Source organism: Lactuca sativa, chromosome 7, assembly GCF_002870075.4.
Source record: "Lactuca sativa cultivar Salinas chromosome 7, Lsat_Salinas_v11, whole genome shotgun sequence".
Classification (NCBI taxonomy): domain Eukaryota; kingdom Viridiplantae; phylum Streptophyta; class Magnoliopsida; order Asterales; family Asteraceae; genus Lactuca; species Lactuca sativa.
This window is the reverse complement of record NC_056629.2, coordinates 90101502-90173590: the sequence shown is the minus strand read 5'-3', so window position 1 is coordinate 90173590 and position 72089 is coordinate 90101502. Positions and strand designations below refer to the sequence as shown.

At 37.8% G+C, this 72089-nt stretch overlaps 2 protein-coding genes across 2 annotated transcripts; both read left to right on the top strand.

Annotated features, from left to right (window-relative positions):
- The first annotated feature begins 62038 nt into the window (after positions 1-62038).
- Positions 62039-62794, top strand: LOC111888541 (ATP-dependent RNA helicase DBP2-like). Its single transcript, XM_023884693.1, has 2 exons — positions 62039-62368; positions 62627-62794. Exons 1-2 carry the CDS (start codon positions 62039-62041, stop codon positions 62792-62794), a joined length of 498 nt encoding a protein of 165 aa, XP_023740461.1.
- A 5822-nt stretch (positions 62795-68616) lies between these two features.
- LOC122195136 (vegetative cell wall protein gp1-like) lies at positions 68617-69965 on the top strand. Its single transcript, XM_042896658.1, has one exon. The coding sequence runs from the start codon at positions 68676-68678 to the stop codon at positions 69840-69842; it is 1167 nt and encodes a 388-aa protein (XP_042752592.1). The 5' UTR covers positions 68617-68675; the 3' UTR covers positions 69843-69965.
- The last annotated feature ends 2124 nt before the right edge of the window (positions 69966-72089 follow it).

The window sequence follows — 72089 nt, the reverse complement described above, 5'->3', positions numbered from 1 at the left end:
AAAGGGAAGTGAAATGGCACTAATTGGTGTTTATGGTTTTGTAACCAACTCCACTTGAGTTTACGGTTGTAAACCCATGAGTTTACGGTCGTAAACTCATGGTACTTTGACCATTTTGTGCTTTGAAGTCCTAGAAGTCCTATTAAAGCATCCTAACTTCAAGTCTTAGCCTTAGGAAGTGATTAGCGCAACATATCACCCCTTTATGGGGTTTACGGTTTTTGGACCATTTGTCTTTGGGTTTACGGTAGTAAACCCAAATGGTTTATGGTGAAATGATGTTTTCATGTCTTAAACACTTCTAGCTAAAGGTCTAGGCTAGTTTGTAAGCTTAAGGAAAGAGTTTGGGGCATCAAAACATGCCTAAGAGGTGTTTACGGTTTTGGGAGCTCCCCAAACCGTAAACACATATACATGGGACATTTTTTGTGGTTTTCATGTGCTAAACACATCAAAGGAAGTTTCTAGGAAGGTTCTAGGTTTGTTTCCAAGGTTTGGCAAGACAATAGGGACACTTTAGCACCCTTTTTAGGGTTTACAGTACAAGAAGATTCTTGGGCCGTAAACACTTGTTCCTTTGTGACTTTGGGTGTTTTCTTGATGATCCTAAGGTCTAGACATGTCAAGGATAGTTTATATGTTTGTTTCCAAGGTCTAAAGGGACATAAGGCACACTTTGGCCTCATTTTTAGTGTTCACGGTCCAAGAAGATCTTGGGCCGTGAACACCCTTTCCTTAGGGTATTTGGATGATTTCTTGATGTTTAACACTTGATCTAAACATATTAGGGCTAGAAACACTTACAAGTTGAATATCTTGAAGGAAAATGGGATGATACTTGAGAGAGAAATGGCTATAGTCTTGGAAATGTGAAAAAGTGAATAAAATAACTAAGTCTCACTTATATAGTCTTTAGGGTTTACGGTCCCAATACCTTCTTGGACCGTAAACTCGAAACTCTTGAAGTTTTGGGCATTTATTGCTACACAATAAACCCTAGGGTATCCTCTCTCCTGATATCTCTTGATGTACTATCTTTAAAACACTCAAACTTATTCCAAAAAGCTTGAAAGTTAGCAGAATCAGTTCCTGACTTCCATTGAAGTGGATGGTTGTACATAATGGAAATATTTGGGTTGTCACATAAGGTGCGAGGGGTAGGGTTGGAGGTGCGTTTAATTAAAAAAATAAAAAAAATTAAGGGAAAGATAGCCTTTTTAGGTAAGACAGGGACCAAACGCGTAACAAAAACAAACACCAGGGACCTTCCGAATTAAAAAAATAAGTTAGGGACCAAACGCGCAAATTACCCTATACCATAGGGACCATTCGTGTAATTTACTCAAATATGAATCTACGTAGTTTAAGCTGTGAATTGTGATGTTTTAATGTTTCACTAATTGTTTAGTTATGTTAATGTTACATTTAAACTAGGATATTTGTGTTATAAACTGTGAGTTAACTACATTAAGTTGCGATTTTTCTGTTTAAATTGTGATTTGACTATATTAAGCCGAGAATTTTCTGTTTAAACTGTGAATTGACTATATTAAACTATGAATTTTTTGTATTAAACTATCAATTTTTTGTATTAAGCTGTGAATTTTGTGTATTAAGTTATGAATTGAATGCATTAAGAGTTTTAAGTTGATAATATGGTTGTGAATGCATAATTTATGTGTATTAATTTGTGAATTTATTGCATAACTAAGCTATGAATTTTTGTTTATTAAGCTGTGGTTTTTGTGTTTTAAACTTTGAGTTGACCGTATTAAGCTGTGACTTTCTGTTTAAACTATGAATTGACTATATTAAGCTGTGAATTTTGTGTAATAAATTATGAATTCGTAGTATTAAGCTGTGATATTTTTATAATAATTTTTTTGTTTGTTCTGAAATATAAGATGAAAGAAACATTATATAGAAATATGATTTTATCTAATTTTGAATAAAGTATGTAAATATTAATTTGTGAATATTTGTGTGAATAAACTTTGAAAGAAGCAATAGTCTATAGATCTAAAGGTATACATGTAAGTTTTAAGTTGAGAATATGACTTTGAATGTTTAATTTGTACATTAAATTATAAACTTATTATATTAAGCTGTGAATTTTGTGCGCTGAAATATTAATTGATTGTATTAACTGTGAATTTTCAATGAATTCCATATTAAAATATAAATGATTTATGTATAAACTTTTGTATTAATTTTCTTGTGAATATATGCACTTTTTGTGCTATATAAATATGTAAGAATGTATTTCTTTTTAAAATTATTTTGCATTAAATTGTGAATAAGTGAATTATTTGGTTTGTTAAATTGTGAATATAGTATTTAAGCTTTCAATCAATGATTTTATATACATATTTGATTTAGAAGGAATGATGATTACGAGGTGGTGCAGGTGGTTGTTGGTGGCGTATGTAGTTGGTCGTGGATTTGGTGGGAGAGTTTGAGTTTGACTTCTTTAAATATGTTAATTAGTGTATAATGTATTGTATTATGTTATTCTGTGAATTTTATGTATCAAACTAAAAATAGACTGTATTAAGTTGTATATTTTTATAAATTTTGTATTATAATATGAATACAGGTATGCATGAAAATATTAAAATGTGTATTAGTGAATTATTATGTTTATTCAATTGTGAATCTTTCTTATATACAATATATTTTTTTTAAAGCAATCTACAATTTAGAAAAAAGAAAATTGATTTTTTTTCAAGACACAATTCTATTTTTTTACTAAACTTTTGTATATTTTGGCTGGAAAAATAAAAATTGTTATGAATCAAATGGGAGCTACAATGTCTGTTGTATTAAGTTGTGAACATGACCATAAAAATGCCACTGAATTTAATGTTAGTCCGGCGACAGTCCGACGACGGTCCGACGGTGTAACATCCCGAAAACATAGAGTAAGAATTTCATTTTTATTATAATCAAAACACTCATGTAACTTTCATTCAAACATTTAAAAGCATTTCAAAATTAAACATTTATCACAGTTCATTCCCAAAATCATGTATTGCAGAAAACATAGGTGTATGCGCTGCGATCAAGCTGGACGCTTCCCTTTCGAACCGGAAGTACCTAAAACCAAAAACCACAAAATGTAAGCACAAAGCTTAGTGAGTTCCCCAAATACCACATGCCATACATATCAAATGAGCCATGCATATCATACATATCCAATCAATCAATAAAAGTTCTATGTGCCAACCATAGTCTTGCCATTATGCCACGAGCCGCCTTGTGGACTTCCTTGCCAGGCCGGGGGCTAAAACCCTGGGTCTTACAGACAAGTGCCAGGAGCCACCTCCGGGTCTTCCATGCAAGCATCACAAAGACAACTAGCATATAATCTACACTACTTAACTAATTAACTGCCAGATTTCAAACTCTGGTCTTGCATACAGTTTGCCAGGAGGTGCCTCCTGGTCTTTCATACAAACTGCCAAGGGCTACCCCCCGAGTCTTCCTACAATACATAAACCAAATGGGCCAACATTGGTGCCTTCGACCCATAGATTAGTGAGGAGACTCGCCTTGAAAGGCAGATAAATCCTACAACTGCTACAGCTGCTACAAACTGGCTTCCACGAACTGAGCCAAACAACCAAACCATTCTTTAATAATTAACCATGACAAAACCACTAAGCACTAATCCCATAAATGGTCCAACTAACCAAGCCCACAACCGGCCCAAGCCTATTGGGCCCAAACAAGGCCTAACTCCATTGGGCCCACTAAGGCTCAATTCACCATCTAAGGCCCATTAGAGCAAGCACAACAAGGCAAGCCCAACCAGAAGTCCATTACTTTAAAACCCTTAATCCATCATGAGCCCAAACCAAAGGATAAGTTCAAGACCAACCTAGCCAACAATCAAAGAACCCAAAACTTGCACAGGAGATGCTCACGTCGTGAGCACCTTATGTTCACGTTGTGAGGTTGTGACTTTTGCCCAGAGACTTCCTTGAACGCGCTCTCACATCGTGAGGTTTTATTCCTCACGTCGTGAGGCCAGATATGATAAAAAAAAAATGACCATTAAGCTCCTAATCCATTAAGCCTTAAGATGTGACAGTCTAAAGGGTCTTCCTTGACCCCAAGTACCATAAAAATCGAAGCTTTTCAGTCATGCATACCCAATGCATGACTCAAATACCATATTAGGTCAAAATGAAGGAAAAAGGGCCAAGACTCAAGCTTGGGGTCGAAAACCATGACCAAACTCCAGATCTAAGACTTATAAGACTTAAGATACCACCATGATCCATAAAGTTCCCAAATTTATGGATGCTATGTGTGCTAACCAACATAACAAGCCATAAAATGCATGGAAACTTAGATCTAGCAAGCAAGGAAAGGAAAGACATGAGCTTGAGGACTTACAGAGGTCCAAAAGCTCCACAACTAGCTGATGATGAAGCCAAGATGCTAACAAATGCACCACAAATGATATTCTTCTTCCTCAAAGGCTCCAAAGACCCAAAAGCTCTTGAATAACACCAAGAATGGCCAAGAACTTCAATGAGGTCTGAGATTAGGGTTTCTAGAGGTCTTGGAGGTGAAATAGGCTGGGGAGGAGCAACCCAAATCATCTCATACCTTTATATACCCAAAAATTAAGGTTTTAGGGCATCAGGTGCCTCTCATGTCGGGAGAATTAAAATGCTCACATCGGGAGCATTAAAATGCTCACGTCGTGAGCCTTAAACGTGTTTGGTCAACAAGTCAACGATCACTCACCCGAACCACTCCAACTTCAAACAGCCATAACTTATTCGTTTCAACTCCGTTTTCGATGTTCTTTATATCCATGGAAGGGTGGAGAGAAGCCCTATGCTTCTAACAACTAACCATGGCCTTAAAACTTCCTGAACAAAAATCCAAAAGTCATAAAGAACCGAGTTATCAAATTACGATTATACCCTTGACCTCCGAAGGCACCTTCAGAAACTTGGATCACTTAAACCATAACACCCAAATCTGAGAAGGGCCAAATTCTTTCTTCCCCAAGGCCCTAAGCCTCATGACAACTGATGATTGGGTTGTAGCCTCGAATAATGAAGCGAATCCAAAACAGAGTGTTACAGACAATGGTCCGATGACACATGGCAAGTAATTTGTAAACCAGGGAAGGTAAAAGTTTTCTTAATAAAATATAAATATTGGATTTGTCTAAAATGTACTTAATGAAACCATTTAAAAAATGGTTGTTAGGGTTCTTAATCGACACATGAAAACTATTTGACGAAAAGAACTATCTGGTGCCGCCGCATCGCGCGGGTACTCTACTAGTATATATATATATATATATATATATATATATATATATATATATATATATATATATATATATATATATATATATATATATATACCATCTTATAATGCATACATATTTAATGTCTTAAATACAACTTTTTAAGCTTTGTGTACAATAAAATGAAGCATTACTTAAAAAATAGTCTTAAAGACAACTTTTATTACTTGATGTACAACTCTTTACTACATGGGACTAATAATAGTTAGAGAGGGGACGTGTATTCATTTGTTTTAGGGACCTATGGCGTCTATATATTTCAATGTCGCAGGGATCGATTAGGTGTCATATCTTTCACCCACAATTGTGTTCACGCGGATTGCAAATTAAAAGCAAGATTAAATGGTCAAGATTCATTTAGAGGCAATCCTTGTGAACCAATTTAAACCAATTTAAACACACCATTTTAAAATACGAGACATATTTAAAGGTGATATTTCTCAAATTCAATCTAATTTCCAACTCCATTTCTCTCTCTAGAAATACCTTTCTCTCTTATTTCTCTCTCTACAAACCCTTCATCCATCATCGGGTCTCCATGTCCTGCCACCCTTACCGTCCTCCACCCCCGACACACATATCCGGCCTCCCTCACCAACCACTAGGACCGACTTTAACCACCAAATACCATAGTTATCACCTCACCAACTGATCAGTCGCACCAGAGCCACCCTCACTACCATACCACTGCCTCCCCCGGTGGTACAACACCACTACTCCACTGCTGTTCTGTCAACAACATCAAAAAAACAAAACACATCACTACCAGCACCGCTTATAGTTTGCGTTAGATATCAATTTGTGTTTTATTGTATATATGTTTTGTAACTGATATCCGATTTGTACTAATTTTTTGGATACATTTTTAGTGTTACCGTTTCATGAAATGTATTGCATGTCGGAAGACTGCTTGAAGATTGAAAGCATATGATACGATTACCCAGCATCGATTTTCTGATTTTGATTCCATATCAGTTTTTGCTCTTATTTTCTGTGTTTTTGAGTTAGATTTTTGTGTTTATGTGTGGCGATGTGTGTATGTTTAGCTGTATGCGATAAAAAAGAAATTTGTTTTAGATATGAAAAAGATAATGAATACATGTTAATTTTGATTGTATTTTATATGTGTTAATGTTTGAGTTTGCTTGATATAAAATTGCTGTCAAGTTATATTTTTTTGGTAATTGATATTTTGTTTCGTTTGTTAACTACCGATTATCTTTTTGGTTCATTCAAGATTCATTTACTTATTTGAAAATGTTTATATTAACGTTTATTTAAAGATCATTAAATTAGAACAAACAATAAAGGATCTAGAAGTTACAAAATCTTTAGATTTAATATAACTATACGGTACCACCAACAACTTATTACTTTTTTTAAACTCTTTTTCGATTGTATTTATTATCTCAAAGTATGTATTTTTATAGTGATAAGATAAGTATTAAAAAGTTTAATAATAATATCATATCTCCAATCTTAAAGCAAAAGCCCATTAAAATAATATGAGACTATTAAATGCTACTTTGAAAACGAACTGTACAATCATGTCTTTATAAGGTGCACGCAAAATAAAGATAAGGAAGATATATGTTTTATTGTGTATGAATTTGGTTTACCAGGTATAGGTGGATACCTTTTTTCAAAAATTACATTGTCGTGTTAGAAATTTTCTATATAAAATTATAGATCTAAGTAAAATGAAATATAATTTTTTTTTACCGACAGAATAGAAATTCATTAACAAATGAAAAAAAAATGAGACTAATGAAGGAAGTCAAGCCGAATTACAAAAAAATATTCAAGACAGAAGACATATACTATTGATAAAATATGTTTTTATAGATATTTAATTTTCTATGTTCTTACGTTAACTTTTTTATATTAAATTTGTTCTACGCATAAAATTATAAATAAATATTGTCATTTAGGGATGAGCATATGGATCGGGGAACCAGCCGGAACCGGTACCGGAATTGGAACCGGTCGGGCCGGGACTGGAACGTTATTTTTGTGGATTTTTGGAACTGGGAACCGGTAGGAACCGGAACCCATATAACCGGAACTGGTAGAACCGGCAAAAACCGGAACCGTATGATGCTATTTTTCAAGTAGCGGTTCCAACATTTGAAGACACGACAAGAACCGGAGGAACCGGGAATCGGTAGAACCGCCGGGCCGGTTCGGTTTTTGATTTTGGCCAAAGCCGGTTTCCGGGTCCGGTCCGGTTCGAGCCGGTTCCTGCCGGTTCGGTCCTTTTGCTCATCCCTGTATGTCATTGACCCACTTATATTTTTAATTTTCTAAACTACTGTTTTTTTACAATATATACTATTACTTAACATGTGATCTATTAGAATTATATTTTAATAACTTTTAGATATTAATGATTTTATTTAATGCTTTAACTCCAAAAATAAAAAATATTTTTGAACATATGAAACATAAAAATATTGATGAAATTGTTAATAAATTGTTGATAAATTATAAATATAAATTATAAATTAGTGATGAAGTCTATAAATTAGTCATCATCATAATAACTTATTTGTATTTATAATTCAAAATACTAATATTATTTTTTTAAACCGAAAATAATAAAATATTTTTGTTTTTATCATAAAATAACGATACTTTAATGAAAACAATAGCATATTTTTTTTTAATCCAAAATAGTCACATACATTTTCTCTTTCCCAATAACAAAATACATGTATTTTTAACCAAGAAAAAACATAATTGTTAACCATAAAATAAAACGCCGAAGAAAACTAATCACTGTTAGAAACTGTTCGTTAAAGAAACTATTCGACAACGCGACATAGATCTCATAGATCATCAGATAGAAAAAATATTCGTGGTAACTTTATTTATGTCGTTAGTTTGGAAAACTTTAGATCATGTTAACAACCATTAGTGCATAGATCACAAGGATATGAAACTATTCACCGGAAGAAACTATCCGACACAAAACAATCTGCCAAAAGGAACTATCTAACACCAGAAAGAAAACTAATCGACACATGAAAACTATTTGACGAAAAGAACTATCTGGTGCCGCCGCATCGCGCGGGTACTCTACTAGTATATATATATATATATATATATATATATATATATATATATATATATATATATATATATATATATATATATATATATATATATATATATATATATATATATATATATATACGGTCAAAGTCTTAAATTTAAGTAGTCAAAGGGATGAAAGCGGGACGGAACAAAAGTGGGTCCTATTTTTTCAAAATTTTTTTGAGTAAACTACAAATTTGGTCCCTATGGTTATAAAAAAAGTACGGATGGAGTCCAAAAAAGTTTCCAAGTATCACTACAGGTCCGAAATGACAAACTTTCCACGGATTTGGTCCTTCAACTATTTGAAATGACTCTTTTACCTTTTTAGTTTCTTTTTTATATTTTTTATATTTATTTTAATCCTTTTTTAGTTTTAAAATTTAATAAAAAAAAGAAAAGCATTAGTCAGCCCAAGCTACTTACCCCTCTACTGTACCCCCTCCCACCTCTCTCTCTCTCTCTCTCTCTCACACACACACACACACACAAACTTGCCATTGAATTTTTCAATGAATCTTAAAGGATCTAGGAGTTTCATTTCATTTAAAACCTAAAATTCTTTTTCGTTTTTCGTGGTGGAAATGGGTAAATCGTCATTTACCTAACTTTAAATATTTTGCAATCTGGATTACGACATCCCTTGTCCGAATTGTAAAATATTGTGTTGGGTCCTAGCCTTAATATTTCTTTTGGGTGTTATATTAAGGACTTAAATCAACTAACTTGAATTTCTCCCGTTGTAGATGTCTCGTTCAGACAACTGTGGTCTTTCTGAATCCTTTGGAACAAGTTTTCCTCTTGAAGATGATGTCCCGCGGTTGGATTGTGGAAGTCATACTTCACTTCCTCCACCTCCTCCATAATTCTCGCTAACCCACAGGTTCTAGGTTACTCAAAGCCCTAATGGCAGGAAGAAAAGTCTGTATGTGCTCATGTCTTGGAGATGAAGTTACAGACTGACAAGATGGGAGAGTTGGGTGTCGAAGTCTCACGGAAGTTGGCTGATGACTAGGTTCTTAAGTCACTTCCTAAGTCATATAGCGGGTTCTTTAAGGACTACTATACAGGAGACCACGACATGACCCTTATTGATCTTACATATTTGCTTGTTGCTGCAGAATCAACAATGATTTGATGCACTAATAAAAGAAAATTGGATTGGAAGATTTACTCCCCAAACGTCCATGGATATTGACAATGGAAACATTGAAAGTCTAGAAAAGCTTTTTCTTCCCAATGGAAAGGGATTGGCCATAGTCAACCCGATTGACCAAATGGTAAAGATAAGGGCTAAGTCTAAGATTGTCCCACGTGCCATTAACAAAGAGTCTATTGCCAAGGGAAGGGACATTGGTTGCAAAGTTGCATGATAGACATCAACAATGGTAAAGTCAAAGCTTGACTCTACTTCAGGTAAGTCTACGTTCTAACTCTATTAAGTTTCTATTTGGAAATTCTTAATACATGAGGTGACTAGGTCACATCTTGATGTTTTGTAGAATCGAAGAAAAGAGAGGAAGCTTAAGAGTAACAGCATGCCAAATCTGATCGTGAAGAGATGGATTTCGATCACATGATTCGATGATCAGATTCTTGAGTTGCTGCTTAAGAGTTATAATAGATCGCTTAGAAATATTTAGAAACATAGTTTTCACTTGTAATTGCATTGTAAGGAAAAGTTTTTCCTGTATTTTTATAAATAAATAAAATTTTGTTTTTATTTTTTTTTATTTCTCCTTGCAATGGCATTGTGAAAATTGATGTTTGTGTATTTCTATGTTAGCAATATGAATTTGATTTTTTTGTTTGTGGTAATGTCAAAATTTGCCAAGTACGGAAAGATTCTCATCACTCAAGTTTCAGTTGGATAGAAACTTAGAATCATACAACTTGTATTGTATGATGAATGGGAATTTTCATCTTTGGTAAATTAATACTAATTCCTTGTTCACATGTATATCTGAGTCAAGTGAATGACTAGGAGTCAAGTGAATGACTAGGGGATCGAGTAGACTGGGTGTGCACTGGTCAAGTCCACCACAAAGAATGATAAGACAATTCGTCATGATTTACTAAAGTTTAGTAAACATGGTTATGCTTATAAGTTTAAGTATAATTCTCAAACATTGGAAAAGGTTCAATGTATGGCAGAACGAATAAGAAGAATCAAATTAGGCAGAAAGATAAAAGTTTCTCCAATATGAAAAGATGGGAGAGTACTTTAGTATCATGTTTTATGATCATCTTAATGGTTATGGAAAACCATATCACAATTGATGATCTAAAGACATCTTAGTGCATTCGTATGGCTATGAAGAGGAATCGTGAATAGTTGAAATGGTTAATTCAAGAATACGAGTCATACTTCGTTCCCAAAACAAGTCTTGGAGTCATACTCTAAGATTGTAACCTTGAGTGACATAATCTTAAGAAAAATTTAAAACACTTATCAAATGTAGAGTAAAAGTTTTCTACTCTTGTACATTTGAAGTTGGTAAGTTGTGATGATTATGGACAAAACAAAGACCAACTAAGACCAATTGTGTAAAGTGTTTGTCTTGATAAGTGTTGGGATTATTATGTTGCGTCATGGGCTCGGTCTTTAGCCCCGTTTTGATTGTCGGTATTGGGCCTATCCAACCATGCATGTTTTTGTTCTAGGGTTTAGTATATAAGCTACATGCATGCAGTCTTAGGAGTTAACGCTTTAATTATTTTCCTTAATGAGTTTTGTAAACCCTAGCTCGCCTCTACAGTGGAAGTTCTTTGTCGAGCTTTGCTGAGGCGTAACTTTGTTGAATCATAAGCACACATTTGATTCTATTCTGTGTTCATACTCTTACTGTGTTTGTCTTGTTTGATTTTCATATTCTTACATGTGAAAGATCTAATCGATCTAGAGTTTTATTCTCATCAATTGGTATCAGAGCAGGAGACTGTGTAATTCATACACATCTCTTCTGACGAAGAAGTTATTAGGGTTTTTAATTCCGCATTGATTGATATTAATTGAGCCATCATTCCATATTGACGTATCTCATTAATCGTTGATCTAACTCTAACGATATATTACAAGTCTGATCTTTTACAGGTAATCGATCAAAAGTCATTACAATGTCCATGGATGATTCACAAACCATTCCAATCAACATCTCCAACAACATTGGTTCTACGAAAAGGATTCCAATCTTGTATACTCAAGACTATGAAGTTTGGACGCATCACTTTGAGGATTATGTGATTGGATCGGAGGATAATGGATACTTGATCTGGGAAGCAATCACTGTTGGCCCATTCGCTCACTCAAGCACCTCTAAGATTGTCAAAAATCAGAAGGAGTACAATCAGCTTGTTAACGATGTCAAAGATATTCCTCAAGAAGAGAAGGAAAAGTTACAATGCAACATCAAGGCCCTGAGGATGATAAGGTTTGCTTTGCAGTCAGATACGTTTCGTTTGGTAAGTTCTTGTGTCACTGCTAAAGAGATTTGGGACAGATTAAAAGAATTGTATTCCACTAACGAAGACTTGGAACATTCAATTCAAACTCTCTTGCTCTCTAAATTTGGAGATTTTAAGCAGAAGCCTGAAGAGAAACTAGTTCAAACCTTTGATCGCTTTAATCATCTTTTAAGCAAGATGATAAAGCATGGGATTGAATGGAAAGTTATTGAACAAAAGGTTACTTTCATGAACGGTCTTAGATCTGAATGGATGGATGTTGTATCTACAATTAAAGCTCATGAACAGTTCAAGTCATATTCTCTGGCCAAACTAGTGGGTATTTTGAAATCCCATGAAAGTGCATTGTCTAAGGAAACGAGTGTGGTTTCCAGTTTGGGTTCTTTAGCCCTTGTCTCCAAAGGAAAAAACTCAGTTGAAGAAGAAGAGGAATTGGATCTTGCCAATTATGATCTAACCGGTGAAGAATATGCCATGATGGTATCCAATCCCTGAAAATTCATTAAGAAGAAATTCCCAGCCAACAAGAACCGAAACTGGCAGGGAAGTTACAGCGCCGAAAAGATTAAGGAGGAATCGAAGACAGGGTCAAAGTCTGAAGAGTCAAAGAAAGAAGCAAAAGTTGGTGGAGACTCAGGATTTGATTGCCATTACTGTGGAGGCAAGAACCATTTTGCTAAAGATTGTATGCTGAAAAAGAAAGAAGAAAAGATAAATGATGAAAATGAGGAAGCGAGCCTCCTGAGAAGACTGGAGGAAATCAAGAAAAGAAAGTCTGCTGCTAACAATACTACTATGAATGCTTTAATTGTGCAGGATACAGACAACCGTGATGAATTTGGTGGTGTGGAAGTTTGGTCCACAAATTCAGAGGATGAAGAAGTCAGAAAGCCCACTCCTGGGAAGGCGATGTTGGCAAAAGAAGAACGTGTAACAGGAAGGTGCTTTGTGGTGACCGAAGGTGTGTCTCAAATGAGAGGATATACAACCGATGGGGGATAGAAGACGATAAGGAGCGAGAGGACAGGTGTTTTGCTGCTAAACCTGTCAGCGCACAGATCAACGAATGTGATGAGTTGATCAAGAAGGTACAAAATATTCTTGCTTCCGTAAATATACTTATTGCTAACTATGAAAAGGAGTTAAATAACTTAAAATCTAAATTTTCAAGCATAAGTAGCAGTCTCACCCAAAGCCGTGTCACAAATTCTAACCTAACTAATCAAATCAGCAGGATATCGTCGAAGAGTGAGGAAAGGAGGATGTGGATAAAGCAGAAGGAGAAAGAGTTGATTAGGTCTAAGGATGATTCAATTTATTTGCAAAGAGACAATCTTAAACTTCTTAAACAACGAAATGTGTTTTGTTTGATTGCTAAAAGGCTTTATTTTAACATCACTCAGTTGCATCTTGATTGTGAAATAGGCAAGAAGATACATCGCATGATTTTACCCTTCCTTGAGTTAAAGGAGGATGAAATCAATGCTGAAGCCTACAACTGTGAAAGCGTTGTATCTTCTGACGAGGTCTCTCCTGCATATAAAATAGGTCTGGACAAAATTGAATCCTACATTAAGTCCAAAGACCACAAGGACATGCTTAAAAATTTGTTAGACGAGAATGACATATTGAAATTAAGAACCGAAACTGTACAAAAATTTGACTCTTTGAATACCAAATTAAGTTCAGAAAATAAAATTGATGTTGAAAGTGCATCTGAACTTAATGAGGATGATGATCTGAGTGAAATCTATGTAGAGGATGTGGTGGACTGTTCAGAATTCGTCAAAAGCGAACCTAAATCACGCAAAAACCTGATTTCTGAAAACTCTGTTGAGTTCGCTCGCTCGTCATCTGACAAGACCAAGGTTATCAAAGTGAAAGTTGTTGTGTACCAAAAGGTACAAACCACTCCAAATCAAGTCTACATGGTCCCTTGTGTTACTCCACAACAAACTGTAGAATTGACAGCTATGGTGGAAGAAGATAATGATGGCAGATGTGACAAGTTCTTCTCGTCAGCACCAATAGACAACGCTGATGAAACGAAGGGCCTATCTCAGAAGACCTCATGGAAAGTGAAAGGTAGATATATACCCGAACCACTAAATGAGCCAACAAGATATGATGTGCCAAGCACAAGTGGAACCAAAACTTCATTGGGCGAACCTGTGCAAACCACTAGTGAAACATCCTCAACAAAAAGTGAATGTTGTGCTCATGCTTCAAAGAGAAAGGCCAATATCCATAGAAATCCAAAACAGGTGGCTGATCGAAAACACCAAAGAAATATGAGATATAAGAAGAACCTCTCAGAAAGAAAACAGTTTTGAAGATCACAAAATCCTCACTTTATAAGGATCGAGAGGAAGCACAAATCTCAAGAAGAATCAAGGAACCGAAAGGAGAGTTTCGGTCCCTCGACCGAAAGGAACCGAAAGGCGAGTTTCGGTCCTCGAAGCAATATCAACCGAAAGAGCGGTCGCGGCTCTCCACTCAACAGCAACCGAAAGAGCGGTCTCGGCTCTCCACTCAACAGCAACCGAAAGAGCATTTTCGGTCCCCATCCCTACAAGTCCAATCAGACACACAGAAGAACCTATGCCGCTTCTAGACCCAACACTTCACATTCCAATTCTCGTCCTTCTATTGATTTCAAGGGAAAATGAAAACTAGTTGCAAAAGATAACAGACTTCCAAAAGTCATCCAAAAGAATGTTGAAGTCAACACCACAAATCCTAATCCTACTAAACCAACCAAAATTAAAGTTTTCACCATAAAAAGAAAAGATGAAACAACTTAAATTAAACGCACTTACTTGGTTGATATTTCTCTTACTGTTCCCTGTCCTGTAAAAGGCTCACAAGGACCCAATAAACTTTGGGTTCCTAAATCTGCTTAATATTTTGCAGGTTATACGTGACGAGAAGTTTGACGAAGAATGGTACATTGATAGTGGCTACTCGCGTCACATGATAGGGAGGAAGGAAGCACTGAGGGAGTTTCGGTCTCTCAAGGATGGTGGTATTGTGAAGTACGACAACAACTCATTTGGTAATATCAAAGGCTATGGAATGATCACTAATGGCAATTTCTCTATAAGAAAAGTGGCCTATGTTGAAGGGCTCCAACACAACCTTATCAGCGTCTCACAGCTGGTAGTTGGCACTGGATTGAAGATATCTTTCGATGATGAAGGATCAGAGATTGTTGAGAAGAAATCTAACAACGTTCTACTGAAGTCAAAACAAAAAGGGGAAATGTATCCTTTGAACCTCAACCCAATTCGAGGTAAACCAGCAGTTTGCTTTCTTACGAAGGTTCACTCAGACGAAAGTTGGTTATGGCATCGAAGACTTTCTCATCTGAATTTCAAGGATATCAACAAGATGGTTTTAGGTGATCATGTTCGAGGTCTTCCAATCCTAAAATTTGACAAAGAACATCTTTGTGTTGCCTGTGAAATGGGAAAGCAAAGCAGGCAAAGCTATCCTTCTATTATCAATACAAAAGTGGTAGAACCATTGGAGCTGTTACACATTGACCTGTGTGGACCCTCATCCATTGAAAGCATTGGTGGAAACAAGTACATCCTGGTTATAGTAGATGATTTCTCTCGATTTACATGGGTGTTCTTCTTGAAGAAAAAGTCTAAAGCCACTCCAAAGCTTAAGCTCTTTATAAAACAGATTGAGACTCAACTAAGGAAAGTCGTTCGTAACATGAGAAGCAACAATGGCTTGGAAGTCAAGAACAAAGATTTTGAAGACTTTCTTGCTGAAAAGGGAACGACTCACAATTTCTCAGCCCCATACACTCCGCAGCAAAACGGGATCGTTGAAAGACGAAATCGATCTCTGTGTGAAGCAGCTCGAACAATGCTATGCTTCACATCCCTGCCTTTGTATTTCTAGGCTAATGCTATTGCTGCTGCTTGTTATACTCAGAACAGATTGTATTTAAACAAGCGATTCTCCATTACTCCTTACGAGATTTTAAATAATCGTAAACCGAATGTGAAATTCTTTCATGTGTTCGGTTCAAGATGCTTCATCTTCAACTCCAGAGAGAATCGAAACAAGTTTGATGCTAAGGCTGATGAAGGAATTTTCTTAGGTTACTCCCTGAATTCCAAGGCGTATAGAGTTCTCAATAAGCGCTCAAAGAAGATCGAAGAAACCTACTATGTCACCTTTGACGATAGCTTTGTTAAGAAGATGAAATCAACAGAAGGTGCAACGCAAGAAATATTTCCAAAGAATGGTCAAGTTACTACCTCTATTTCAAATCTTTTCGAGAAATATTTGCTTCTGTTTGATGAGCCTCAAAAGGCGATTGATTCTGAATCAACGGCAAAAGACAACAAAGTTGATGATCTAAAACAAATCATTGTTGATGCTACTCAAAAGATGGCTGATGATCAACCCAAAGAAACCGAAAGGCCAGAGGCAAGCGAACCTTCGAATAACCGTCCTAATGTCCAGGGGGAGGGTCCATCTCTTCATCATGATCAAGGTTTATCGTTCCAGGGGGAGAGCTTATCTGAGAATCCAATCAAAGAGGGGATTCCAATCCAAGTGCTGAACATACATCATCCTTCGAGGGGGAGAACACCATTGTCAATGATGACGACATACTGTCAGAATTGGAAGAAGAGATTACTGCTGAATTGGATCCCAATTGTGATCCAAATTACCCACCGCTTATAAAATGGACCAAATATCACCCTCAAAGTCAAATTATTGGGGAATCTTCAGAAACGGTGTTAACTCGATCTCAAATCAAAGCGAAACAAGCTGCACTCTTTTCACAAGTAGAGTTTTGCATGTTCAACTCCTTTGTTTCCAAAGTTGAACCGAAGACTGTTAATTATGCCCTCGATCATTCAGACTGGGTTCAAGCGATGCAAGATGAGTTAAATGGGTTCGAAAGAAACAAATTTTGGCGGCTTATTCCAACTCCAAAGGATGCCTCAGTTGTTGGTCTCAAATGAGTATTCAGAAACAAGATGGATAAGGAGGGAAATGTCATTCGAAACAAATCTCGGCTGGTTGTCAAAGGCTACTGTCAGGAAGAAGGCATCGATTATGAAGAGACCTTCGTTCCTGTTGCAAGATTAGAGTCTGTTCGTATCTTTCTTACCTATGCTGCACACAAGAACTTTGAAGTCTATCAGATGGACGTCAAATGTGCCTTTCTCAACGAAGAACTTGAAGAAACTGTGTATGCTGAGCAACCGCCAGGCTTCGTGAACGAGAAGTATCCAGATCATTGTTATGTCCTTGACAAAGCGGTGTATGGCCTAAAACAGGCTCCCAGAGCATGGTATGAAACTCTAACTCGATTCTTAAAAATGTCTAACTTCAAACAAGGTTCGGTTGACCCAAACTTCTTTCGCAAGAGAGAAGGTAACCACCTTATGATAGTCCAAATTTATGTTGATGACATCATCTTTGGCTCCACGAATCCTAGCTTAACAGCTGAATTCAGGAAGTTGATCGAAACTAAATTTGAGATGAGCTCAATGGGTCCAATTAACTTTTTCCTTGGATTAAACATTAGACAGGGACCCGAAGGCATTTTTATTAATCAGGAGGCATACACCAAGACACTATTGGCCAAGTTTGAGATGACGGGTGACTCCAAAGTGAAAGTGCCTATGGCCTTTGGGACAAAGCTTACACCCTCATTGGAGAAACCAACTACTGATATGACACTCTATCGTCAAATGATTGGGTCTCTGATGTATCTCACAGCTAGTAGACCTGACATCATGTTTTTAGTCTGTTACTGTGCAAGATTTCAAGCTAACCCACGCGAACCTCATCTACAAGCCGTGAAAAACATCTTTCGCTATCTGAAGCGAACCTCCTCTCTCAGTCTGTGGTATCTAGCCAACTCAAGATTCTTTGTTCAAGCATTCTCAGATGCTGACTTAGGTGGCTGTGGATTAGATCGTAAAAGCACCACTGGAGGATGCCAATTTCTAGATGGCAAATTAGTTAGCTGGAATTCGAAGAAACAAACTTGTGTCTTCGTCTCCACTGCAGAAGTTGAATACATTGCTGCAACATCATGCACATCTCAAGTCATTTGGATACAAAGTTAGCTCAGGGATTACGGGCTAAACATGAAGAAAATCCCACTATATTGTGACTCTGAAAGTGCAATTAGGATTTGTCACAACCCAATGCAACACTCAAAGACTAAACATATAGAACTGTGGTACCACTTTATCAAGGATCACATCGAAGATGGTAACGTAGAAATTCACTTCGTCAGGAGAACCGATCAACTGGCAGATATATTCACTAAGGCTTTACCTGAAGCGAGCTTCAATAAGATTCTACAAGGCCTAGGAATGATGGAAGCCGAATCTGTACCAAAATCGCCTTCGCTTCAATAAAGGTAAGAATCGAAATAGAGCAAACCGAAATGAACCGAATGTTCGGTCTATTTCGGGTGAAGTTCGACCATGAACCGAACGTTCGGTCTATTTCGGGTTCAGTCCATCTGAACTCGTTCGCTTCTTTTTCTTATCAAGACATTTTAACTGTATTCCTTTGTACACCTTTTTAAATACTTCTTTTATATTCATAAAATCCAAAAAAAAAAACATTTTGCTCTTTCGTTCAATTGGTCAATTCTCACAAAATACAAAAAAAAAATTAATTTTTTTTATCTAATGTTTTTTTTGTATAAGTGTGACTCTTGATGGGGAAGCTAAGGCAAGTAAATTTTTTTTATTTTTTCTTTTTTTTATTTTATTTTTTAGTTAGGCGTCCCTAGAAGTATGCTGTTGTATGTTGACTAAAGCCTCGAAAGATTTTGAGTGAAGCCTTAATAACATGATATATACAAATGATGTTTTCCCAATCCAGGCTGCAATATTCACTCTATCATGAGCTACCTTACTCTACTCACATTGAGTTTAGAGTTTTCTGCTTGATCATTCGTTTTCTTTAGAGCAGAGGTACATTCGCTTCTTTTACCATCTCCATCATTTTTCTCCATTATACTTCGTTTCACCAATATAACCCTTGAGACTCTCAGTATTTACCACTGAGGTTTATGGTTATACAGAATCTGCATTAATGATCTTAGTTTCATGCCACTATGAACTAAGTGAAACCCCCAATCCAACACCAATAATGAATTGACGGTGAATTCTCATATTCAAGATCTTACTTGTTACCTAATGAAATCTCTTTTTACTTTTGAGTGATCTTTATGAATTTGTCTTACACCAAGGCTTTTCTTACCCTAAAGATCTAGTTTAATTTTTTTGAGATTTCCATGCTTTCTTTTGTCACTATAATATATATCCCACCTACTTGTTCAACAGATCACATTGATCTCACAAGTACTTCATTCAGTTTCAGTCTTATATCAAGTATCGAAATTCTGAATTGAAGCGAAAGCCACCCTTTATAACCTTCAAAAAGATGCCTTTCAATACTTCTTAACAAGTTATTGATCGTTATTTAATGGGAAACCAAGCAAGCACTTTAATGTCTCTCTTGACTTTGAAGGAAGTGATTCGTGCCCAGAATCAATTGTTTTATGTCTCTTCAAGACATCACAAATTATCACGAAAAGTTTGCTTGATTTCTTTATCTTTTACACTCCATGCATGAAAATTTTTAATTTTCCAAACTCTGGTTCTTTTAAGGCTGTTTAATAAAGCACAACAGGAAATGGCGATTCAAATGAATTTTGGGGTGACCCTTGGGATAAAGTGAAAGCTGACTTAGTGGTTATCCAGTCGGTTTGGCGATTTGAAAAAACGAAATTCATGGAATGGTGTGCAAAAAGGAAACGTCCTTTCTCTTTCCTGCGTCATCATCGATATGCCAACTGTTCATCCATAAAGTCAGGCGCTATTTTTGAAATAATCCAAGATCTCAGTCGGATTTTTGTCTCTCCTCCTTGTACGTATAAAAGGAATTGGAACGATACTCTTTAACCTTTTATCACTTACCAAAACTCTCTCAAAGAACAAATTGATGGGTTTTGGCCATAATAACATCCTATGTGCTCATACAAACCCTAATGCTTGGATCTAGGTTTCTTTATTGTACATGCAATTCATCCAAGACTATAAACCCTAGATATAGTATATTATAATCAATATAACATATTAATTAGGGTTTAGATCATACCTTGATTGTTATGTAGCAATAACAATCTCAAATCCTCCTTGTAATGACTTTAGAAAGCTTAGAGTCACAAATGTGACTCCTCTAATGGTTCACAAACACCAAGAGCAAGAGGATGAAGAAGAGAAGAGAAGGAGGCTGCCCAAAATGTGTGGAAACCCTAATCAACAAGTTCACCACGTTTTTGAGCCATAAGGGTCCTTTAAATAGAGAGGCTATTAGGGTTATCTAACAAGGAAACCCTAATTTGGATGCTTAAGCCCTAAGCAACCCATGGACTCCTTCCTTAAAGGCCTAGGACGATTTCTAATGGGTTTTCCCCATAGAATTCATCCACTCCTTTAATATGGAGTCCATTAGCTCAATATTCAACTATCATACAATTGACAGTTCTAGTCCCTTAAGTTTAATTAATGTCTTTTAGCCACAAACTTAATTCTTATTAATTCTTGACTAATATTAATTAAACAATATGATTTCTCCTTTAATATATTATTCTCATAATATATTAATAAATCATATTTAATCCTTTCTCTCCATTATTCATCCTATCAAGTTGCTTTGGTGAAGGCAACCCAAAAGGACCATGCACCATCGGGTCAAGTACATACCAAAATAGTTATGGACTTAGACACTAATCCAACACAAAGGCGATTCCTCTTACTGTTCATCATCTTCTCCAAGCTTCAACAATGGCAGACTCTTCGTCTGTTCATGATACTTCTGTTCGTCAACCACTTCTTACCATCAAACCTCAACAGAAGCTAATCATCGATCTCACTCTGTTTGTCTATGAACCCTACATGTTATATGTCGTTGAGTGTCTCAAATACTCACCTCTCGTCGAAGCTCTGACCAAGGTTGAAGTCGTACCAATGTCCTGTCTTTCTCTTGTCTACTCCACTGCTTACTACGACATGATTAATGAAAGAATTCACTTTGAAATCCACAATGAGAAGACCTCCATCTCCAAGCACCACTTCTGTGACCTAATTGGTCTTTCTCGAGAGCAATCTCTGGTAAACCCTGAATCCATCACCACTGGTAAACTCTTTTCTATGTTTTATCAGATGGGGTATACTGAAACACTCACCATGATAACCAAGTTCAAGAAGTCTTGCCTTCCGCCTCCATGGAATGGCTTTTTCACTTTGCTGTTCAAAGGACTCTATGAGCGAAGCGCTGGCTCAGATGGTGCAAGCAAGTCTTTTATGACTGTGCTATACGGACTGTACCATGGAATCGATTTGGATTTTGGAACGATTATCTGGCAGCAACTGGTGCAAAGCTTGGTCTCTTGATCCATGCATTCAGAGATTTCTTGTGGGCGATTTAGGTCGATAATCACTAATTGGGCAATAGATCGTCTTCATGTTCCCATCATGGGGGATTCTCTTCTCTCCTCCATCACTACTTTTCACACAACCAAAATCATAGTCACAGATCCCACCAAGTACTCTTTTATTGTGTCTATTCCTGAAACCATGCTCGCTCGTGTCTCTGCAGCAAGTAATGTTTTACAACAATACAGGAAGATTCCCTCTTCAGGCCCAAGGGAGCTTACGCCGGCCATGGTTCACTCCGTTGAAGAGGATGACAAGCCAGCAAAAAGGGGCAAGAAAATTGAAACTCAGAAGGAGGCACCGGTTTCAAAATCAACCAAGGGCAAACCCCTAAGAAGCGAAAGTCTGACAAGGCTGCTACATCACAAGCTCAACCGATGAAACAAAAGAAGCCTGCTAGGAAGCTCATACTCCAATCTTCCAGTGATTCAGACTCAGAGTATGCTCCTCCCAAACATAGGTCTACTCGTCCTTCAGAATCTGAGAGCGAAAGCTCTGATGATGAGGATTCAGGTCGAGGTGATACTCCGCCTCGCTTCCCTACACCATAAATTCCCGTTCGCTCCCACCCTCCTTCACCTCCACCTGTAACCATCCCAACATCCATCCCTCCAATATTTCCTATTCCAACCACTCAACCATCCACTACAATTCCCATCCCACTCCCATATTCACAAACACAACTACCACCAGTTCTACCACAGGATCTCATTCTACCGCTCCCACTCCACCCGTTACAACCAAACCACCTGTAACAACCGAACCACCTGTCACAACCAAACCTCCAGCCACTACCAAACCTTTATCTCCTACACCATCCACAGAAACCACCCCTGTTCTAGGTGGTGAGGACTTGGAATTTGATTCCATGTATGTTAGTCCTTATCGGGTACAGAGTGACGGTGATGATGATGAGCCTGTTACAAAGCGTCATCTCAAAGCAGTAAACGAGAAACTTGATCTACTGCTCTCATCCTCTTCCTCTGGAGCTTACTCTGAAGCTGCTCTAAAGGCCTTGTTCTCATCTGTTGTTCAAGAACACAGTTCCTCACTCTTTGCTGCAGCTAAAGCTATTGAAGCCTCCACTTCACAATGTCAACAAGCCTCTCTTGCTGTTGAAGCTTTTACCAAGGAGTGCAAGGAAGCGACCGAAAAAGTCGATAAACTAGTTTCTGAGGCTCAACTTTTTCTAGATTCTTTGCAGGCGGATGCTAAGAAGAATGCTCAAACCGTCAACGCTTCGGTGGATAACCTTCAACGGTCCCTTCAGTCTGAAAGGTCCAACCTTGAAGCAGCACGCTAAGCGACCGAAGCTGCCAACGAGTCTCTACATGCTAATGTTAATGATCACCTGACTCAACTTGAGGTAGAATTAGCTGTAGAGAATCGCATCATGGATGAGCTTGACAGACGCACCTCACAGCTGAAAATGCAAAATTACAACCTGCATACTGCTACTGCTGAGCTCAATGACCTGAACTCGGAAAGGGAGGTCATTCGGAGTTCTGCTGCTGACATACACTCCATCCTCCTTCATATTCTTGAAGCGTACGATCCAATCATCACCATTACGATCAGACGGCACTTGGATGACAAGCTCAGGCCCGCATTGGACATCCTTAGTCGTATTGAGGGTGTTCCGGTGACTGGTGTCCAGCCGAAACAAGGGGGAGAGAAAGCAATAACTCAACCTCCTCCAGGACCGAAACCATCTACTGAACTGAAGGGTAATGAAGCGTCGGTCAGTAACAAGGAGAAAAATAAGAAGAAGATTGGGGAGGATAACACATACAATGAAGATGACGTCTATGCTGAGAATCCTGAAAAGCCTTTCCAGAAGGCAAAGCCCTCTGAGAACGAGCTGGAAGAAAAATACAAGAAACAACAAGCTGAGATCGAGCAAAAGCGAAAGGAGACGGAGCTCCTAGAAAAGAAGAAGTCCATGTTTCCTGTCTGGACTATAGATACGCTTCAAAGGTGTGCTATTGATGAGCCCAGCATACTTTGGCTTGAGCCTGTAATGTCATTTGGGCTCGAGAACTCCAAGGACGCACAATTTGACATGCTGATCACGCGAAAGGCATTCATCTTTCACTGCTGCAATTCCTTCCCCAGACCCGAAGGTAGATAGGGATCTGCTGGAGTTCTACTTGGAGTTTGCTCAACCCCAGTACCTGACATGTAGTTCGAAGAAGATTACTACTTTCAAGGTTTTGAATCCCTACTCAGTGGGGAAGTTCATTAATGTTAAATTCAAAGTGACTCGAGGCACCGAAGGCTCAGTTCACAACTTCACCCTTGTTGATCTATTGAACCTTAATCCCTACGACTGGATACTCCTCAACAATATTCTACTATCAAATCCACGGGAGTACCAGCCAATAATTGACCATGTCAAGCGAATGATTGTGTGCTACATTCACGAGGTAGCGAAGATGGACCAAGAGATTGCTTCTGCCATTCACAAGCGAACCACGATCAAGACTATGGGCAAAGCAGGCAATGTCAATACGATGGTCAAGGGGAAGATTGATTCGAAGTACCACACAGTCATGTTCATCAGGGACGAAGGTCAGAAATGTCTGTTCGCTCTCGTTGATAAACACCTCTTCTCAACTTCTTGCCTGGAGCATATCTTGGAGATTATTCAGAGGTGTGATCAGAACAGTGCAGCTGACAAGAAGTTGTCCACTGATATGCTGAGGTGGTATATCCAGTTTCAGCAGACACTTCTTGCAATTATTCCTCGACTGTTCAAACTTATAAAGACAGTGAAGCCAACACAGAAGAGATAATCTCTCGCCTCATTTGACACAAAGGGGGAGATTGTTGGGATTATTATGTTGCGTCATGGGCTCGGTCCTTAGCCCAGTTTTGATTGCCGGTATTGGGCATGTCCAACCATGCATGTTTTTGTTCTAGGGTTTAGTATATAAGTTGCATGCATGCAGTCTTAGGAGTTAATGCTTTAATTATTTTCCTTACTAAGTTTTGTAAACCCTAGCCCGCCTCTACAATGGAAGTTCTTTTTCGAGCTCTACTGAGGCGTGACTTTGTTGAATCATAAGCACACATTTGATTCTATTATGTGTTCATACTCTTACTTTGTTTGTCTTGTTAGATTTTCATATTCTTACCTGTGAAAGATCTAAACGATCTAGAGTTTTATTCTCATCAATAAGAATCTGCACTAACTCTTGAGTATTTGATTTTTCAAGGAATGGTTCATGACAAGAGAATCATATACGTCAAAAGGGCAGTGGGAGTTTTAAAGATCTTGACAAGTTTCAAGAACTGATCAAGAATAAACCTATTTTTATCACTAGCACACGACTTGAGGTTTATAGCTTATCGTGTTGACATATTCTTATTTCTGTGCCCATTCCAGTTAAAGTTGACTATGCATGTGAGTTCTATGAGCTTTCAGTTGTTTACATAACTACTTGGAAGCAATCGTAAGCATTATGCTGCCAGGTGGCAAGAAACTATGATTGAACAAGTTCAGTCCATATGAGTTTGGATTTGCCATTAACCTTGTCTTGTGATTATGGTTATGACAAATTCTCATGGATAGTAACACATACATCATAAAATCTAAGTGTCGTAAGGTTTCTCTCTAATTCATGAAAATGATTGTGAGGAAATGCTTTCACTCAGTAGATTTTAAGGAGATAGCAATTGTGATATTTTCATTCTCAAATTCGATTATGATTACGACATCCCTTTCATAATTCGAATTGTGAGAAATGGAAAAAGGTCTATACATTTAAGACTTATTGTTGTAAGTTCTTAAATTGTTTAGACACACATGTGAGCTATCTGAGGAAAGGTGTATAAGTTTGCGATGCCTAGATAAAATCTTGTCAAAGCATCTCATATCAGAAATCTAAACTTTGGTAAGAAAGTCAACAAAGTGTTGATTTCTAGAAGTCCAGCTGATTTCTGAGTACATGTCAAAGCTAGTGGTAGCATAAGTGTTATATGGTTATGACAAATTCACATGGATAGTAACACATACACCATAAAATCTAAGTGTCATAAGGTTTGTCTCCAATTCATGAAAATGATTGTGAGGAAATGCTTTCACTGAGTAGATTTTAATGAGATAGAAATTGTGATATTTGCATTCTCAAATTCGATTATGATTATGACATATCTTTCATAATTCGAATTGTGAGAAATGGAAAAAGGTCTAAACATTTGAGACTTATTGATGTAAGTTCTTAAATTGTTTAGACACACATGTGAGCTATCTGAGGAAAGGTGTATAAGTTTGAGACGCCTAGATAAAGTCTTATCAAAGCATCTCATATCAGAAATCTGAACTTTGGTATGAAGGTCAACAAAGTGTTGATTTCTAGAAGTCCAGCTAATTTCTGAGTACATGTTAAAGCTAGTGGGAGCATAAGTGTTATGCTATTAAGGATGTAATTATCATGCTAGTGGGAGCATAATCAATTATGGTGAATGTTGCAAGTTAGCAATGTCAATTATAGAAAACAAAAGTTTCAATTTGCAAAGATGCGAGGTTTGAAAAGTTGTTTTGCTATAATTAAGGGAGTGTAATTCATACTTCATTTCAAATCTAAAACCTTAGATTGCGATTTTAATCAATTTTAGACAAATATATATGAATGTTATGTTGGAATGGTTCAAAATAAGGAAATACTATATATGGAAATGTTAATTGCGTTCTCAAAATTTCATTATGATTATGACATCCCTCTTCATAATCAAAATTATGAGAACATAGCAAATATAAATATTATATCAAAAGACTGATTAAGTATCATATCTTTATGTTAGACATTATGAATCGTATCCTATATGCTTCGAGTATAGGAGCGATTGGATATGCTATAATATTCTCGTGTTCTAAATTTTCCAAATGCCTGAGGAATTAAGAGGGAAAAAGGAATAGAACTTGATATGACTAAAGTGGTTAAACAACTTTTAAGGACAATCTAAGGTTCGCCAAAGATTGGTCGCTTAAGGACAGTTGGAAGTACATTAATGAAAGGACCATATTGGCATTATTATGAATAGACAGGAGTCTATTAACAATGAGTTGTCGTATGGCAAATATGGAATGTTTCCATGTTGGGAGTTAAAGAATAGATGAGAAAGTTAGAAACTTTTATGCAAGAAGGATGTTCAAAGGAATATACTTTGAATTTGAGACTTCATTTCCATGGAATTTTTTTTGTAACAATCTCCAAAGTAATATTTTGTAATATCATTGGTAAAGTCTCTGTGACTATTGGCACCTAGACATTACAAAAGAATCATTGCATGATAGTTTAGAATCTAACACTTTCAAGCAGTGACAAGAATTTGGAATTCTTACACTTGCAATACGGATTTGGAATTTTGAAATGAGCATCATTGAAATGTTTTTCAATTGATATATTTTAAAAATTAAGGGCCACAAACAAACATAGTGTTCATGCTTGGTGCATGGCATAACTATCGTTTAGACAAACATAGTGTGTATGCTTGGAGCATGACATAACTATTGTTTCAATTCAAGTATTAAGTTGATTATTCAAAACATTATACAATGAATGATGAGTAATCAATATGGCTCAAAAGTTTTGTGGCCATATTGGATTAGTATTATTCTTGTGTTTCACTTTGCATGTTTTGACTTCCCGAATAACTAGGTTATTCAAACCATCCACATTCGATCCTACTTTGGAAGTAGGTATTGAGGCAAGACTGCCATGAATGGGTCTGTAGTTTGTCTAGGACAAGGTGGCTGCAGTGTTCATGAGTACTCCTAGAATAAGATTCGAGTATTGGATTCAACCCACGCCTATTTGAGTCACTTCATGGATTTAATCACAAGTGATTGTGAGACAATAATATCTTATATTCTTGAAATGGAGACATGAGAGTTGTAGTTGCAAGTCGGTTTCACATTGACATATGTAAATGCACCAGTAACTTGGATGTTATAAAACATATCATTGTGTGTAATTTGATGAGTAAGTACAAGCAAGCATTTGGGTCGAAATTTATCAGTTCCTTTTACCCCATGTGGATAAAAGCGATATCTGTGGGGCCCTCGATGATTTAGTGATGACATTAAGCCTGGACTGATTTGATTTGTTCAATTAGTCAGTCATCATAAATCAGAAATCGAGAAACAACAGATGGACATAGAGAATGAATATAATCCGTGTCTAGTCCATACAATATCTAGAATGGAGGAATATATGATCTCTTATCTAATGGACGCGTCATTGACTAGGTCAGAGTTTGACAACGGCTTTTAAGAGCTACGATTACTAGTCGGGTTGGAGTCATGCTTGCAATAATAGTTTTTAGACTTATCCAAGTGGGAGACTGTTGGATTAGGTGTCTAAGCCCATAACTATTATTGGTATGTACTTGACCCGAGAGTAGCATGGTCCATTTGGGTTGCATGGCACCAGAACAATCTGAAGGATGGATAATTGAGAAGAGGTTATTTATGGTTTATTAATATATTATAAAGTTCTAATATTAATATGAAATCATATTATTTATTAGTATTGATCAAGAATTAACTTGGAACTAATTTTGTGATCAAAAGAGACTAATTAAATATATGGGGTTGATTTGGTAAATCATTCATTCTTATAAAGTGGGACTATGATCCATAGTTCTTCATGTTGGGCTAAACCCATGTGGTAACCCATGGATACTCCATGGAGGTTTTAGCCCATGGAGCATGAGGGATATGGAAAGTCATTAGGGTTTACATGGTGTAACCCTAGTTTGCCACACTATATAAGAACCCCTATAGCTCATGAAATTGGCACTTAAATGGCACTAAGGAGTGACTAGTGGAAACACAAGAGGGCAAGCCGATTTTATGAAGTGCAAGTAACCTCTTCTCAAGTTCCTCCAATTGTTAGTGGTGTTGTGTGACTCCATTTGAGGTGCAACACTTGGGGAAATCAGCTCTTAAAGATCCACGCAACAAGTTACAAGAAAAGGTATGTCATCTAAATTGTTTTATTACCCAAGTATCAAAGTTTTGTATGCTAGTTAGGGTAATACCTTGGAAAGTTCAAGTTTTCATGTATAATAGAGAAAACATAGATCCAAGGTATTTAGGGTTGCATGTACACCTTAGGAGTGTTAGAATGCTCAAAACCCTTCAGAAACGACAATACGTTTATTTTACACGAAAACACATTTCTTCAAACGGTTTTATACGTGAATAAAACTACATATTACTCTTATAAGTATATAAATTTCTGTCACATCTCGGTCTTAGAATTTAAGACTACAACTCATTTCTATGGAAAATATTGGATTTTCTGGAATGAACACCATCATTTTACAAGTAAAACGGCTTACAACGCATTTTATGGAAAATATCGGATTTTATGAAAACAAACACATGTACCTTATACGGAAAAGCTGACAACTATTTCATACAAACTCTTATGAACTCACCAACTTAATTGTTGACACTTTTTGAAACAACTTGTGTTCTCAGAGAATCGGTAAAACAGGTAAACACCAGCTTTTGAGGATGGGGCGCTAAGGCGTCAAACAAATCTTTTGTCATCATATTGTAATTGACTTTTGAAACATGTAACACTTACAATGATGTAACTTTTTCAATTATATTTATGATGGTTATGTTTGCTTTGTTTACTATTACTCAATTGTTATGATACAATACATGAAAGTCATCCACCCCGGACGTTTCCACCATCCTGGTTTGGGTGTATGACAGATTGGTATCAGAGCATTGTTTATAGTGAACTAAGTATATCAAACCGCATAAGATATACAAAATATAAATGCAACAGGACTAAAACTCTTTGACATAACATTTTCGTACAAGTATACTTTAAAATATTATGATTATTTTTTATAAAAGTATAAGTACAATCATACTTACAAGTTCAGTGTCATGACAATACCAAAACAAAAAGTATTAAGATAAGTTGAACACTACGAGTAGGCTTCGGGGTATCTAATCATATCGGGGATGAATATAGCCTGATCAACTATATTTATCCGGGATGTGACTAACGTATACCGAGGAATGGTCGTAGTGAATAATGAGTCTAAACTTACCAACAAACCATGCAAAGAATCTCAAAATTTAAAATACTATAGGAGTATTTTATGATACTATAAAACAACACACTTAGATTATTTATGTGCATCTTACCCCTATTCTCCAATAGACTCTATGGCGGGATTTCACCAACCTGGGGATCCATACTTCCCTAACAAGGGAAACGGTGGCTGGATAGTGGAAGATCCAGATGAGGATTCTGAAGAGAACTTGGAAGAAGAAGAAGAGGACGAGGAAGAAGTCGAGGAACACACCAACTCAGAACCCGAAGTTTACAATCCACCGTACATCGCCCAAAATCCCAGACGGAAGTTCCATGGCTCGACGCCCCGATGGGAAGTAGATTTAAGAAGATGGAGCCAAGATGTAACAACCGGGAATTTGGGGTATATTTACTTAGCTCTTCTTCTTCTTCTTCTTCTAGTTCTTAAGTTTGGCCTTAAATGAAATTGTGGCAGATGAGTACGTTGGGCGTACAAAGGAGTACACTGCGCGTACTCATACGCTTAAGTTGAACGCGGTTTACACACGGTACGCTGGGCGTACCTTAAACTACGCTGGGCATAGTGAGCACACACTCAAAACCCTAAATCTGACTTGTGCACTATAAAAGGAATATTAAGACCTTTTCCCCAGCTACCATACTTCAAAGAGTGAACCCTAAGAGAGAAGAAAACTCGTAGTAGGCTTGTGTGTGTGTTCTTAAGCTTGATGGTGCAATTTCAAGGTGAAGAAGGTGAAGAGGAGGCCTTTGGAAGAGCTTGAAGTTGGAGAGCAAGAGTAGATCCGAGTCCTACATAGGTTGGAGCTTCTTTATGAGGTAAAAAGCTGCTAGCTTTCCTAGCCTTTCTTTTTTTATGCTTTATGGACCCATTTCTAGGGTTTTTGGTCCCAAGGTGGAGACTTTGTGGGCAATTGGTCTCCATTGGCCTGGATCTTCCATATTTCAGAACTATGAGAGTTGTATGTTCATTAAAATGTGATCTTGGACGAGATTATTGAGCCATGCATGAGATCTAGATCTTTTGAGGAAGGAGGAAAGGTGTTAGGGAGTGTAGGGACCTTTACAGCCATGCAAAGGCTTAAAGGTTCCGACTTTACGGTATAAGGACTGTTAGGGAGCCTAGATCCAAGAGATGGGCTAAGGTCTTAACGGGTTAAGACCTAGAAAATGGATTAAGTGGAACGGAAGTTACGCGCCACGTAATTCCAGTACGCCCCGTATACTGGGTTGAGGTCCCCGATTAGTTCCTTGGGCGTTTGTGTACGCTGAGCGTACCAAGGAGGTATGCCCCGCGTAACCCCTTTGTGGGCTTTTGGACTAGAGTTGATATTTGGGCCTTAAGTGTTGGGCTTGAATCCTTGGGCCTGCGTAGTTGAGCATATGAGCAGAGAATTCATTTATGTCTTGGGCCTCATGTTGGGCTTGTCTTGTAGGGTGAGGTTGTGCCTTTGGGAAACCCATTTATTATTGGGCCTTGGTGGGCCCAATGGATTTAGAGCATTGATGGGCTGGTAAGTGGTCTATCCTTAGACCTAATAAGTGAAAGATTGGTCCTAGTTTCTAATCATGGCAATAATGGGATTTGACACAGAGTTAGAGGCCAGTGTTTAGCAGCAGCGTGACTAGAGGATGATTCTTCATGCCAGGTGAGTCTTCTCACTATACTGTACCTAGAACAGTACTTATGTATGACCGGAAGGGTCTTGTATGATAGAATGTATGTGCTATATGCGGTTATGTGATATGTATGTGTTGTGTATGTTATGCATGATAAGGACCGAAAGGTCAAGATGATGTTTATGTGCTATATATGTTATGTATGCTAAGGCCCGGAAGGTCAAGATGATATAGACCGGAAGGTCAAGAGGGTACGGACCGAAAGGTCGATATGGGTAGGACCGGAAGGTCTATCGGAGTTCAGGATGGAAGTCCCCTGAGACACTTGGATCGGAAGATCCCATAGAGTATGGCCTGGAAAGGAGTATGTGTGGTGTGTGGTATTTTGGGGAACTCACTAAGCATTTATGCTTACAGTTGTTATGCTATGTGTTTCAGGTACCAATGATGATCGCGGGAAGGCGCCGACATGATCAGTACACACACTAGGAGTTTTACATGTTATGATCTTGGGATGTAATGTTATGGGTTTTTATGTGATACAATGACATTTTAATAACTATTATGAATGAAAGGGTGTTTTTAAATGTGAAAAATTGTTTTGAAAATTTACGTCGTTACAAATTGGTATTAGAGACTTGGTTTGAGGGATTCATGCGCATCTTCAGATGAATCTGAACTCACACTGGGGAATTAAGAAAGTTTTTCTAAAATAAACAATTTTTCTAAAAGAGTAAAAGGTTTTGAAGAAGACAGAGCGGAGCAGTGTGTACGATCAGCCAACGCGCGAACGGTGATTTCCCAAAATACCCTTACATTATGTGTTATGAGGTATGTTATGATATGATATGCATGCTTGAGTTAGCTAGGTATTCATATTAGGACTAGAGTGGCCTGATTTTGTGATGCCTTAGCCTAGGAAGGATTCTGCTGCTATCTGATGCTTGAGAGCGAATAGGTAGCAGTGAGGTGCTTATGAGAGATCTACCGAAGGGTAGGCTATGCTAACGAGATGTAGAGTACTCATGATCTGGGATCCAATGAGGAGGACTTGGGATGAATACTGATGCGGTGTGAGCGGTAGTATAAGGGCCCGTACTACCGAAGACACCGGATTAGTGCGTAGTCCAAGTAAGAATCCTTAGGGTACCAAGGAACAAGTAGGGCTGGGTGACTCGATGTTGCTATGGGAGATCAGCAACACGAAGCCCCCTGTGTTTGACGGGACGCAGGACCCGATTGCTGCTATGAGACGGATTTCTGATATCGATGGATGCTTCTACACCTGTTCGTGTCCAGAGCATCGGATGGTTCGGTTTGCACTAAACTAGTTTCACTTGGGGGCAAAGGACTGGCGGAAGTTCGTGGTGGCGAACTTCACTCTTGTAGAGATTTCGGAGGTAACCTGGGAGAGGCTCAATACCATGTTCAGAGACGAGTATGTTCCCCCGATGGAGTAGGAATGGTTAGCACCGGAGTTCTTGTCCCTCAAGTAGGGGACGGAGTCCGTGACTGTGATTAGATGGATGTTTCACGAGAAGGCGTTGTTTTGACCTCAGCATGTGTCGTCTGAGCAAGCACGCATGATCCGGTATTCGAGCATTGAGAAGTGATGTCATGGTTCGAGTACCATGATAGTAACAGATTGAGAAGAGGGAACATGGTTCAGGTGCTATGATTCATAGCAAATCGAGAGGTGGCCACCTGGTTGAGTATCATGTAAGGTGGCGGATAGTGTCTCTAGGTTTTTACCGGTTATTCCGTGGGGATTGTATAGACTGAGATAAGAGGTAAATGAGTATGGTGCAAGAAGGCCATGATGAACAAGTTTAGTGGAGCATACCTTAAAAAGGGAAAATCGAATGAGCTCCCAGGGTTGTGATGATATCCCAGTTGTAGTCGCAAGACTCAAGGATAAGTAGAGTTGGCTATGGGGGATTGCGGTCTGAGTTGAGCAATCAGCCGGTAGAGGAGATGTCACCTGCTGTGACTTGAGTGGTGTTGTTTATGTTTCTTGTGAAAACCTGGGAGGCGTGATATTTCAATTTTTTTGGGTTAGGAATAAACCCTGCAGGTTGACATGGATGACAATTTTCCACCAGAATATCAGGCAGCATGTCTGCCGCGAGGTAATGATTTGCCATAAGCAGGTAGTCAGTTGAGACTGAGATGGTCAAGGACCACGTTACACCCTATTTGAGTATAGTAAGGCGTATGGTAGCGACCTTGTTATTGTGATGATTCATGTGTTGGAACGCGGATATGGAAGTCGAGGTTGAGGAGCATGATGATTTATTGTTCCAGTCTAAGAGACAGTGATATTACTGGACATATGAGATGTTCGGTATTGGGATGATATGAGACCTTGAACGACTGGATACAGTCGTGATGAGAAGTTCCTGAAAATTTTTTCTGAGATTCAGGGTATTTGAGGTTGCGTGATCTCTCTAAGGAGATTATCGGGCATTGCATAGCACCTTCCAAGGGTCGGTGCGATGTTGCTAGTGGAAATAGTCCAGGGGATGGTTTGTGCGTCAATTGGTGATGGTTCGAACCCTAAGTGGGGGAGAACTGGGTATCGTATTGAAAGAAGCAGAGATTGGTTCAAGAGCGGTTAAGAGGTGGGATTTAGAGACCAGCGGTAAATTCATGAGACCCGGGTTATTAGTGATTGAGACGAGGTGCAAAGCGAGATAATGCGTGTAATATGTTTGATAAGGATGAGTGCCTCCACGGAAAGTGACCGTTGATCGAAGATCTTGGGGTAAACGGGAATTCTTCAAGGTCATAATGGTAAATCCGTGATCGTGTGGTGAGTTTAGTGATTGAGAAATTCTGGTTCAATGAAGGGGCTGTTATTCAGCTTGGAAAGGGTAGAAGTGGATTAGACAACCAATTTCAGGTTATGGAACAGGAAGATTAGTGGATGAGACGAGATGTTGTGAGGTTCTAGGTGGTGTATCAAGGTATCCGAATTTAATGCATTGGACTTCAGATAATTTTGAGTCTTGAGCGGAGACAGCAAGTGGTGGACCAAGCCTCGATGATTCCAGTGGGAGCCCCTCTGGTTAATGACAGCAAGTGAGATTGTCCAAGAATATGGGTTGCAGCAGGAGAGGGTGTTTTGTTATGGCGATTGGCGCCAGATATAGTGATGTATAATTTGGGTAAGTGCATGCACCTATCTATGATTGACCCGCATAGTGTGAGTCAGTGAGAGGTTGTTGTGATGCTACGGGAAGCCGTAGTATTCACTAGTCAAAGGTTGTGGTGATGCTACGAGAAGTCGTAGTATTCACTAGTCAAAGGTTGTGGTGATGCTACGGGAAGCCGTAGTATTCACTAGTTAGAGGTTGTAGTGACGCTATGGGAAGCCATAGTATTCACTAGTCAGAGGTTGTGGTGAAGCTACGGGAAGCTATAGTATTCACTAGTTAGAGGTTGTTGAGATGCTACGGGAAGCCGTAGTACTCACTACTCAGCGAGAGGGTGTGGTGATACTGCGGGGAGCCGTAGTACTCACTGGTCAGTAGGAGGGTGTCAGGGTGCGGTAAGGAGCCACGTTATTTGTTGATCAGAGCATGATGCATGAGAGTTCGTAGGCTTGAGTAGCCTTTGTAGATTGAGTAACCCGGAGCCTGGGGGCCAGATCAGGAAAGAGACGGAGGTCTCTATATTTTCGAGAATCGTTATACTCTGATTTCAAGTTGTGGTTGTTGCAATCCGAAATAATGGGATAAGTGAGGTACGCATGGATTGCGGGAAATGAGTTCTAGTTGAGCGCTTCGTCGGGGCGAGCGGTCCCAACTCTGGGTCGGACCAAACTCTCGAGTTTAAGTTTGGCTCTAGCCGTGCGTTGGATAGGCGAGATGAGATTCTGGATTCAGAGGTGGGTTACATTTTGAGGAGTAATGTTTGTCATTCGATGTCATACACCGGTGTGGGTCAGTTCTAGGGTACGGGAAGTACCGCAAGTTGCATGAATAATGAGTAACAGATGGTAGAGGTCGGGGTTGAGTCGATCTCCAGTTGGGAAGGTAGGATTTGCTTAGGGTTAAGCGAATTTCATTACTTGTGTAACACTTTGGGCCGATGTGGTTATGGTAAGGAGGAAACCATGAAGGACAGGATGACCCTGGAGGTGCAACTGTTGGGACGAGATCAGACTTGGTACTCAGTGTTAAAGAGGGACACGAGGATGCAGCTGAGGCTTACTATTTTAGATGTATGAGGACTTCTGAGCGGACATGATTTTCTTCTGTCAGAGAATAAAATGTTGAAAGTTTATTGTTCAGATGGATTCTGATAGTAGTTCAGTGATTGAGCCCTGGTGGGATGTGAACCCTTTCGTCCCTTGGGGCGTGATTCAGACTATTTTGGTACATTTTTATGAGTGATCGGTAGCCGATTGTCGGATTTGTCTTGTGAAGATCAGAGGAGCACTGGGTTGTCAGGGTTTGATGTTCAAAAAGCGAATATCATGGTGATGGCGCAAGTGTCAGGCGGCGGGCCAGGCCACTAGAGTTTTCCTGATCCTGGGGACGTCAAAAAGGGGGTATTATAGCGTCATAGGGATCGGTTTTGTTCCAAACTTGGAGTTACTGGACGGATCCAGGTATTCATGGAGAAAGATATCTTTTTGGTGTGAGAACCTCGCAGTGGTGCTTTTCGAGCGGTTGGTTTCTGTCTATATGGTTTGAGGAGCGATTTCGAGGGCAAAATCTAATTCAAGTGGGGGAGAATTCTAACACCCGGGAATTTGGGGTATATTTATTTAGCTCTTCTTCTTCTACTACTAGTTGTCAAGTTTGGCCTTAAATGAAATTGTGGCAGATGAGTACGTTGGGCGTAGAAAGGAGTACGCTGCGCGTACTGATACGCTTAAGTTGGACACGGTTTACACACGGTACGCTGGCCGTACCTTAAACTACACTGGGCGTAGTGAGCACAAACCCAAAACCCTAAATCTGACTTGTGCACTATAAAAGGAATATTAAGGCCTTTTCCCCAGCCACCATACTTCAGAGAGTGAACCCTAAGATAAGAAAACCCGTAGTAGGCTTGTGTGTGTGTTCTTAAGCTTGATGGTGCCATTTCAAGGTGAAGAAGGTGAAGAGGAGGCCTTTGGAAGAGCTTGAAGTTGGAGAGCAAGAGTAGATCCGAGTTCTACATAGGTTGGAGCTTCTTTCTAAGGTAAAAAGCTTCTAGCTTTCCTAGCCTTTCTTGTTTTATGCTTTATGGACCCATTTCTAGGGTTCTTGGTCCCAAGGTGGAGACTTAATGGGCAAATGGTCTCTATTGGCCTAGATCTTCCATATTTCAGAACTATGATAGTTGTATGTTCTTTAAAATGTGATCTTGGACGTGATTATTGAATCATGCATGAGATCTAGATCTTTTGAGGAAGGAGGAGAGGTGTTAGGGAGTGTAGGGACCTTTACAGCCATGCAAATGCTTAAAGGTTCCGACTTTATGGTATAAGGACTGTTAGGGAGCCCAGATCCAAGAGATGGGCTAAGGTCTTAACAGGTTAAGATCCAGAAAATGGATTAAGTGAAACGGAAGTTACACGCCGCGTAATTCCAGTACGCCCCGCGTTCTGGGTTGAGGTCCCCGATTAGTTCCTTGGGTGTTTGTGTACGCTGAGCGTACCAAGGAGGTACGCCCCGCGTAACCCCTCTGTGGTCTTTTGGACTACAGTTGATATTTGGGCCTTAAGTGTTGGGCTTGAATCCTTGTGTAACGCCCGTAGATCCGGGCTAGTCAATTTAAAGGCAATAGGGGTCGAAAACGAATTTTTGACAAAAGATTATTTAGAATAAATAATCTTAACCAAGTTGTACAATATGTATCAAGGTTTCCGTACATATAAAGAACGCCGAAATCCGAGTTATAACGAAGAAGTTATGGCCCGTCGAAGTTTTACGGCAAAATCGGCACGGCACCGGGAAGCATAAATAGTGAATTTACGATAGAGCGAGTTTTAGCCTTAACGATATAAACGAAAATCGTAGATTATGGTAAACTAAGAACATCGATAAAAAGAACTCCTAAATCTAACTTCGTATGAAGAAGTTATGATTTTTCGAAGTTTCGGATTAGCGGTGTACAGCCCGAAATTCGAATTTTAGTTCGAGCGGTTTTTGGCTTACGCGACCTAAATGAGAGTTGAAGATCTCATTAATAGGAACTCAACGGTAAAAAGACAGACGAAAACGGAGTCCGTATGAAGGAGTTACGAATTCTTCGCGGTCATTTAGCAGTCTAATCTCCTCCTACTGTTAAATTTAAGGTCGGTCAAGAATTAGCCGATGGAGTCTAATGAAAGTTGTAGATCTTGTTTTTACCTACGCGTGGAAAAAACAGAACGTCAAAAACGGAGCTCGTATGCGAGAGTTATGATTTTTCTAAGTCGGGAGGCTGTTGTGCGAAATCGGGTGACATGGCGCAATCCTGGCCGTTGCTTCCTCCCCAAGGCTAGCCACCAGATGGTGACACCTGGCCATAAAACTCGACGAGTTTGAGGTAAACTCGACGATTTTTGGTGATTTCCAGCCTATAAAAAGGGTGTCGGGGCATCCTCATTTCTCACACCTTCCAACTTCTCTTTCTCTCTCTAGAATCTCTCTCTAAGCCTCCTTAAGCCCCCTAAAGTCTAGGAAAACCCCCTAGTACCCGAAGGAAGCCCCGATGCTCCCGGAGTCCCGAGAAAAGGGGTCTTTCGACTCGGGAACGCTGCTCCAGCGAAGTCCGGTTTTCGAGAAAACCCGCTGTAAGTGGGTTACGCCTAACCTATCTTTAGTTTAGCTTACGTTTTAATATAGTAATGTTATTAGGACCTTATAATAGTACTTGGGCTATTATTATGGGTTATATAAGTATCGTTTAACGCTTATATAATAATAATAATAATAATAGCTAGACTATTAATTAATCGCGGTTATCGTTAGACTAAACCCTAGTGGCAATGATACTAGGTTTTGCCAAAGGAAAAGTGTGTTAAGAGTAACGAAGTGTTGTCCAAGCGCCGAGTCACCACCTACTCAGGTGAGTGCATAGTTACTTTTAGCTTACACATAGATATGAAGTATTTTATATAAATTACGTGCTATGTGTGCATATTATCTGAATACTTGCTATGTATGTTGGATGAACATTGTTATACATGTTTTCAATGATTTAAACTGTATATGTATTTTATATCTACAAAATGTGTTGGGTAAAACATGGGTAGATGTAATAGTTGCTGTGTGACGAAATAAAATAATGAGAGGCCTCGTTATAGATGTTATTGATGAATCAGTCATCTAGTGGAGTATAGATGACGACCACGGACTATTCTAGACAGTCCAGTGGAACACTAGCAGGCTCGCAACCTGTAGGTGTTTATTCGAACTGTGTGTTTATTTGAACTGTGTGCTCACCAGATGTACTCCATCCCCCACATGGTTGCCTCAAGGACATTTATTGCTGAGGAATCCCCTTAGTAGTAGTGTCCGTCCCGATGATAATCCTTAGGGTAGGTCACTTATGATAGATGCTTAGGGACGTAATGTGAGGATAACGGGAACGGGTAATCGGGTTTGTTTAATTTAATGAAGTTAATAAACTTATTTATTGTGGGTTGAAAACCCTATATGCTCACCAGGCTCCCAAGCCTGACCCACTCAGTTTCTTGTATTACAGGTAGTGGCGCATGAGCATAGATGTGATGTCTTGGGATGAGAGATTAATCGGATATAGGTCTGTAGATATGAAATAATGTAGTAAGGCTTATATTGTACTGTTTATGCTTTTGATCTGTACGAACATGACATCCCAAGTCTTTTAATGAAATACACTTCTATGGAAATGCATTTGATAAATCTTTATCATATTTTGTTTTGGGACAAATCCGCAACACTTTTATTTAAAATGTTACTCTGATTTTTAAACAAAGCATAAACAAACCGGTCTTTTCTCGCCGTGATTTTAGGGATGTCATAGTTGGTATCAGAGCATTAGTTTAAGCGAACTAGGAATATGGATTTATTTCTAGACTTAAACTTAGAATGCTAAGCGATGATTGTGAGGTGTGAGCTCTAGATTATTTTAGGAATTATGCCTAAAATGGTTTATGTGCTAAATGCTTTGTGCCTGATATGCTATTATTTGTTCGGATTTATGGTCTGTTGCCGACCGGATCTGGAAACCTTATGTGTTTAGGATTCTAAACGTACGACTACAATATTAGAACTAGCATGTAAACGTTTCGGGGTGATAAGGACGATTTGAACATCAGTCCTAAATAAAGATCTAAATTCACCTTATTCGGTGTATAAATCAAGATGGCAAGGACCCGTAGCGGAAACGTGAATGTAAATGGGAATAGAAACCAACCCCCGGTGATTGAGCAAATACCGGTGATGGAAGCCGCTGCTGAGCCAGTCACAATGGCTGGAGTGCAAGCGATGATCCAAGCGATGTTGGATCGTCAAATGGAGGAAACTAGACGTTTGCTCCAGCAAAATCGAGAGGAAGCCACTATTCAAATCGAATAGCCCGAGTTGAACGAAGGGCAGACTGGGGAAGGAGACTACAGTGGAACTGTTGGTCAAGTCAACCCACCAATAGTTCAACAAAATAACCAAGATGACGGGGTCGAGAGAAATGGATGCAAGTACAAGGATTTTCAGACTTGCAAGCCATCGACTTTCACAGGAAAGGAAGATCCAATCGGGGTCATGGATTGGATCTCAGAAATGGAGTTAGCTTTCATGACATGCGGTTGCAGAGGGAAGCTACAGACCACGTTTGCAGTGCGTCAGTTTCGAGGAGGCGCTGTACGTTGGTGGAACACCTTGGGGAAGACTCTGAGCCCCAACCAGCCCCTGCAACTGACATGGGCAGAATTTCTGGTGCAATTCAAACGAAAGTACTGCTCAGCTCAAAACCTGCTCGAGCTAGAGAACCAGTTTCTAACCCTGAAGAAGGGGAGCATGTCAATCGATGAATACACGAACAACTTCACAGAAAAGATGGAATTTGCCTTGCGTCTTGTTCCGGATGAGCTGACGAAAATTGATAAGTACGCAAAGGGATTGCCATGGGAGTACGCGGTGCCAGTGCGTCAGGCACCTACCTTGGAGGCAGCTATCTGGGCTGCCAAGTATGTGGAGGATATGATAAAGGGAAGAGCCGCCAACAAGACCGAGGTTGGTGAAAAGAGGAAGTTTGAGGGGTCTGCAAAGCCCGATGAGTGGTGCTGTTTATGTTTCTTATGGAAACCTGGGAGGCGTGATATTTCAGTTTTTTGGGTTAGGAGTAAACCCTGCAGGTTGACATGGGTGACAATTTTCCACCAGAATATCAGGCAGCATGTCTGCCGTGAGGTAATGATTTGCCATAAGCAGGTAGTCAGTTGAAACTGAGATGGTCAAGGACCACGTTACACCCTATTTGAGTATAGTAGGGCGTATGGTAGCAGTATCAGCGAGTATATCAGGGCGGTGGCTCTCTTGTCTATAATATGGGAGTGGGTCCCTGTTATTGTGATGATTCATGTGTTGGAACGCAGATAGAGAAGTCGAGGTTGAGGAGCATGATGATTTATTGTTCCAGTCTAAGAGACAGTGATATTACTGGACATATGAGATGTTCGGTATTGGGATGATATGAGACCTTGAACGACTGGAGACAGTCGTGATGAGAAGTTCCTGAAAATTTCGTCTGAGATTCAGGGTATTTGAGGTTGCATGATCTCTCTAAGGAGATTATCGGGCGTTGCATAGCACCTTCCAAGGGTCAGTGCGATGTTGCTAGTGGAAATTGTCCAGGGGATAGTTTGTGCGTCAATTGGTGATGGTTCGAACCCTAAGTGGGGGAGAACCGGGTATCGTATTGAAAGAAGCAGAGATTGGTTCAAGAGCGGTTAAGAGGTGGGATTTAGAGACCGACGGTAAATTCATGACACCCGGGTTATTAGTGATTGAGACGAGGTGCGAAGCGAGATAATGCATGTAATATGTTTGATAAGGATGAGTGCCTCCACGGAAAGTGACTATTGATCGAAGATCTTGGGGTAAATGGGAATTCTTCAAGGTCATAATGGTAAATCCGTGATGGTTGGATCGTGTGGTGAGTTTAGTGATTGAGAAATTCTGGTTCAATGAAGGGGCTGTTATTCAGCTTGGAAAGGGTAGAAGTGGATTAGAAAACCAATTTCAGGTTGTGGAACAGGAAGATTAGTGGATGAGACGGGACGTTGTGAGGTTCTAGGTGGTGTATCGAGGTATCCGAATTTAATGCATTGGACTTCAGATAATTTGAGTCTTGAGCAGAGACGGCAAGTGGTGGGCCAAGCCACGATGATTCCAGTGGGAGCCCCTCCGGTTAATGACAGCAAGTGAGATTGTCCAAGAATATGGGTTGCAGTAGGAGAGGGTGTTTTGTTATGGCGATTGCCGCCAGATATAGTGATGTATAATTTGGGTAAGTGCATGCACCTATCTATGATTGACCCGCATAGTGTGAGTCAGTGAGAGGTTGTTGTGATGCTACGGGAAGCCGTAGTATTCACTAGTCAAAGGTTGTGGTGATGCTACGAGAAGCCGTAGTATTCACTAGTCAAAGGTTGTGGTGATGCTACGGGAAGTCGTAGTATTCACTAGTCAGAGGTTGTGGTGACGCTATGGGAAGCCATAGTATTCACTAGTCAGAGGTTGTGGTGAAGCTACGGGAAGCTATAGTATTCACTAGTTAGAGGTTGTTGAGATGCTACGGGAAGCCGTAGTACTCACTACTCAGCGAGAGGGTGTGGTGATACTGCGGGGAGCCGTAGTACTCACTGGTCAGTAGGAGGGTGTCAGGGTGCGGTAAGGAGCCACGTTATTTGTTGATCAGAGCATGATGCATGAGAGTTCGTAGGCTTGAGTAGCCTTTGTAGATTGAGTAACCCGGAGCCTGGGGGCCAGATCAGGAAAGAGACGGAGGTCTCTATATTTTCGAGAATCGTTATACTCTGATTTCAAGTTGTGGTTGTTGCAATCCGAAATAATGGGATAAGTGAGGTATGCATGGATTGCGGGAAATGAGTTCTAGTTGAGCGCTTCGTCGGGGCGAGCGGTCCCAACTCTGGGTCGGACCAAACTCTCGAGTTTAAGTTTGACTCTGGTCGTGCGTTGGATAGGCGAGATGAGATTCTGGATTCAGAGGTGGGTTCCATTTTGAGGAGTAATGTTTGTCATTCGATGTCATACACCGGTGTGGGTCAGTTCTAGGGTACGGGAAGTACCGCAAGTTGCATGAATAATGAGTAACAGATGGTAGAGGTTGGGGTTGAGTCGATCTCCAGTTGGGAAGGTAGCATTCGCTTAGGGTTAAGCGAATTTCGTTACTTGTGTAACACTTTGGGCCGATGTGGTTATGGTAAGGAGGAAACCATGAAGGACGGATGACCCTGGAGGTGCAACTGTTGGGACGAGATCAGACTTGGTACTCAGTGTTAAATAGGGACACGAGGATGCAGCTGAGGCTTACTATTTTAGATGTATGAGGACTTCTGAGCGGACATGATTTTCTTGTGTCAGAGAATAAAATGTTGAAAGTTTATTGTTCAGATGGATTCTGATAGTAGTTCAGTGATTCAGCCCTGGTGGGATGTGAACCCTTTCGTCCCTTGGGGCGTGATTCTGACTATTTTGGTACGTTTTTATGAGTGATCGGTAGCCGATTGTCGGATTTGTCTTGTGAGGATCAGAGGAGCAGTGGGTTGTCAGGGTTTGATGTTCGAAAAGCAAATATCATGGTGATGGTGCAAGTGTCAGGCGGCGGGCCAGGCCACTAGAGTTTTCCTGATCCTGGGAACGTCAAAAAGGGGGTATTATAGCGTCAAAGGGGTCGGTTTTGTTCCAAACTTGGAGTTACTGGACGGATCCAGGTATTCATGGAGAAAGATATCGTTTTGGTGTAAGAACCTCGCAGTGGTGCTTTTCGAGCGGTTGGTTTCTGTCTATATGGTTTGAGGAGCGATTTCGAGGGCGAAATCTAATTCAAGTGGGGGAGAATTCTAACATCCGGGAATTTGGGGTATATTTATTTAGCTCTTCTTCTTCTTCTTCTTCTAGTTGTCAAGTTTGGCCTTAAATGAAATTGTGGCAAATGAGTATGTTGGGCGTACAAAGGAATACGCTGTGCGTACTCATACACTTAAGTTGGACGCGGTTTACACACGATACGTTGGGCGTACCTTAAACTACGCTGGGCGTAGTGAACATAAACTCAAAACCCTAAATCTGACTTGTGCACCATAAAAGGAATATTAAGGCCTTTTCCCCAGCCACCATACTTCAGAGAGTGAACCCTAAGAGAGAAGAAAACCCATAGTAGGCTTGTGTGTGTGTTCTTAAGCTTGATGGTGGCATTTCAAGGTGAAGAAGGTGAAGAGGAGGCCTTTGGAAGAGCTTGAAGTTGGAGAGCAAGAGTAGATCCGAGTTCTACATAGGTTGGAGCTTCTTTCTAAGGTAAAAAGCTTCTAGCTTTCCTAGCCTTTCTTGTTTTATGCTTTATGGACCCATTTCTAGGGTTCTTGGTCCCAAGGTGGAGACTTAATGGGCAAATGGTCTCCATTGGCCTAGATCTTCCATATTTCAGAACTATGAGAGTTGTATGTTCATTAAAATGTGATCTTGGATGAGATTATTGAGCCATGCATGAGATCTATATCTTTTGAGGAAGGAGGAAAGGTGTTAGGGAGTGTAGGGACCTTTACAGCCATGCAAATGCTTAAAGGTTCCGACTTTATGGTATAAGGACTGTTAGGGAGCCCAGATCCAAGAGATGGGCTAAGGTCTTAATGGGTTAAGAAACGGAAGTTACGCGCCGCGTAATTCCAGTACGCCCCGCGTACTAGGTTGAGGTCCCCGATTAGTTCCTTAGGCGTTTGTGTACGCTGAGCGTACCAAGGAGGTACGCCCCGCGTAACCCCTCTGTGGGCTTTTGGACTAGAGTTGATATTTGGGCCTTAAGTGTTGGGCTTGAATCCTTGGGCCTGTGTAGTTGAGCATATGAGCAGAGAATTAATTGTTGTCTTGGGCCTCATGTTGGGCTTGTCTTGTAGGGTGAGGTTGTGCCTTGGGGAAACCCATTTATTATTGGGCCTTGTAGGGCCCAATGGATTTAGAGCATTGATGGACTGGTAAGTGGTCTATCTTTAGACCTAATAAGTGAAAGATTGGTCCTAGTTTCTAATCGTGGCAATAATGGGATTTGACACAGAGTTAGAGGTCGGTGTTTAGTAGCAGCGTGAGTAGAGGATGATTCCTCGTGCCAGGTGAGTCTTCTCACTATACTATACCTGGAAGGGTACTTTTGTATGACCAGAAGGTCTTGTATGATAGAATGTATGTGTTATATGCGGTTATGTGATATCTATGTGCTATTTATGTTATGCATGATAAGGACCGGAAGGTCAAGATGATGTTTATGTGCTATGTATGTTATGTATGCTAAGGACCGGAAGGTCAAGATGATATAGGCTGGAAGCTCAAGAGGGTACGGACCGGAAGGTCGATACGGGTAGGACCGGAAGGTCTACCGGAGTTCGGGACGGAAGTCCCCTGAGACACTTGGATCGGAAGATCCCATAGAGTATGGCCTGGAAAGGCGTATGTGTGGTGTGTGGTATTTTGGGGAACTCACTAAGCATTTATGCTTACAGTTGTTATGATATGTGTTTCAGGTACTAGTGATGATCGCGGGAAGGTGCCGGCATGATCAGTACACATACTAGGAGTTTTACATGTTATGATCTTGGGATGTAATGTTATGGGTTGTTATGTGATACAATGACATTTTTATAACTATTATGAATGAAAGGGTGTTTTTAAATGTGAAAAATTGTTTTGAAAATTTACGTCGTTACACAAGAACATGGTTATCTCCCTCCTTATGGTATGGAACGAGGTTTCTACAACCTCGTTAGAGGGGGTTCAACAAACAGGGCTCTCCCCATCATGGTTCGTCGCATTGCTCACCATGGCGAACAAGCAAGGGTATCCGCCAACCAAATCATGGAGGTGGTGCTATCACCGAAGTTACCGCAGTTCGTCTTCATCGTCTGGACGAAGATCATGATCGAACACGGGATCATGTCGACGCCCTTCAAAAGGAAGTTACCGCGACTCAAGGTGAGATGAGAGATTATCGGGAATGTCAGGCCATAATGGAGAGGCGTGTTATTGAGGCTGAGCACCGAGTGAAGGAAATGTCGACCTTCATGACGACATTCCAAGGCTTACAGGATACCATGCACCACGAGTAGTTCCTATACTACTCATGTCTTGTTATAGATTAGGTGTTTTCGATTAAGCTTCAGTGCTACTCTTTTCTATATGTAGGTTCAACCCTACGAATAAGTGATTACACTATTCAAAGGGGTCAATATGCTGTCAAAATTTTCCCTTACATTGATGTATTATAGACCTGCTTAAAGGGTCAAATTTTCCCAATACTATGTACTAAAATATATCAATGAATTTGACATGCATTTTATTTCATTGAAGTGTCACTATTAAATTCATAAATTGATTGTAATCATTTAATTAACTACGGTAGACTTCCATCATGAATTGCTTAAAAGATACACTAAATGTCAGAACATAAAACGCATAGAACTAAAACAATCTAGTCCGTTAACACCCGACTTGTAACCACTATTGTAAACTTATCATCGTTTCATATTTAAACTTTATGGCAGAAAAATGCCACCGTGCAAATCTAACAGGCGTTACAACAACACAACAACAGCGCCAACACCACCACCAGTACCACCCCCACTGATAGATACTGATGTCTTTCAAGCTGCTGCAATAGTCGTTGTAACCTCTGTCATAGCACATAATAGCTCCAACGGTACCAATGGGGCTGGAATTGGTACTAATAGTTCTAACCAAGGCGACAACCATGGTCGATCAAGAGGATGCTCCTATAAGGACTTCTCGAACTGCAAACACAAAGCATTCTATGGCGACGAAGGCGTCATCGCCCTGACAAGGTGGTTCGAGAAGACTGAGTCAGGGTTTGAAATATGTGTCTGTCCGGAAGAGAGTAAGTTCAAATTCACGACCTGCACATTTACCGACATAGCCATCTCCTGGTGGAACAGTCAGGTCAAATAATTAACACTCCCCGTGGCCAACGCTCTGAGCTGGGAGGACCTAAAAATCATGATGCTAGCAGAGTATTGCCCAAGGGGCGAAGTACAAAAACTGTAGCAAGAACTCTGGAACCTCACAATGGAGGGTTCCGATATAACAACATATACCACCAGGTTCAGTGACTTGGCGGTGTTTTGTCCCGGGAAGGTCACCCTAGAAAGCAAAAAGGTGGAGCGTTACCTCTGGGGACTATCCCCCCAGATCCAAGGAAATGTGGTATCTCTAAACCTTTCTACCTTTGATAATGCCAAACGCTTGGCACGAACTCTTGTAGATCATGGAGTCTGCCACGGCTTTATGACGGCCATTCCCAAACAAGCAAAAGGGAGTGAAAACAAAAGAAGACCTTGGAACAAGAGGAAGGGAAAATCAATACATGAGCCCACCAAGAAACAACAAATAGTGGCAACCCACAATGTCACTGTACCGACCGCCCCAGCACCAACAAAGCAATATGTTGGAACCCTACCCAAATGCAACAAGTGCAACTTCCACCATGTTGGAGATTGTCGGGAAATGCATTGCACAAATTGCAACAAGAAAGGACACATTGTTCGTTTCTGTAAGGAGCCAGCCCAACAGGCCGTCCCAACCACAAATACCAGAGTGAGTCGAACATGCTACGGGTGCGGGGAAACGAGACATTTTAAGAGGGAATGCTGAAAAGCCAATAATAGGAATGTTGGGGGGGTACAAGAATAGTTCTGACATTAGGGCACAAGGAAGCCCTGAACGATACCACGATGGTACCGGTACATTCCTTCTCAATAACTCATATGCATGCATACTCTTTGATAGTGGTGCGGAGAGAAGTTTCGTGAGCCACAAGTTTAAACACACACTCAACCAAAAACAACAATCACTCAACAAAAATATTCATAGTAGAAATAGTAAATGGTAAAACTGAAAGCACTAAAGACGTGTACATAGGGTGCACTCTAACTCTAAACAATCATTCCTTTCAAATCGATTTAATGATGGTTACAATAAGGAGTTTCGACGTTATCATTGGTATGGATTGGTTAAGTCCTCATCACATGGATATCTTATGCTATGAAAAAGCCGTCCGAATCAACTTACCAAATAACGAAACCCTCGTCATCTACGGTGACAAACCTAGCACAAGTCTCAAAATCATCTCTTGCATCAAGGCTCAGACCTACCTGCACATGAAGTACCACGCATTTCTAGCACACGTTGTTGACAAGAAGAAGGAAGTAAAGGACATCAAGTCTAAATTATATTCCCTTGAAGCTCAAGACATCCGCATGATTGAAATACGACCCAAAATCCTGAAATAAGAAACATCTCGAAATTGGGTGTTACAAACATCATGATCGTTCCTAAAAATATCAAACCATTTATCTAGTAATGTGAATAAACTATTGCAGAAAGGGTTAATGATTTATAAGGATAACATAGTTTAGGTTTCGTTCACATTTGGTCTCTTATGTTTTTTCCCCATATATTACCATTGAACTTGTTTGGAATGTGCTAAAACCTACACTAACCGGTCATAAAGATGTAATGTGAACAGTTCAAATAAGTTTAATGGTAGTATTTGATATTAGACATTTTAAATGTATAAGGACTTATAAATTTTTAATTTTCAAAGTAAAATACACAATTTTGATATGTCGACAAATTGTCTCGAACCAAATTGCAAATGTTAGCTGTAAATTAATTAAAGATAATATTAGATAAATCAACCCTAACAGACAAGATATTACTATCATGTTTTGATTGTTTTCAATCATTATAAAAATACGAAGTATCAAATTAAAAGATACTTTGGATACATTCCCTCACGAGAAATCCCCAAAAGAGGCAAAGACCATGACTTCAGATTTCCTAGTTATGGACTTAAAGGCCCACATTTTTTTTTTCGGTTTCAATATTTGTATTTTATTTGTCGACATATTTTATAAGGAATTTTAGGGCTTCTGATAATTCTGAAACATCATCTCAACGTCTGTAGGAAGACTTAGTTGGTACCACACAGACTAAAAATGACCTGATGTTTTTTTTGGCTTCAATATTTGTATTTTATTTGTCGACATATTTTATAAGGAATTTGAGGGCTTTTGATAATTTTGAAACATCATCTCAACGTCGGTAGAAAGACATAGTACCACACAAATGAGGTGTCTTTAAAAAGTAAAAACCGGGCTAAAGAATAAATATGAACAAAACTTCTTAAATATTAGACATTAACATACAAAAAATAATAATAAAGACAAAACCGCCAAAACATACCGAACTTAAAGTTTTTATGTCAAATTTAAAGCACATATTTTTAATAACTATTAACTAATGATTTTAGATAAAAAGTAAGAACTATGAAATGCATTAGGGTTTGGTGACAAAATTGCCGAAGTGGTTTATGTGGTTTGCCGGTTTTTTCGGGTAAAGTCTAAAAAAAGTTTATTAGCAAAAAAATCCATATTTTATGGTTTTGTTGTGATTTTAGTTCTTATTTTGTTAAGTTTAACAGCTTGACTGTTAGCTGTTTGAAAATGACAGTATTACCCCTAGGTATCATATTTACAGTTGTATTTTTTTGCCAAACTATAATGATCATTTTTAAAAAAAGAAAATTTATTTTTTTGAATTATTGAACACTAATTTTTTTAATTATTTATTTTTAATTTATTTGTTATTGTATTATTATAATAAATAATATTTTTGATATATTATATTTATATACTAGTAAGTATTATTTTATTATATTATTAATTTTTTAAATTTTCTTCTTTATTTGATTAATTCTTTTTTATTGGATTATTATATATATTAATTTTTTAAATTTTCTTCTTTATTTGATTAATTCTTTAACATGTAATATTCATCTATTAATAAATATTACTTTATCGAATTATTAATTTCTTTTAATTATCTCTTTAAATTTTTTATTGCGTTAATTCTTCTTATTCGATTATTACTTTGAATTTATTATTTTTATATATAATAAATATTATTTTATTGGATTAATAATTTATAATATATAATATTAAAAAATTTTAATTTTATTGGTTCCACCACAAAATTGTTAAAATACGCAAAAGTGCTGCCTTACATCGTCAAATATCTGTGGGACAACCGCCAATCACCCTCATCGATGGTTCGATGGAAACCCCACCAACTTGTTATACCCAATGCCGCCAATAGCCACCTATGACAACCTCTTCACAAACTGTCCGATTCCTCCATATCTGCTACTAAGACGACCATATTCCGCTACAACCACCACCATTCGAACCATCAGGAGGTCTGATCCAAACACTCCTAGTCTGTTCCTCCATTCGTTGCCCTCTACCACCTTGCGCCGTCGTACCATCTCGCTGGAAATCGCCGATCATCACCTGCGGTCGGGCACTCTCGATGAAAAATACACTGGTTGTCACACCCCCAAACCAAGGATGGCGGAAATGTCCGGGGGTGGAGGACATCATGTATAGTATCACAACAACGAGTATAATAGTGCTCAAAGTAAATACAACCATCATAAATATAATTGAAAAGGTTACACCATAGTATATGTTTACATGTTCAAAATCAATTACATTATGATGACAAAATGAACTGTTTGACGATTTAACGTCTCATCCTCAAAATGTTGTTGATTTTCTGTATCACTGATTTCCTGAGAATACAAGTAGTTTTGGAAAAGTGTCAACAATTAAGTTGATGAGTTCATAAGATTTTTATTTAAGAAAGAAATTGTTTTTCCTTTGTAAAAGAGAATGAGTGTGATTCCAGAAAATCTAATATTTTCTTTATAAGATGTGAATTGAAAGTTTCTATGTTAGGAAATAATGTACTCTAGAAGATCTATAGATTCCTTCTATAATCACCTAGTGTATATAAGTTATATAAAATTCAAGTTAAATAAACTGTCGAATGTAATGGGTCTGCCCTAGGCCCACAACCAAACAAGGAACAGGAAATTGGGTGGGCCAACCAATGCTAAGTCGATTTGTGACTGAACTCTTATATAACTCCAACTTATACACTCAGCAGTTATACCCGAAACCTACAACTCTAGTTAAGATGTAGTCTTAGCTATCCTAAGACTAGAACTGTATCCATGTTTTCTGTACTTATGAAGACATGCACAAGTTTAGGTTGTCATAAATGTGATTTGGTGATAGAACACCGCGTAAATCTTATGTTTTGTGAATACCCTAAGTGAGTTATTATAACCGTGCTATGACCCAGTCGGCCTTGTATGCGATGTTCTTCAGGCGTCGGACGTTAATGACATTTGTCGCCCATAGACCTCGAGGTCCTACTGCAGCTAACAGCAAGGTGTGGGGTGTCAATCCCAATATAGATCTATACACAACTATCACGCTCTCCCTCTAAGACACTTTGGTTACAATTATAGGACTTTTGATGCGCTACTATAAAAGTAACGTGAAGCGAATGTCTCACAAAGTTATTCATTAACAGATTTACGTGAGGTGAACCGAAAACTATTTTGTGTAGAAATAAAACCTTTCGTAGGAAGTTTTCTCGTATAACATAAACTATCTTTGTCATAGTTTATCAAATTGTTTGTAATGTAAATGAACATAAACTATAACTATTATAGTTTATCAAAATGTTTGTATGCAATGGATATAAACTTTGTTTATTATAATTAATTACCATACTTATGGAGGTAAGAATCCATTTGTTTTCTGATGTATGTCTATTTACCAAGACAAAATGACATATAATATAACACATGTATGCACATAATGATACACACCTTGCTCAACAAGTTACAAGGTGTAAATGAAATTGTTAACCATTTTCTAATTTTTAACCTTTTCGTTCCTGTTCTTAGAAAAATCACAGAAAAATCACTTGAAGTCGAAATCAGAATCCGTAAACTCTGGGAGTTTGGAAAATGTTTCTAGTTTGTTCCTAAATTTTATTATGATTTTTAAAGACATTTAACTTGTGTAAAAATGTCCATATTCACAGACTGGTCCGAATTTATTCTTGAAATGATAGGCTGTTTTGTAAAAATCACCATCAATTGTAGAAAAATCATATGGAGATGTGCAAGTAGCCATTTTAAAGGTATGGATATGAACTATTTGCACCTAGTATAGTTTTGAAAACTAAAATGTTTAAGTTATCTAAAACAGTCATTGAATGGAGTTCAACTTTTCTGATGAAAGTTGTTGGAAAAGTTTCGTTGTGTTCTTGGTATATTAACTTGTATCCCCCCCTCCCCTTAAAACTTAAGAAAACATGAAAAGATAGGGGTATGAACTCACCTTTTGTGATTTCAGTGGATGGATGTTGAGGAAAAGAAGTGTTCAACTCAAGAACACTTAGGAGATTGCTTGAAGATTCGAAGTTCTAACACAAATATGATGAAGTTTGTGTATGAAACCTATGATTTGAGTAGAAAGAGGTGGAATAATCATAGGAAGGATAATATTACTTACCAAAAGTAGATGAAGAACTTGAAATTCAGCCTTGGAATCTTGAAACTTAGAGAGAGAAGTGAGAGAGAATGGAGTTTGTTCTTTGGTGGAGAATGAGAGAAATGAGAGGAGAAATAAAAGATTTTCCAGCCTTTGACTAAGAGTGTGGCTGGAAAATGGTGGGAAAAGGACAATTAAATGACTAGGTATGGTGGAAGGACAAGGACTGGTCATGGAGCGGGCATGGGTGGTTGCTTGTGTCATACACTAAAGTAAAGTCAACACTCCACCAATAATATCCCACCCACTCTTCTTGGATAAGGATTATACCCCAAAAACATGATTAATTATGAAGTATGGGGTTCTATATGTTAAAGTATGATTTTGGGTGAAAATTCCACGTTAAAATAATCAAAAACGGGCTTAAAACGCCAAATTAGTCGAAAACCGGGAAGAAAAGGCTTTACAGCGAAGTTGCTCGCATAGGGACCGAAGGTGCGAGGGTTCGGCCCTTAGAGGTTGGGACCGAAGTTCGGTTGTGAGGATAGGACCGAAGGTGGTCCGGAAGCGAAATGAACCGAAGGTGCATGAAGCGAAATAGCCCGAAGGCGAGATGACCCGAAGGCGAAATGGGGCGAAGGGTGGTTTCGGTCCGAAGGGACCTTCGGTCTTCCGAGATTCGGTTCGGTCTAAGTGGTTTCGGCCCAGCAGGTTACGGTTCCTTATGGGGGTTCGGTTCTAGAGGGAGGCTTCGGTTCTTAATAGGGGTTTCGGCCCTATATGGCTATTTTTCAAAGTATCTTCCCGTTTCGAGCGGTTTTTCACCAAGTTAAGGGTCAAGATGACTCGAATGATTATAAAAAGTTGAAACTTGATAAAGGAATCCTTGATCATAATTTCCAGTATGAATACTATGCCCAACCTGAAACTTGTGATTGGTAGTAAAACAACGATTCTCTCGCAGAAGTTCTGAGAGAGATTTGTGAGAGAATTTTGATAGAGAGAGATTTCTCATACTTAGAGAGATTTGGGAGAGATTTCACATACTTGGAGAGATTTGAGGTAGAGAGATAGAGTGAAAGAGGTTGAGAGAGACTATGTTTGTGACCTTTTTGAGTGTTTGGCTTCGTAACACAAGGTTCGTACACCCCGTTAAGCCTCGTTATGATTGTTATACGCTCCCGAGGGGTATGGAATAATATTTTATCAAGTAGATTCATCACTTACCCTGATTAGGGTTTAGAATTTCCGAACACGTGAAAACTCTAAGTGATACTTTGTATTAAGATTGCGAGTTGTACAATCAGAATCATAATGGAAACCCTAATATACAAGGGTTAGATGAGTTGACTGGTTTGACTTGTTGACTTTGGAAGACTTTGACTTGACCAAAAAAAATTAACGGTTGTCACACTGGTCAAATACCCACACAATAAACAACAAACCTCAAAAAACATACAACTTCCAACCAACTATTCGTTACCGATACCGCCATCGATGGCGACAATGTTATATCGAGGGTTTTCAAACCACCATAGTTAATGTAGGTGGTGACAAGGTTGTAGAACTTGTTATTCGGTACCCGTTTAGCCAACTACCTAGTATCAGTATTCGAGGGTACTCGGATTTTGTAATTCATGTAGAAATATTTTTAGAGAAATTATATATGTCAAAATCAAAAGTTAAATCATAAGTTTATTGAAAGGGAAATGATTTGTACACAACATTTTTTCTCCGTACAGAACAAATTGTGCTTTAAAGTGTTGTATTGTACAACTCTATAATGCATAAATTGTTGTGTGTAGCAAAAAATTGTTGTGTACGAATCACTTTCTTTATTGAAATATATAGCAAAATTAAATACATGTGAATTCACAAAAACTAAAAGAAATACGATAATCTCTCTTCATGAATAATTACTAAAAATTTATGATATATATATATATATATATATATATATATATATATATATCATAAATTTTCAGTAATTATTCATGACGAGAAATTATCGTATTTATTTTAGTTTTTGTGAATTCACATGTGTATATATATATATATATATATATATATATATATATATATATATATATATATATATATATATATATATATATATATATATACACACATATAGTAACAGGGGTTGGAGAAGGTCCGACTATGGTGGTGGTGCCTTAGTGATGGTGGTAGTGTTGTCCAAAATATGTTATCTCCGAATATTTAAAATAAAGACAAAACTTCAAAAATGGTCCCTGTGGTTTCCGAAAATATCAAGTTTAGTCCCTAAGTTCAAAAAACCTCATAGATGGTCCCTGTGGTTTCAAAACTTTTAACAAATGGTCCTTCCGCCTAACTCCGTCAGCTTTCTACCGTTAAGTGAGGGGCATTTTCGTCATTTCAATACACAGGGACCATTTATGAGGTTTTCTCTATTTAGAAATATATATATATATATATATATATATATATATATATATATATATATATATATATATATATAATTATTTAATTAAAGGGCCCCTCTCTCTCTCTCGTTTAAGTAGTTAAAACATGGAATGGCTATATCTTGCAGCTTTTTAGTCAAAATACATTTCGTAAGTTAAAGCAGGGGGAAGCGGCTACAATTGCAGCAATATCGGTATCTAAAAGACCTAATGAATTCAAAGTCTGGAAACTAGGCAAAAGGGTCGTTTCAGGATCGAATAATAGGAGTTTGGGGCGCGTATAAATCACCCTTGAAACTTGCGATTTGGTGAACCCGTAGTTGTCGAGAAAGGCCATAACAGAGTATGTTGTGTTTGGGGATTTCGAAAGATCTAGATGTTTGGAGACTAGAATTGCAGATTCGGGAGAAATCTCACATGAACTGATGAGGTAAGTGACTGTAAATGAATGTTGATTTAAGGAACCTGATGTTTTTGTTGTAAATGGGGACGACTTGGACAAGGAAGAGGATAAGAAGCCATAGCAGCGCAGTTCATGGTTGATATGAGGCCTGGCATGGACTAAAAATTTTCTACGTACGAAATTAAACACCATTGCAACTCAGGATTAAGAATTTCAAAATAGCACCTTATATGATTGATCATTGGTGTACCAGGATGCGATGATATACGAACCTTGAGCACTATACCATATTATTTCTTCCAGAGAGAGCTCCTGAGGCTATGCTGAGAGAGAGAGAGAGAGGGTGGGGCCCTTTAATTAAAGAATAATTATTTTTTTTCTTTTTTTTTTAATAGAGAAAACCTCATAAATGGTGCATGTGTATTGAAATGACGAAAATGCCCCTCACTTAACGGTAGAAAGCTGACGGAGTTAGGCGGAAGGACCATTTATTAAAAGTTTTGAAACCACAGGGACCATCTGTGAGGTTTTTTGAACTTAGGGACTAAACTTGATATTTTCGGAAACCACAGGGATCATTTTTGAAGTTTTGTCTAAAATAAATTAGTAGAAGTAGGGTGTGCGAGATTTTTTGGTATTTTTATTTAAAATAATAAAGAAAAAATTAAAAGAAAATAAAAATAGTTAAAAAATAATACTTATGATAAATAAAAATAATAAATTTAACGTAATGATCCAATAAAAAAATTAATATTCAAAGTAATATTTATTAATATATAAATATAATATATTAAGAATGATTTAAAATATAATAATATAATAAAAAATAATATAATAAGAAAGCAATTAAAAAATTTAATTAAAAGAATTAATGTACAGTAATTCAATAAAATATTTTTTTTTTCGGAAATGGTCCTTCTGGTTTGGTAAAAAGATAAAACTACAGAAATGATTATTGGGGATAAAACTGTCATTTTCAAAAAAATTAACAGTCAAACTACTAAACTTTAAGAGATAGGGACCAAAAATACAACAAAACCATCAAATAGAATTCTCTTTTGTTAATAAACTTTTTTTTGAATCTATCTAAAAAAAAATTTACAAACTATAGTGAACATTTTTGAAATTTTGTCGTATTTTGGTTCTGTATTCTTACATGTTATAATAGGTTTTCTAACATGTTTGGGAATTAATTATTGCTTTATAAAAATATAATATAGTGATATTCAGAAATTAATAATAACTTTTTGTTAGCTCTTTAACTAATCGTCTTTCTATGAATAAATTGTGGTATATAGTCTTTGATTCCTCCATGCAGCCGTTTGCCTCCACCACGTGCCCACTTACATGAAAACCAAAACGATATTGTCTTTGATCGACAATAAATTGGTTTTGTACGTACTTCGTAACACAGCCAACACAAATAACTATATCAAATTAATAAGTTTTATGTTTTTAATATATTTTTTATTTTCAAATGTACTTTCTCTATCAATCATTCAAACACCCTCGTTCCCTTCATCTGTGCCGAATTATTTATCAATCATTCAAACACCCTCGTTCCCTTCATCTGTGCCGAATTATTTCTGAACTAGGTGTGAGACCCATGTATTACATGAGTTTATTTAAAAAAATTAAATATAAAATTTTAACAATTTGAAACCTTTAAATTTATAAGAAAAATAAGAAATTTTTTGAATTATTAAAATTAATGAGACTTTAATGCATTAGATACATTACATATATAAACCATTTCTAATAAATACCTTACATATATATTACCTTATATATTAAATGTGGATTTTAATTTAATAAAATCAAAAATACAATAAAATGACAAGTGGAAAATAGAAAATTTTAAAATTTCTAGAAAATGTCATGTGTCCAAATGAATGAGAAGAAGACATGTGACAAAGTCATTTTCATTTATTAGAGTAGATGAGTCTATTTGTATATATTCTTTATTGCTACTAGTTGTATCTTTCTAATATGATAGTTTATCATTTGTTGCCTACATTTTTTGGTTTTTTTTTTATATATATTTATTATTATTATTATTATTAGACAAATGGTCTATATGGTTTGTAGTAGTCTATTGGTTTGACCTCATTAGCGAGTGTACATATCACAAAGGTAGGTGTTGATCTACCTTTTTTTTTTTAACAAGAGGTATATGTAAAATAAAAATTGTGACTTACATTTATTATCTTTTAGTATATTACCTTCATGTTTTGGCAAAAATAAATGGATAAACGAAGATTTTTAAAGTTCGTATTGCCCAAATAAATAATCAATTCAAGGTATAGAGGTGCACAAATGTTAATTTTAACCGAAAAAGATTTAAAAAAAAAAAATGAATAAATAAATAAAGAGGTCCAGTTTTTAACCAGTTTTTTGAGATCGGTTTCAGTTTTTAAAAGTATTAATAATAATATAGTTGTGAAAATATATCAATATATAAGACCTCGTCAAGTATTGTATGAATTTTCTTTTTCTACTTATATGACCTGACCTAACCCAAACCCACAACTAATATATCATTTAAAAAGTAAACCACGTGGTTTTAGGTTCTAAACTCGTCACTGTTTGACCTCCAATTATTATTATTATTATTATTATTATTATTATTATTACATGAATGGTCCATGTGGTTTGTGGTAGTCTAATTAATGACTATGTTGCATTATTTTAATTATAGAGCCACCCTATGCCCTTTATTAGTGCATTGTCGGAGAACCGACCAATCCATCATCTAGAACATATATTGTTGCCTATGTCTCTCATGTTACCAAACATTGTTAAATAGTGGTGAAAATTACAACTACAGACATCAAACATAATAATCATATAGGAAAAAAAGATTTACCTCTTGAAGACTCAGAGAGGGATATAAGTCTATATAATTATCTAAATCGTCTGAAGCATCCAACAACCACCACTCTAGATCAATTTTGTGTTAGATTAGTTGTCTAAGCCAATAACTAAATTTGTATATAATTGAATTATTAACAAAGTCTTTTTTGGTTCTGATTTACGAATTTATTATATGATTAATAAATAACAATAAATAATTTATTAATATATTATAAGAATAATATATTAATTAGAAATAGTATTATTTAATTAAGAACTAATCAGAAATTCATTAGAATTAATTTTGTGATTAATTAGATTAATTAATAATTCAATGACATAAGCTGTAATTGTTCAATAGTTGACCAGAAGGCATTCCAGAACCTTCCTAGTGATGAAAGGCACCATCACGCCTCAACAAAACCTCATCATTGATATTACACCCTTCATCTATGAACCCTACATGTTGTACGTCTTCAAATGTCTCAGGTACTCACCTCTTGTTGATGCTCTTACAAAGGTAGAAGTCATTCCCATGACCTGCCTCTCTCACATTTATTCAACCACTTACTATGACAAGGTTGCTGAGAGTATTCACTTTGATATTCACAACGAGAAGACCTTTATCTCCACGAATCGCTTTTGTGCCCTAATTGGTCTTGCTCATGAACCCACTTTGGTAAACCCCGACTCGATTACTACTAGTCAACTGTTCTGCATGTTCTACCAAATGGGGTACACAGAAACCCTAACCACTGTCACCAAATTTAAGAAGTCTTGCCTTCCCCCACAATGGAACGGCCTCTTTACTCTTCTTTTCAAGGGTCTCTCTGAGCGTAGCACTGGTTCAGATGGAGCAAGCAAGTCATTTATGATTGTGCTTTATGGGTTGTATACTGGGGTTACTCTGGACTATGGGGCAGTCATATGGCAACAACTGGTTCAGAGTTTATATTCTTCATCTCGACATTCTGAGATTTCATGTGGTAGGTACTGGTCTATTATCACAAAGTGGGTGATGGATCGTCTTCACGTTCCAATCATGACAGACTCCCTTCTTTCACCTATCGCAACCTTTCACACAACGAAGATCATCGTCATAGATCCTTCCAAGTATTCCTTCACTGGATCGATCCCAACAGCTACGTATGCTTGCGTGACTGAGGCAAGCAAATTCATTCAAGAATACAATAAACTTCCTTCTTCGGTCCCAAGGGAACTCACTCCTGCCATGATTCGCTCTATCGAGGAAGCAGACAAGCCTGCGAAGAGAGGAAAGAAACCAGAAACACAAAAGGAAGTGAGAGACACTAAAACAACTATGGGACAAACTCCCAAGAAGCGAAAGTCTGACAAAAATGCTCCTTCCCAACCTAAGCAGAAGAACTTGAAAAGCCAGCCAGGAGACTCATTCTTCAATCCGCTAGCGATTCGGATTCTGAGTATGTTCCTCCTGGTAACAAACCAACTACTCCCACATAATCTGAGAGTGAAAGCTTTGACGAGGAGGCTTCGGCTCGTGGTGATACTCCGCCTAGATCACCAACACCTGAAGTACATGTTCGTTCCCCAGTTCCTTCTTCTCCACTTGCTACAATCCCCATTTCCTTACCACCAACCTTCCCAGTTACTTCATCTCAACCTACATCTACTATTCTCATTCCCACTCCTATCTTCTCAGATGCAACCAAAACCACCACCACTGGAGTTCCAACCAACATATATGATACGGGGGTTCGGTCTTGCGTCCCAGAAACAACCAGACCCTTATCTCCCACACCATCAACCGAAACCAACCCTGTCCTGGGAGGCGAAGACATGCAATTTGATTCCTTTTACTACAGCCCTTATCGTGTTCAAAGTAGCGAAGATGATGATGCTCCTCTTACCAAAAAGCATCTCAAGGAGTTGAATGCCAAACTCGATACACTCATGGCCTCTTCTTCCTCTCACAATCCCAATTCTGAATCTGCTATTCAGAAAATGTTTGACTCCTTTGTCACAGCACATGAGGCTTCCATCTCTCGTGCCACAGAAGCCATTCACAATTCCACCAAAGTGTGTACAGAGGTGACCGAAAAAGTCGATAAATTAATTCAAGACGCTAACATTTTTACCGAGTCCTTACAGGGAGCCGCTGCCTCAAATGCTTCCAAAGTGACCAACTCAACAACCAAGCTTGAAGAAGCCTTTGCTGCTGAGAAGAAAAATTTTGTCCATCTTCTTCAGGATATTCAAAAGGACAACGCCGCTCTTCTTTCCTCTCTCAACGAGCATCTTACCAAGCTTCAAGATGACCTCGCTGTGAAAAACTCCTTAATGGATAAGCTTGCTCGCAAGACAACTCAACTCAAGACCAAAAGTCTTCATCTTTCTCAGGCGAAAAGTGAGGTCACTCAGCATCGCTTTGAAAAAGCTGTTGTCAAGAGCTGTGTCTCCGATATTCACACCATTCTCTTGGGAATTTTGGAGGCTCATGACCCTATTCTGACTATTACTATTCGACGCCATCTTGCTGACAAACTCCGTCCTATCCGTGGGATGTTGAGTCGCATTGAAGGTGTTTCCGAGGCAGTGGTACCTCCGAAACAAGGGGGAGAAGGACTCACATTGTCGTCTCAACCTCCTCCTAAGTCTCAACCTCCTCTCACTTCCCAGCCAGAAATACAGAAGCCTGAGCATGGTTCGGGTCCTAAGGGTAAAGGCAAGGATCCAATAGTGGATGACAGCGATGAGGAAGAGGAAACTATTGCTGATGCCTTGAAGCGAAAGGCAAGGGAAAGGGAAATCGATCTCAACGCCAAAATAGTGAAAGAAGCTGAAGAAAGAGAAAGGAGATTAAAGGAGGCTCAAGATCTCCTAGAAAGCAAGGAAACTCTTTTTCCCTTTTGGACGTTGGAGAAGCTGATCAAAGAAGCCAATGACTCTCCTAGCACTCATTGGCTTGAGCCGGTAGTGTCTTTGGACTGTGAAAACACAAAGGATTCACAATTTGACATGCCTATCACCTGAAAGGCGTTTGTGTTTCACTGCTTTCTTCCCGTTGCAAAAGTCCCACAAGCAGACCCGAAGGTTGATCGTGAGCTCATCGATTACTACTTAGAGTTTGCTCAACCGCAATATGTCACTTGGAGCGCTTAGAAAATCATCACCGTTCGGCTCCTTAAGCCTCAAGCAGCAGGAAAATTTATCAACGTCAAGTTCAAAGTCACAAGAGGTTCGTATTTGTCTGAGCATACTTTCTCTCTTGCTGATCTGCGCAATTTTAATCCTCATGATTGGATTGTCCTGCACAACATTCTACTCTCCAACCTTGTAGAGTATGAGCCAATCATTGATCATCTTAAAAGATTGTTAGTGTGCTACGTTCTGGAGGTAGCTAAGATGGATCAAGAGGTTGCTTCGGTTCTCAGAAAGAAACCTACTATTCTGCCAGTTGGTCCTGCAAGTGACGTCAACAAGATGAAGATGGGAACGCTTGATCCAGCCTTAAATTCTGTGATGCTCACCAAACAGGATGGCAAGAAGTGTCTGTTCGCCTTAACAGATAAGCATCTCTTCACTACTTCGTGCTTGGAGTGTGTTCTAGGGATTATTCACAAATACAAGCAGAACAGTGAAGGCGACAAGAAGTACTTCACTAATATGATAAGATGGTATATCCACTTTCGCCATGTTCTTCTTGCTATAATTCCTTGCTTATTCAAAGTGGTGAAGCGAAATTCAGCTAATCAACCGAAGTGAAGGTCTTGCCCCAATTGACGCAAAGGGGGAGATTGTTGGGCTTATAGTGTTGCGTCATGGGCTCGGTCCTTAGCCCAGTTTTGGTATCCGGTTTGGGCCTGTCCAACCGTGCATTGTTTTACTCTAGGGTTTTAGTATTTAAGGTGCATGCATGCATCCTTTGTAAGTAACGCTTTTATTATCTTTCCTATCAAAGTATTGTAAACCATAGCTCGCCTCTACAGTGGAAGTTCTTTATCGATCTTTGCTGAGGCGTGACTATATTTGAATCATAAGCTTCATATTGATTCCATACTATGTTCTTAATCGTATTGTGTTTGAATTGTTTGTTCTTTATCAATATACCTGTGAAAGATCTAAAAGATCAAGAGATTAATTCTCATCAAATTGTATTTCATATATAAATATAGGTTTTTAATCGAGTATTTATACTAACCTAAGTGTTTATATTTGCAGGAATTAGTGTGCAGTGCCAAGTGGTGTTAATACATATGAAATTAGGGATGGCTTTCAAAGTTATGGAGTTAACTTGGTACACCATTACTGCAGCTGCAGACTATAAGAGATATCAGGGATACCGTGTGTGCATGCATAGGTATCAATTTTACACACCAACCAGGATCCAAAGGAATTCATTAGCAGTTGGTTTAGCAAGAATAACTACATGGCTACATACCAGTCTAACATACTTCTAGTAAATGGAAGTAATTTGTGGGAAGTTAGTAACTTTACCAATCCCCTACCACCTACAACAAGGAGGATGCCAGGAAGACCCAGTGTTAAAAGAAGGAGACATGCATCTAATCATGAGGACAAGTACGCCCACGTGTCTTCCAAGGGAAGAACTATGCAATGAAGGAATTATCTTCAAATGGGACATAATAGAACATCTTGCAAAAATCCAAAGGATGTCCCTGAACCAAAACCCAAAAAGAAAATAGGTAGACCCAAGTTGGATCTTGATTTGGCTAACTTGATAGGATGTAGAAGAGGTGATAGAGGAGGAAGAGGTAATAGAGGTGGTGGTAGGGGATCTGGAAGAAGAGGCAATAGATGTGGTGGTAGGGGATCTGGTGGAAGAGGCAAGAGAGGTGGTGTTATGGGATGTGGTGGAAGAGTGAATAAAAATTTTGGTGAGGGAACTTCTAAGTTTCCAAATATTGAGAGTGAAAATGAAGTTACTCCTACTGTTGATAATGAAGTTAGTCCTTAAGTGGTGACTCCTGAAGTGGTGAGTCTTGAAGTTCACAATGAAGTTAGAGTAAATGTAAAGAGTAATATTCAATTCATGAAAGAGTCAAATTAAACTATAGAGGAGATTTTGGACTGTCTTGGAATCAATGAAGAAGAATTAAATGAATTTGATGGTTTAAAACAAGTACCTATGGAGCATGATATATCACAAGTATGTTTTATAATGTTTAATTTCCCTAAAAATATTTTGTTATGCTTGTTACAGGCTTTTGGGTTTCATAGTCAAATAACTGTAGACATAGGCTCTGAAGGTCAACCACCTGGAGTTGAAGTGATGGATCAAGAGGGTATGGGTGAGGAGGACATGGATCAACATGATATGGGGGAAGATGGCATGGATCAACATGATATGGGTGTAGAGGTGATGGATTAGGAGGGCAAGGATCAAGAGGACATGAATGAGGATGAAATCAATGTAGATGGAATGAGTATACAGGGGATGGCTCAGGATGGAATCAATGAAGATGACATGGGAATAGAGGGGATGGAGCAGGAGGATATGCATCAAGAGGATAATAGAAGGAGGAGGCCAAAAATGAGAATGAGGAAGCCTTCTGAGAGGAACAAAAATATAGTTGAAGAAAGTGGTGGTTGTCAAAAATGGGAAGGGGATGAGTTCATCCAACCCACTTAACATAGATTAGGGTGTTTCTAACCCATGCTTTTGTTAAGAACATGTAAAAAAAAACTTTTAGCTTTGGGCAACTATAGATAGCCCCTTTTGTTAATAACTCCTTTTGTTTATGGTTTTGGGCATTTACACAACTAGCCATTCAAACATTTGGCTTTGATTAATATTACATGTTCTATGATAAAAATGGTTTATCTTTCTTTAAGATGATTATATTGTATATGTGTATGTTGTTAATTTCATTCCAGTGCTTTAATCATGATTACATTGTTTAGTTAAATGGACTTTCAACCATGTTTGATTCGAGCCATACTTGATTCCGGTCACAAATGATTCCGGTCATTACTGATTCCATTATTTATTCATTCAATTCATTACTGCTTCCCTTGTTTATTGATTTCATTCATTAAGCATAACATTTATGACTGATTCCATTCATTGTTAATTGATTCTATTCATTATTAATTGATTCCATTCATTCATGATTATATTGTATATGTGTATGTTGTTAATTCCATTACAGTGCTTTAATCATGATTACATTGTTTAGTTAAATGGAATCTCAACCATGTTTGATTCCAACCTTACTTGATTCCGGTCACAAATAATTCTTGTCACAAATGATTCCAGTCATTACTGATTCCATTGTTTATTCATTTAATTCATTACTACTTCTATTGTTTATTGATTCCATTCATTAAGCATTCCATCTATGATTGATTCCATTCATTGTTAATTTCTTCTATTCATTGTTAATTGATTCCATTCATTCATGATTACACCGGAAACACTTATAAGTCCTATATAAACGTAAACTTGTTAAGTCATTTCATTAAATAATGGGACACAACATAATACATATTCCAAAAGACATTGATAGTACCCTAACATAGATAACCCAAACACATTAATACTAGCCAAACAAACACAGCCAAAACACTAGTTCCCGTCCATCTTCTGTCTATCCTACCAATCCTTCAACATCATCAAAACAAACAAAAAAGAAACAATAAACACATAAAACAATGATTTCCATCTTCCACCTTCATTTCCATTAAGTTGATGAATGATCACTCCTTCCACGGGTTGTTGTGCTACTGGTTGTTTAACAATGCCTCCAAAAAAGTTCCCCTCAACTTGTTGTTGTCCAAACTCCCCGAATATTGTATTGTTCTCCAAGTTACCATTATTGTGAAATTCTAGTAAGAGATTTGCATACCACTGGTTTGGTAGAGGAGAATCCACCCATTGAAAGTATTTGTAGTCTTTGAGTGCATCCTGGTAATTTGGGCAGCCTATAAACCTTCTTCCTGGGTTTAATGGAGTCCATGAAGTCCATCTTCCAACAAGATCACCACGATATCATGTGTTTCTTAGACGATTCATCCCTCTTTGATTTGATCATTTGCTTCCTACTAAAGATGAAGACGACATTTGTGGATCCTCCTCCTGCTTTGATTTCTGCCTAGTTTAATTTTAGGGCACAATTGAATGAAACTCTTATGCATGTGTATGAGCTTTATATCTGACTCTCTTTAGTGACTCACATCCACCTCACCATGTCCAGTCGACATAGACATTTGTAACCGGTTAAATGAGGATTATCGGATGAAGATGATTGAATTCTTATGTTTATCCTGTTTATTGGGGTTTTTTATTAAAAAAATTAGGATTTTTTTGAATTTTTCCCAAAATATTGAGAGTTTACTGTAGATATATTTTTTTTAACGGCAAAAAAACATATAGGTAGAGAAGAAACTAACTAGATGCTAGCAAAAGATATAGCATATTAAGGCATTAAGGAACTTAGAAGCCATTTCGGCCAAATCCTATTAGCCTTGCTGTTTCTAAGGCACAATTATTGTTTCTAATAGGGGTGTGAACCAAACCGTATAAACCGACCGCACCGCATAATGCGGTTTAGAACTTTTGTGGTACGGTTTGTAGTTTGTTACATTGTTAAACCACACTATGCGGTGCGGTTTGCGGTTTTCAATAACAAAGTCGCGGTTTAAACCGCACCGCATATATATATATATATATATATATATATATATATATATATATATATATATATATATATATATATATATATATATATATATGGAAATGATCAAATGAGAACACCTAAAAGGTTGAGAACGCGAGAACAAGTATATTTATGATTCCATGTATTCATTTATGGAGAAATGATAAAGTTTTACGCACAATCAACATGAATATGCTTTTTCTCTTTAATTGAAATTAAAAACTTAAAAATTTATCATTTCTCCACAAATGAATACATGTGATCACAAATGAATATACTTTGTTCTCACGTTCTCAACCTTTTTGGTGTTCTCATTTGATCTTACTCCTATATATATATATATATATATATATATATATATATATATATATATATATATATATATATATATATATATATATATATATATATATATATATATATATATATGAAAACATATTGTTTCATCACTAAGATTAATAAAATACTAATAATATCTGATTATAAGTTTGTAACAGTTAAAATGCTGGTACGTATAAAAATGGGTATATATAATTAACCTAAAATTAGTGAATATAATCATACAATAGGAATTAATTATCAAACGTATTACGGAAAGCAACTTGTTTTTGAGTTTTTTGCAAAACATTTTTAGTTTCTAGTTTTATATCTCAAAAGATCAAAAGGTTTTTTAGATTTTTCAAAAGTTATAAAATATAGCAACTCTTCAAACCGCACAAACTGCACTGCATAACGTGGTTTTGAACTTCTGTTGTGCGGTTTTAAAATAACTCAAACCGCATATGTGGTGCGGTTTTGACTTTAAACCACACCGCGCACACCCCTAGTTTCTAAGGCACAACCAACTAATAGAAAAAATTACAATATTGTCAACAATATTCTCTTCTTTATACTAAGGATCCCCAAAAAAGATTGCATTTCGGTAACACCATATATATAACACTAACATTTATTAAAAAAGTGGGTATTTAGTTGCCTTATAAGATATTAAAAAACTTCTAAATCTTGTGAGATGAATAAGGTTTTATATTTCTATTGGGTTTATAAATTTAAAAGACCAATTTAAATAAATTCACACACGAAACTTAGACCATGTAGTTACCAGTACATTAATAAAAAGAGAAAAAAAGAAAGACAATATTATTAAGGGATAATGACTTGAAAGGGTAACGAACTTTCGACTTTGTTTACATTTAGTCACTAAACTTTTTTCCGTTATCTATTTGTTATTGAACTATTGAAATTGTTCACATTTTACCCTTATGACCGGCTGTTACCGGTCATAAGGGTAAAATGTGAACAGTTTCAATAGTTTAGTGGCAAATAAATAACGAAAAAAAGTTTAGTGACTAAATGTGAACAAAATCGAAAGTTCGTTTCCCTCTAAAAAGTTTAATGGCTAAATGTGAACAAACTTCCTATTGTATTATGTTTTAGCAAATTATTTATTTTTGTTTAATTGTAGCAACATTTGTTGATGAAGAAATCTATGAAATAAAAAAACAAAATGTAACATCCGGATTTCCAGGTATCATAATTTAAGTATTTTTCTTTTGAGTTAAGAAGAGAGACTCGACGAGTTGACGCCTCAACTCGTCGAGTAAGGTCGCGACTGATGACTCGGATTAATGAATGGACTCGACGAGTCGGTGAGCGACTCGACAAGTCCGCGCTGTTGGCAGAAACCCTAAATCTTTGGGCCCGAACCATATTTAAAGGCACTTATGGCCTTCAATTGCGACTACCTTTCCCATAAGTGAGAACCCTAGCGAGCTTGAGTGTGTAGAGTGAGAGGAAGAGTTATCTTGAGCTTTTTGGTGTGATAGATTTGGACCCTTCTAGGTCCAGAGAGCCGAGAATATGAAGCTTTAGTAGAGTAAACCTTGGGGTTCGAAGTTAGAAAGAATTTATGGGATTTTTATGGTATATATAGTTACTTTCATCTTACACATAGATATGAAGTATTTTATATAAATTACGTGCTATGTGTGCATATTATTTGAATACTTGTTGTCTATGTTGGATGAACGATTTTATACATGTTTTAAAAGATTTAAACGGTATATTTATTTTATATCTACAAATATGTTGCGGATGAAACATGGGTAGATGAAATAGTTGGTGTGTGATGAAATAAAATGATGAGAGATAGGTGATGATAGAAAGGTGATGATAATTAGGCAAATAGATGATGATGAATATATGATGTAGGATGAAAGGAGATACCATAACCTTAACCGGCAATGTGGCGATGTAGTCATCTACCAGAATATAGATTGCGACCACGGACTATTCTAGACAACCAGTGGAAACACCAGCAGGCCCATAACCTGTAGGTGATGAATTACGAGTTCAGGCGATGTTGTAACTACGTATTTATGCGATAATACTCTAACCCCTTAACCCCTTACTATGAATTACAAGTTCAGACGATGTTGTAACTACATATTCATGGGATGTCACAAATTCCGCATGCCAAACCAATGGTCATAATTCACATTAGTGAGAATGATTCATTTTTTTGTAAAACCAAAATCAGATTGGAAATTTTGATTTTTTATTTTGGAAAATGTCAAACCATTGGTTTTTTATTTCGGTTTTGGTTTTTTGTTTTTTTTAAATATATTTTCAGGGTTTTGTTTTTTTTTTTATTATTTCATAGATTTCTTCATCAACAAATGTTGCTATAATTTAACAAAAATAAATAATTTGCTAAAACATAATACAAGAGGAAGTTTGTTCACATTTAGTCATTGAACTTTTTAGAGGGAAACAAATTTTCGATTTTGTTCATATGTAGTCACTAAACTTTTTTGTCGTTATCTATTTGCCACTAAACTATTGAAACTGTTCACATTTTACCCTTATGACCGGTAACGGCCGGTCATAAGGGTAAAATGTGAACAATTTCAATAGTTCAATGGCAAATAGATAACGAAAAAAAAATTTAGTGACTAAATGTGACAAAAGGCGAAAGTTTGTTACCCTTTCAAGTCATTATCTCTATTATTAAATAGGAATGTACAGCTTAATTAGTTTGATGTACGGCATCCTTAATTTAAAATCATGGTTCCCTGTTACATGTTAGTATATAGTTTTTCAAACATGTTGTCCAATAATTATTCGTTGACAAAAATATAATATAGTGATTTCAGAAATTAGTAATAACTTTTTGTTAGCTTCTGATTAATCATCAAATCTATTTATGAAGCAATTCCTTAATTGCTCCATGCAGTCGTTTGTCCTCACCACGTGTCCACATGCATGGAATGCTATTGTCTTGTTTGACAATGATTTGGTTTTGTACGTACTTCATAACACAGCCAAACTTCATGACACTTCCATGGAACACTGTTCTTCTTAACATCCGAATTGAATTTTAAAAACTTCATATTGCTGTCATTTTCGTTCAAACTATTTTTATAATTTTAAAGGAATAAATTGGAATAAACATATTAAGCTAATTATCAAATAGTGACGAAGCTAGTGGCAAGAGATGGCGATTTCCATCTATAAATACCGTATGTGCTTTGCATATCTTTACACGAAACATACTACAACACTTTCCAACTATAACAAGCTAAAACATTAAAAATGGCTTCAAGAGCATTGGCAAACATAGCTTTTCTCCTTACCTTCAATCTTCTTTTCTTCACTCTTGTATCCTCCACTAATACCCCAAAAGACTGCCCACCTCCACCAAAACCTCCAACACCTCCAAAAGTTTGCCCACCTCCAACATCACCTCCACCATCACCAGAAGTTTGCCCACCTCCCACATCATCTCCAACATCACCTCCGACAACATCACCTCCCACAACATCTCCAACATCACCTCCTACATCATCTCCAACATCACCTCCCACAACATCACCTCCCACATCATCTCCACCATCATCTCCAACATCACCTCCCACAACATCACCTCCCACATCATCTCCAACATCACCTCCCACAGCATCTCCACCATCATCTCCAACATCATCTCCAACATCACCTCCCACAGCATCTCCCCCATCATCTCCAACATCACCTCCCATAGCATCTCCCCCATCATCTCCAACATCACCTCCCACAGCATCTCCACCATCATCTCCAACATCACCTCCCACAGCATCTCCCCCATCATCTCCAACATCTCCAACATCATCTCCAACATCACCTCCCACAGCATCTCCCCCATCATCTCCAACATCACCTCCCACAGCATCTCCACCATCATCTCCAACATCACCTCCCACAGCATCTCCCCCATCATCTCCAACATCACCTCCCATAGCATCTCCCCCATCATCTCCAACATCACCTCCCACATCATCTCCAACATCACCTCCCACAGCATCTCCCCCATCATCTCCAACATCACCTCCCACATCACCGGGGGGGCATTGCATATCGCCTCCAACAGCTTCAACACCTCCAACACCTATAGAACCTTCAACGCCTCCAACACCTATAGAACCTTCAACACCTTCACCGACACCTTCAACCTCTCCTAAAGCCACTTGCCCGAAAGACATTCTCAAATTGGGTGTGTGTGCTAACTTGCTCAACAACCTTCTCCCAATAGTCATCGGAAACCCATCAGAGACACCATGTTGTTCCCTCCTTTCCGGCCTCGCAGATCTTGATGCTGCAGTTTGTCTTTGCACTGCCATTAAAGCTAATGTCTTAGGAATCAACCTCAATGTTCCTGTCTCATTGAGTGTGTTGCTTAACTACTGCGAAAAGAAGTCCCCATCTGGCTTCCAATGCACCTAGGTTTTGAAAGCTTAAAACTATAGATTGTTGTATTTTGGAATATCATTTCTTATGTTCAATTTAATGTAATGAAGCATGTACGACATGATTCAAGAATAAAGTTGTGTACTCTGTCTTTTGAAATTATAGTGGCTTTTACAATATAATTTTTAAATTAATGTCAATTTTAACGGTTTTTCTTAGTAGTAAATTTTTAAAGTGATATAAGTTTTAAATTAATGTTAATTTTGAACTATTTTTATTGTTATAAAATTTTAAAACTAATTCTTTAAAAAAATTATGATTATAGTACTTGTAAAACTACTTGAAAAGTACATTTGACAAATATATATATAGTGTCACAATTGATCTATTAATAATACCAAAAATCTCAAAAAAAAAAAAATTCAAATCCTCAAATTATAGATGAATTCTACTTGAGTTATCTTAAAATGTAAATAAATAGAACTACTAGGTGATCTTGGGCTTCGTCCAAAACAGTTTTTTTTTTTAAAGAAAAAACCCAAAACCCGTGCATTTAAAACAACAACAATAACAATAGCAATAGCGACAACAAAAATAAATAAATAAAAAGCGGATGATTTCTTACTGTGTGATCTTTCCATACCTTTCATAAAAGAATACTTTACCACTTGCTTTAACAGCCAATGAAGAGGTAAGGCTTCCTACATTCGGAATGAAATATAAATGGTTAAGGTCTTGTAATGGTAGGTTACTTTGACTTCAATGCCCAAAAATAACCTTAAAATTTGGATTGTTTGATCATCAAACAATCAAAATATATACATCCCCAATGGTTGGGTCATCAGGTGACCTCTTAGGTTTGCTATAATTATATTTTAATAATTTTTTTATAAAACCTATATTTATAAATCATCTCCAATACTACAAACGTTATTGTAAAAAACTTACATATATAAACAAAATAAATTAATCGAACATAAGTTATTAGTTATTGAAACAACAGTTATATTGAATAAAACAAAATCATGTTAAACATATATTTTCATAAACATTACACCTGCATAATAAAAATGTTATAAAAAAGAACCTTAACCCATTAAGAGCTAAAATATACAAATGTAAGCATAAAAAAAAAAAAAAAAAAAAAAAAAAAAAAAAACATGACACCATAAATATATGCCAAGGGCCAAAACTTGAAAGGGAAATGGTGTAAATACGTTGATTCAAAATCTTCTCCACAAGTGTTGCATGCAAGGCTAAAACTTTTTTTGACGTTCTCTGGGGTAAAAAAAATGGTTAGAATAGTAGTAAAATACATATTTATGCAACTACGTTTCATCATTTTACCAATTTATACAACAAAATGGTGTTGAACATGAATCATGCAAATCCCATTTCAATTTGTCACTGAGGATTCAAGTTTATTGCATAAAGTGGTAAAAATTATTTGAAACATTTGTTGAAAAACTCATAAAGAGTCCGTAGCTGTAAAAATATGTGTTTAAACCTAAAAAAATAAAATAAATTATCTTTCACTATTTTTTTTTTGTAAGTAACATGGTCTAGACTGACACCACCTTCTGTTTTCTTCCTTTAGATGCCTTTTTTGATTTGGCAGCTGTCTCCTTTTTATTGGCAACCGTTTTTGCTGGAGTTTGTTTTGAAACATTAATAGTTTGAGAAGGGACATTATCACATTTACCATCTTTGTCCACATTTTCTGAATGATGATAATGATGATAATAATGATGATGACTGATCATGATAATCATTACCATTATTTTGGTGCTCTTTTTCTTCTTCTTCTGTTCTATCTTTTTCTTTCTGATTTCCTCTCTTTCTTCTACTATTCTTATTATTATACTCCATCAAACCTCAATACAAGCTTTCTTAAAAGAAGCCATTGGCTTCCTTCCTTTTCCACCATTATCAACATCAACATTTTCTTCATCTTCGGTCAGTTCACTTTCTTGATCGTAATCTTTATTTTTCATAGTCACTTACACAAATAGGTTCTTGAGGTTGTCAACCTCTTCATGGACCTCATCAGCTGATACAAACTCATCTTTATCACTTGCAACCCCCTCATCATACTTGTTTTCTCTATCGGAAAAGCCGGAGAAAACAGAACTGGAGAAGAATCCGAAGAGATCAGGGACGATTGCGGGATGAATTATTAGAATTTGAACCGGAGAACAGGATTTGAGAACGATGAGAATCATACCACGCATGCTCTTTCGCTTCGGAGAGAACTTCGTAAGTGTTGATAAACTCCTGAAAAGA

What these genes read in the sequence shown, in the direction of transcription:
- LOC111888541 (XM_023884693.1), top strand. Translation starts at nt 62,039, where the DNA reads ATGGGACATAATAGAACATCTTGCAAAAATCCAAAGGATGTCCCTGAA. An exon ending in CTCCTACTGTTGATAATGAA is followed by an intron (nt 62,369 to 62,626) that starts GTTAGTCCTTAA and finishes TGCTTGTTACAG; the next exon opens with GCTTTTGGGTTTCATAGTCA.
- LOC122195136 (XM_042896658.1), top strand. Translation starts at nt 68,676, where the DNA reads ATGGCTTCAAGAGCATTGGCAAACATAGCTTTTCTCCTTACCTTCAAT.